General features: G+C 38.7%; 3 protein-coding genes across 3 annotated transcripts; 1 reads left to right on the top strand and 2 right to left on the bottom strand.

The window, feature by feature from the left end:
• Positions 1-2,963: 2,963 nt before the first annotated feature.
• On the bottom strand, positions 2,964-7,136 carry LOC110723397 (homeobox-leucine zipper protein HAT7-like). Its single transcript, XM_021902744.1, has 3 exons — positions 6,180-7,136; positions 5,245-5,729; positions 2,964-3,759 (listed from the first exon to the last, which is right to left on the bottom strand). The coding sequence occupies exons 1-3, from the start codon at positions 6,334-6,336 to the stop codon at positions 3,334-3,336; spliced, it is 1,068 nt and encodes a 355-aa protein (XP_021758436.1). The 5' UTR covers positions 6,337-7,136; the 3' UTR covers positions 2,964-3,333.
• Positions 7,137-45,013: 37,877 nt separating this feature from the next.
• Positions 45,014-45,394, top strand: LOC110723453 (histone H2A.Z-specific chaperone CHZ1-like). The gene has a single exon (XM_021902810.1). It carries the CDS (start codon positions 45,014-45,016, stop codon positions 45,392-45,394), a length of 381 nt encoding a protein of 126 aa, XP_021758502.1.
• A 7,734-nt stretch (positions 45,395-53,128) lies between these two features.
• Positions 53,129-53,620, bottom strand: LOC110723451. Its single transcript, XM_021902809.1, has one exon. The coding sequence runs from the start codon at positions 53,618-53,620 to the stop codon at positions 53,129-53,131; it is 492 nt and encodes a 163-aa protein (XP_021758501.1).
• Between the last annotated feature and the right edge of the window lie 18,469 nt (positions 53,621-72,089).

Below are 72,089 nucleotides of genomic sequence, written 5' to 3'. Positions count from 1 at the left end.
CGGGTCGTAAACGGTTCGGTCACAACGGGTTACGGATTATAACCGGTTCGGTCACAACGGGTTACGGGTTGGAACGATTTAGGTTTATCGGATTTTTATCGGGTTTTAACAGTTTTCGGTTTAAAACGGGTCGGGTTACTATCGGGTTTAAACGTAATCGGTTTGGGTTGCTTTCAGTTTCGGGTTGTAACGGTTTGGCTTGATAACGGGTCGGGTTAGTAACGGTTTGCACAAATTCGGTTTAGTTCAGTTTCGGTTTGGAAAAAATTGGGTCGGGTTAGTTTTCGATTTCCAAAACACGGGTTTTAAACAGTTCAGTTCCTTTTCGGATCGGTTCGAAACAGTCAGATTTAACGATTCGGGTCAGAAACTGACAACTCTAATATTTTATGAAAAAAGAACGTAACTCAGAGAATCTTTTTCAATTTCATGCCCCCATTCCACATGCCAGAGCTGGATCCCACCTGCTGACAGATCTGCCTTTTTTTTTCTCCATTTTTAATTTCTTTTTTCTCTCTTTTTAAAATTTTTGTAAAAAAATTGCTTACAAAAATTGGTTAATTAAAAAGAGACCTTATGATTTAAAGTCGTTGACATTAAGTATTTTTATTTAAACTCTACCAATGAATGAGAAGGTTTATCTATGGATTTTAATTAATACCATTGTCCATAATTATATGTGATTTTAGTACACAAAAAGTGTTGATTTTATTTATATCAAACTTTAACTTTCAGCTTAAACAGTGCAATTTCTCAATGTTATTGTTTGTTTTGTTGGATTATTCACTTTACTTCCTTTGATCCTTATTTATCTTCTCATTTACTGATTTTTAATTTAATTTAAAATATTTTACCACTTTAATAGTTTATATATCTATAATAGAATCTTTTACCAAAACAACTAGTTTGACAAAAGTATTTACCAAAACGGCTAATTATAAATTTTAATTCCCAAACTAGCTAATTTATTAATTTAAAAGGAATTTATTTACTAGTATTTCTTATTTCCTTTGATCCGATTTGGTTCACTTTTTTTTTGTTGTTTTGTTTTATTTTTATTTACTTAAAATTTTTGTAAGTTGGAAAATTTAAGCAATATACAAAACTATGATGAACGTAAACAGTCGCAGACTCGCATAACCCTAATTTCGATAAAAAAAAAAAAAAACCAGTTATAAGCACTAATTTTTCGTCTTGATAATATCAATCTCAAAAATTTGGAATTTCAAGTAGTATTGTTCTATCAAGTCTACCGCAAATTTATACGATGATAAGAGATTTTAAGGTATTGTTCATCTTTTTCATGTCTATTAATTGTATACTCTTTGTTAATGTCGGCTAGTAGGACTATTTTATTTTGTTTAATGTGTATGATAAATCAAACTTACATATATTTATTTCTATTTTTAAGTGTTAAGAAAAATAGTTGTATTTTATTTTTTTTGGTTGATTGGAAGTTTGGATCATTTTTTTGAGTGATTGTTTATGTTGTGTAACTTTTTTAAAAATTGAGAATTGCTGCATATATATTATGTTGGGTTGTTATTGTTCTGTGTTCAAATTAATGAGATATTTTAAATTATGGCATTAGAATTTAAATAAAACCAAAAAAAAATAAAATTCTTTTTAAATAAAAACAAAAAAAAACATAAAATGAACTGAATGGTTCAAAGGAATACAAAATAATAAATAATATCACTTCAAATAAATAAATTTAGCTAGTTTGGAATTAAAATTTATAATTAGCCGTTTTGATAAATACTTTTGTCAAATTAGTCATTTTGATAAAAGATCCTCTATAATAAGACATTATCGATCATGCATGTAAAACCTTAGCTTGTCGGCTCATATTTAATGTGTAATTTTGTAGTAGTTACCTTTTGATTGACAAAACTAGATTTACTAATGTCAATTAAAAGATATACAGTACTGTACACAGTATATTCCGTATTAGATTAGACATTTATATGAAAAAACATAAAATTAAAGAGTGACTCAATTCTTATTTGATAAAGTATATCCAAAACTTAAAATTGATTTTCGTGCATGGAAAGGTAAGCTTGTAAACTATATACTTGTACTCTTTTTTATTTGTATTCATATACTTGCAAGGTTATAAATTAGAAGTAGAGTTGTTTTTTTTCCTTAATCCTTTTGTAAAAAACTGCGTAAGAAGTAGGTTGGTTGTAATTTGTAAGAATATTTTTTAAATAAAAGCCCTCCCCTTTTTTCGATCATTTTATGTTGCTCAACTTGTTTTCATTGGAGTGTTTCTGTTTTTCAGTGATCAACGCACTTCTAGTTTTTCTATTTGAGGTAATCAACTTTTTATCATCTAATTCATCTTATATCATAATATTAATGCATTTTCACTCTCTTTTTCTTACTTCATCAACTTTTTTCTTACACTCGTCATCTCTTAAAATTTATTCTATTTCGTTAACTTTACACTCATTTTCCTACAATCACCAACTCATCTAGAAACAAAAAAATGCTCCGAATGAACTTTAAAAAACAAGCAATATCAGAGATACTAGTAACGTTTACACTTTTAAGTCATTGGACGTCCAATTTGATAATAAGTCCGTTAACAAAATGAGTAACAACCCAAGTAGTAATAATTAATTTAACTTTATTTCATTGACAAAGAGTGATACAATAATATTAAATTCACTGCTAATTGAGAGTCAATTCTGTACACTCGGGTGTACCATACACTTAGGATTATTTGCTCATTAATTTTTTCTCATTTCTCCCAAGTGTACGGTACATTCGGGTGTATATAACAAACTCTACCGATGATTGGAGTTCCATGATTATTCTATCAAATAATAATCGTTATTGATAATAATTATGAAAATATAAGACGAGATGACGAGACAACAAAGATGCAATATTATTTAGGTAACTATACTATGCAAATTTTCAAATATCATAGCAAAATGAAACTTTTTATTAGTAAACCTTGTAAGGTTAAAAGAAAGAGTGGGATTTACTACAAAATACGCGACGTACTAATAATGTACTATACAACAATTATCAAAAAGCAACAAAGAACATACCATAACATAAAAAATAATATCACATATATAAATTTTAAAAAAAAATTCTAATTACACATATATAATAAAAGCTAGAATTGCAGGGCCAAGAATTTAACGTTTAACTTGGAAGGCTAGAATTTTTTTTTTCTTTTTCTTTTACGTAATATATTAGAAAATCTAGCTTAGCATTAGCAATAATAAGACTTTATTATATATAATAAAGAAATTTTGCTTAAATTGCTTGCATTGTTTTGCATGCCCTCCTTGCATTGTCTTGGCTTTGGCTTAATTAATTAAGATTTTGTTGTTGTTCTGGCCAAGCCCAAAAGGCCGGTGGTTGATTCTCGATACCGCCATTGCCACCACCACCACCACCACCACCGTTACCGACACCGTAGATGGTGCAAAAGGTATCATCATGAAGTTGTGGGTCAATTTTGGGACATTGAAGGTCCAATTCTGGCTTAGGAGAAGAGGTTTGTAAGAATTGGGTTATACTTGTTGGCATGAAGGAATTTGGAGGGAATTGAAGTTTTGTAGATGGGTTTGTGGATAACGAACTTCCGGTTCTAGGCGTAACGGTTCTTGAGGCGTTGTTTAGGTTCATGTCTGAGCTTATCTCACTACCATTGTTGCTCCAGTAGCTCTTTGTGTCTGCATTGTTTAGGTTTATTGCTCCATAATCTGCTGGTTCTCTGTTTCTTAGTGTTATTAACTGCATGAAATATTAACAAAATACAAATTGTCAATAATTATTAGTAATCTAGGGTATTTTCTGTTAAAATATAATTGAACCAAATTAAATCAAGTCCTTTTGAACAATATTTACTCCTATAACCCTAATTACGGAATAAATGAATAACATTTCTATTTTAGGCTGTCTAAAATATTAGCCACTTTCTAAATTTATTATGTTATCAGTTTTGAATTTTTATATTTTACGTGTTAAAGATACGAAATATTACATTGGTAAGCTATAGATGCAAACATATACGTAGTATATGATTTTAAATAAATTTTCCTTAAAGACGACTCTTGCTTCTAATTAGTGATGATGAATTAAAGTAGTATTCTTGTTTCAAAATAAAACTTATCTTTTATATTAGCTACGACTCATCTCCTACGGTATGGATAATATATACATAATCATTCTCTGAGCACGGAAGAAGTACTTCGCATTTAAACTAAAAAAAAAAAAAAATTGGAAAAATCATACTAACACAATCATTTAATTTTAGTACTACTAGACAACATATACAAATACTTTTGTTTTCTATCTAAAGACTAGACAGGCAACATTATTCCTCATAACAATGTTACTATAACAGGAAATGATTATCAAAAAAGGAATATAATACATGAAAAATGTTTCCATATATAACTGAATTATAATACTTTAACCATTGATCAGATTAATTGTCTGAATTTTTTGCCATTATAAAACACTATATATAATACAAGAATTTTACAATGTTAATTGTACATTTGTAATATGCAAAACCTATTATACTGTAATTTATTTATTTTTTTGTACGGGTATCATACTGTAATTATTTACTGTACTTGTCTTCACACCAAAAAAAGAAAAAAAAAAAAAAGTTGTTACAGTATATTCTATTCTTTAGTTTCTAAAACTTATGATATTATATTCGATTGGTGGCGGCGCATTTTAACTTTAAATCCTTCCACTCGAGTAAGATACTTTTGATATTTGGATTTTGTGATATTTAATTATAAAAATACACTAATATTATTAGGTTTGGTTTTCTGGCCATGTTGAACGCACATGGAAGTTTAATCATGCAAGCTTATTATATTAATTAATTAAAACCGTCACACACCATCTACAACAAAGAGAAAATCTTAGGTCTTCATACTATAATCTTTTTCATATACATCTTTTCTAAAATAATTGCAAAATTTTATATTTCATTTTTATTTGCACATATACATATGATTCAAATCATAAACCGAGTTGACCTAATTTAAAATTTCGTATTAACAAATTAGAGTAATTATAAAATTAAATCCAAATACTTATTTTCAAATTATAGCAGTGTAATTTAAACTATTGATATAACCGCTAATTAAATTTCAAGTCGAGTTAGTATCATGTTACTAATAAAGCAGAGTATGTAATTTAAACTAATGACATGACAGCGAACTGAATTTTGAACCGAGAGTTAGAATTATGTTTTACCTCAGCATGTAACTTCTTGTTTTGAGAAAGGAGTGAATCATTATCAGCCTTAAGAGAATCAAATTGTCTCTTCAACACGCTATAATCTTTCTCAAGTTGCTTTGTCTTCCATCTTGCCCTTCTATTTTGGAACCAAATTGCTACTTGTCTAGGCTGCAATCCCAAAGCCTTAGCAAGCTGCACTTTTCTCTCAGGCTCAAGTTTATTAGCTTGTTCAAAATTCTTTTCCAATGTTTTCACTTGCTCCATGTTTAGCCTCTTCTTCTTTTCCCCTCCTCCTGGCCCTACCACCACCACTTGCGACCCGTCGTCCGACATCTCGTCTTGATCTCCCCCGCCGCCGTGATGATCGTGTTCGTGCTCTTCGTGACCGCCTCCTCCGACTACATCGTCTTGGTGTTGAGTATGGTCTATTTGATGTAGATGGTAGCCGGAAAACGACATCGATCTGTTCATCATGGCTAAGGATGGAACTCCAGGAGCACCTGCAGTATTTATATATAATCAGAATTATGGCTAACTAGTTATATTACTCTTGGGTAGAAATTATTGTTGTTGATTTTATAGTTCGTAAATGATTTAAATGAGTATTAGTAGCATACTCCGTAGTATCCTACTAATACTCAAATAGAACTGCACCGTACGATATGAATATAAGTACGACAATCAATCTTGGCTAATAGCGGATTCATACCGCTATCATTGTCCAAGATTGGTTGTTGTCACTACTACAGTATTTGATACTGTAGATCATATGTAGGTGCAGTTCTGAACAAAAATTATCCATCTGACAACCCACATAAAAAGTATACCACACTTATTATTATGAATACTGTCATGTACGACAGTACAAAAAAGTAGGGAGTCGACAATGAATTTTGAACAACTAACGAATCCAATGTTTATAAAAAAAAAAAAAAAAAGAGGAGATGGACCTTGGAATTCCTGATGAGGAGGACAAGTAGAAAGGATGTTAAGCGAAATCGAAGGATCATGATGTCGATCATCATCTTCGTTATTGAATTCATGATGATGATTATGATGCGGTTGGTACATCATGTAATCCTGAGAGAGAAATGCCATTTCTCTCATTTTTATTAGAGGAGTCGCAGCTGAGGACAGGTGCGACCCAGACTCGTATTTGACAAAAACGAAAGGGGGTAGAGAAGAAGAGAAAAGTGAAGTCTAATAAGCAAAGGAATTGGAAGGGGGGTGGTGAATAAGAGGGATGATGATGATAGGAGTAGTGTCTGACTTTTGCATGTGATTGAAAATTTTGGCGTGGAAAAGGATGTGTTGTGTGCAGCGAAGCAGAGAGAGAAGAGGAGGTGTATTTTTAGAGGAGAGAGAAAAATGACGTTAAATAAATTTTTCAGAAGATCAGAATTCTAAGTAGTGGATGTGACTTGTTATACGTTGTAAGAGTTGTTTGCTACTAGTATTTTTATTCACAATAATATGTACTCGTAATTATTATTTTTCAGCATAGATCTAGGAAATATCTTGCTATATATGTTCAACTTGAACCTGCCATTACTTTTTTTTTTTTTTTTTTTTTTTTTTTTTTTTTTTTTTTTTACGTTAACTATTTTTCTTTTTATTTATGATAAGTAGACAGGAGGGGAGAAAAGACACTGAATTATATGATTGGTATGAGATAAAATGGAATGGATCTTATATAAAGGTCTACCCATGATTGAAGTTCTTTGGGAATTATGTATAAGATTTCCAATTTTTGGGAACATATATTATTAGATCAAATTGGATCGGAGGTGAAGGAATTCAAATCACCAGTAGAAATTATTGCCGACTTAGGCCCTGTTTAGTTCACCTTATTTTTACTTATTTCAGAAAAAATAAGTTCAGATCAGATCAGATCAGAAAAAATAAGTTCAGATCAGATCAGATCAGAAAAAATAAGTTCAGATCAGATCAGATCAGAAAAAATAAGTTCAGATCAAATTATTATTATTATTATTATTATTATTATTATTGATTTATGATGTATCGGATTTGATTTTATCGTTTGTTTGAACTAGCAACATTGTCTATGTTATTAAATAGCACAAACAATAAACGATAATAATTAAAATTTCATTATAAGCTCCAAATCATAAACGTTTACAAATATAATTTTCATTTCAAGACGTTCCAAATTTCCTTCGCTATATTAAGTTGTACTTCTTTCATTACAACTTTACGATTCTCGTTAAACAAATCATAATCTGCTCTTGGTTCGATTTCTATACCACTATCAATGGGTATATCCAACTCATGTAATCGAATAAAATTGTGAAGTGTGAATGTAGCAACCATAATTGCCAATTGATGTTTAGTGTCCATTTGTGGCATCATTGTCAATATTTTCCATCGACCTTTTAATTGTCCAAAACATCTCTCGATCGTTGTTCGAAGTGAAGAGTGAAGATAATTAAAAAGTTCAAGCATGCCTTGTGGTGGTGGACCATTTCGAAATTCAGGCAAATGGGTTCTAATATCTTTTTCTTTTATTGGACTCAAATATCCAACGGTATTCGGATATCCAGAATCTACTAGATAATATTTTCCTGTTACAAAATAAAATTATACAGCATATTAGTATAGTGTCATGTATGGAGTAAAAACATACACTATTTTAAATTATACCTGGAGGTGGATGGGGAAATCGAAATTCTGGTACAGTTAAGCAATGGTTCCATACAGTAATATCATGAGCACTACCTTCAAATCCAACGTTGATAAACGTGAAAAGCCTATCAAAGGAACAAGGAGCCAAAACATTCCATGTTTTTTTCCTTTATGCCCTCGGTGTGCCACACCATCATCATCGCTTACAACTGCATTTATATGAGTCTCATCCAATGCTCCAACACAATCCTAATAGTTCATTAACATTTAGGATACATTTTATAAGTGATTATATATTGCATATGCATAAAATAATATAATGACAATGCAAGATAATAATAATATTTCTTAATACCTTGAAATATGGCCAATATTTTGTGTTGTCACCTATTTTTTGTTGGCACCACGGTCAAACTTTGGTATGGTCTTATGATCTCGGTAGACAAATGAACCATTGCTTCCAGTACTTGTTTAAAGTACAACCCAATTGTTGCAATAGAGTGCTGAAATCGATCGGCAGCATCACGATAAGAACTGCCTTTAGCCATGATATATAAAAATATTCCTAATTGCTCAACCACGGATATGTAACGACCATCCGATAATAAATTTTTATTTTTCATGCAAGTAACAAGATCCACAAATATGTTTCTATCTAATCTCAATTGTTCTTTGCATAAATCAGGATAGGCATGTAGTAGCCTTAACCTTGGTCTGCAAGCAATAATATAATAGTAATAATAATATAATATAATATAATATAATATAATAATAATATAATACAATATAATATAATATAATAATAATAATAATAATAATATCATATAATAATAATAATAATATCATATAATAATAATAATATAATAATAATAATAATAATAATAATAACAATAATAATAATTAAACATTAATATTAATTAACATTAAAAGTAGAATATTGAAATAATTAAAATAAGGTCAAATCAGATAAAATAAGTTCAGATCAGATCAGATCAGAAAAAAATAAGTTCAGATCAGATCAGATCGGAAAAAATAAGTTCAGATCAGATCAGATCAGAAAAAATAAGTTCAGATCAGATCATATCAGATCAGCTAAAATCAGGTGAACTAAACAACCTCTTAGTGTATGTTAGCACACATATATTACACTTACGGAGTATCAATTATTTCATGCATTCGTATGTGTTGGTAAAATGATTGATTTGCAAATAAAAAATTTAGATTATAATAAATTATTTTCAAACAAAATGATAAATTTGAAGATTATATATGTTTATGAGGTAATTTCCAAAAGACAAAACTAACCTCCTTTAGTGAAAACCATTTGAATATGTAGTATGTTATGTAATGCCATATGTATAATAAAATGTTAACTTGTTAATCTGTTTGAAAGACACATTAATTCAGGAATGATTTATTTTATCTATCTACCAGCATCAAGTAATCCGTAAATTCGGTATGAAAACTTAACGTACTATCTTTACATGCTACAAAGTAATGATACAACTAAGATATGAGAGATAATTGTTCTTAAGTAGTCATAAATTTGTAATTTTAATTAACATCTTATTATATGAAAATAAAGGATCTAACAATAGATAAATCAAACAAATTTTGATTCCCTAATGAAACAAAAGTAAAACCTAGTACATTCCCTCAACCTACAACTAATAATATAACTCTACATGGATAACTTAATGATGATTTAGCTTAGGTTGACAAGCCTAGCTTAACTAAAGAAAGGCTTCATTCATAATTAACATGCATTAATTCATTCATATACAAGTCATTAAGTCAGAGTATGTTTTGCATGCTATCCAATTTTACCCCTACTATAATTTTATCCCACAAAAAATAAAAATATAAAAAGAAAAATAATAATTGGGAGAAAAAAAAAGAAGAAAAGAAAAGAAAAAAGTCAGAGCATGTTTTGCTGTGTTTTAAAGGAACCCCATAAAAATTGGGACATGCAGGCAAAGGCAATATCGTAGCACATGAAATATTAATGTGGGTATCAAATTTATAAATTAAAAATCAAAGTGCATGAGATCAATCGATCCCATGTTTCGTCACAAACCACTTCCATTAATCGTAGAGTTATCAATTTATAGCATTTTTTTGCATCATATCATGTGTTGTTGTGAGTGGAAGTTTTATTTTAATTTTAATTATAGAATTCTATGTAAACCTACCATGTGATGGGGTACACCTTCATTAGCTTCATCTTAGCTTCACCTTTTTTTTGGGTGAGGGGTTTATAAGTAATGGTATAGGGAGGGCATTGATGACTTGATGTATGTATGTAGATGAGATTCGATTAATGTTTGAGTATCATGGTAGTATGCTATCGACCTGAAATAACGTAAAGTGCTGTAATTTTGTTGAGAGTGTGATTTGACTTAGTTTAATTCGTCTCGTTTGATTTAACTATAATGGATGTAAAGTTTTTATAAATGGTTGAAAAGTGATGGATTGCATTGTATATAAGATATAAACATATAATATCATTGAATGTTTTATATCCTTGGTTAAGTTTGGTGACTTATTGATACATGCATGGTTCCTCTTAAACAAGACTTGTGCGTCATGCTGGGCCAAGTCGGTTGTTGGGGTCATGTCACGTCGACCATACCAAGAACACAAGCTATGGAATAAAAACAATTCGTTTTTATTCAAATCAAATTTGTATAGACTAACAAACCACATTAATAAGCATTAGTTTTTATTTAGTTGATATTGTTTGTATTGGTCCATGGGTTGCCTATTGTGTCTCATATTGAGCCATTTTATGTTTTATAATGCACCCTATGCACCGTCCACATAAAATTCGTTTGTGGCCTATCAGAAACGAATCAAGTTCTGACGTGTTGGATAAAGTGAAGTCGTCTTGGTCCATTACATGTTCTAATCATAGCCATTGTGCCCCAAACTTGGTGAAATAAGGGAACCCTCCCTCCCTCAAAAATATGGACCTAGGGTTAGATTAATAGTTATGTAGGATCCTTGGTGCAGCGTAATTAATGGCGTTGTGGATTTATTTAAGAACTTTGTTGGGTGATCTCAATATCTGATTATCAAATTATTTTGAAGAAAAATTAGGAGTGTTATATATAAAAGTGTATATTGCATTATCAATGTTGATATAAATAATTTTTTTTAATAGGAAATTCTTGGAAAATTTTGTGTAGAGACACTAGCCATTTGTTTTTTAAAGTAGTTTCTTATTTCAGTAAAACAAAAGCTAAGATTTATACCAAAGGAGATTTTGAGTTATGACTTGACGAAAATGTAACACTTCTAATGTGTTCTTTTTAACTGAATCTCCCTTAACTTATTATGATTGTAATACAATTGAATATCTTTATGAAAGGATTAAGGGCTCAAACTAATTGCAATCAACCCACAAGAATGAAGAACATGCAAGCACAACAACTAAAAACAACCATGAAGAAATCAAAGCAAATAAAAGAGAGACAAAGTTACCGTGGGAAAACCCGAAACTGGGAGAAAAAACCCACCTTGCACTATGGAGTAGTATTGATGATGAATGAATCAAGATTACAAGCATGAATTGTATGGAATTCCAATGCTCCTCACAAAACCTCTCATAAACCCTCTCTTAGTGTTTAAAGTTTTGTAAAAAAAATCTTATGGAAGAAGCAAAACAAAGAATATATATAGTCTAGGTAATAAACGACAATCCAAGGGCTAACAATTAAAAAAGAAGCACGGGCTGAAATTGAGCCGTCAAAACAGAACAACAGGGGGTTCGGCCGAACCTACCCTCTGTTCGGCCGAACTTGAGGTGGTTCGGTCGAACCCCATTTGGTTCGGTCACTCCTCCAAATTTGCAATTTTTCCTCAACTCTCTGCCCCAAGGTTCGACCGAACCTCAGAGTTGCTTGAACTATGTTCGGTCGAACTTCCTTCAAAAAAAACTTCCTCTTTAATTCTTCCTTATGCCTCCATATATTGATGCATCTCCACACTAATCCTAACAATCTCCCACTTGGAGATAGGATCAATAATGCATACACCATAGACATCCATATATACACTCCTTCCTCAAGAGCACTCAACACATTCATCAAAACAATTTTTCACCATAGCGCAACACTCCATCAAGTTAATGATGGAGTCCAATTGAGGTCCTACACAACCTCAATTTGTCACTAGAAACCACCTTAGTGAGCATATCCGCCGGATTCTTTGAACCGGCAATCTTCCTCAAACATATCGTGCCATCCTTCACCAAACTCCTAGTGTAGTGATAGCGTCTCTTGATGTGTTTAGTGCGATAATGAAACATAGGATTCTTAGCCAATTGAACCGCACTTTGGCTATCATTATACAATGCACAAACATCTTGTTTCATGCCCATTTCTTCAAGAAAACCCTTCAACCATTCCATCTCTTTTCCCGCTTCCGACATAGCCACATACTCGGCTTCCGTCGTAGACATAGAGACACACTTTTGGAGCTTGCTCATCCAACTAATGGCCGTACCACCAATAGTGTACACATACCCCGAAGTTCTTTTTCTTGAATCATAACATCCACCAAAATCAGCATCAACAAAACCTTCCAAGACAACTTCATTTCTTCCAAAGCAAAGAGCCATACTTGAAGTACCCAACAAATACCTCAATAGCCACTTCACGGCTTCCCAATGTCTCTCACCCGGATTTGACATGAACCTACTAACAACTCCCACTGCGTGAGCAATATCGGGCCTTGTGCAAATCATAGCATACATCATGCTACCAACGGCCGAAGCATAAGGAACAATGGCCATTTTTTCCTTCTCTTCCCTTGTCTTTGGGCAATCCTCCTTAGTCAACTTGAGCTCACTTGAAAGAGGTGAGCTTCGAGGCTTAGCATCCATCATGTTAAATATTTTTAGTACCTTCTTGACATACTCCTCTTGAGATAACTTCAACACACCCGTTGAGCTATCTCTAGAAATTCTCATGCCAAGTATTTGCTTGGCCTCACCCAAGTCTTTCATCTCAAATCTTCTAGACAACTTCTTCTTCAAGTCATTGACAATTTGCATACTAGTTCCCGCAATCAACATATCATCAACATACAAAAGTAAATAGATATAGCCATTGTCATACCTTTGAAAGTAGCAACAATGATCACCTTCCGCTCTCACGAAACCATTGCCTAGCATGAAATTGTCAAACTTCTTGTACCATTATCTCGGAGCTTGTTTCAACCCATATAGACTCCGTTTGAGTTTGCACACTAAGTTCTCTTGACCCAGAACTTGAAACCCTTCCGGTTGCTTCATGTAGATTTCCTCCTCCAAATCACCATGTAAAAACGTGGTTTTTACATCCATTTGCTCAAGAAATAAGTTCTTCGAAACCACTATAGCCAACAAGATTCTTATAGTGGTCAACTTCACAACCGGAGCAAAGATCTCATGATAATAAATGCCCTCCTTTTGTGAAAAACCTTTCACCACAAGTCTTGCCTTGTACCGAATTGTACCATCCGGTTCTTCTTTCTTTCGAAATATCCACTTGCACAAAAGTGCTCTCTTGCCCTTAGGAAATTCAACCAACACCCAAGTGTTGTTTTTCTCCAATGAAGACATCTCATCTTCCATTGCTTGCTCCCACTTCAACGAGTCACCCATGCCCATTGCCTCTTGATAACATTCCGGTTCACCGGAATCCGTCAACAACAAATAATGCAAGGATGGAGAATATCGATTTGGTGGCTTGATTGGTCTTGATGATATTCTTACCGTAGGTGGTGTAGAAATCTCTCCTTGGGCTCACCCATAACTACTCGTTCATCCGTCTCGAAATGATCATCATCATCCGAATCACTAGAATCCGAATCCACCGGGACATGAGCACCATGTTGAGGAGATGCTTGTTGAATTGGCACCTCAACTTCTACTTGTTCAACCTCCTTGCCACTTTTAACTTCACCATCTAGCTCAACATATTTCCACTCATCTCCTATTGATTCTCTTTCCACGGATTTTCCACCAAAGTTGTCCTTATACAAAGAACTCTCATCAAAAGTGATGTCACAATGCCTAACAATCTTTCTATTCTTAGGATCCCACAATCTATAACCGTATTTCTCACATCCATACCCGATGAAGTAACATTTGATGGCCTTTGGATCTAGCTTATCTCTCTTCTCGGATTGCAAATAGGCCACACAACCAAAGGTCTTCAAGTGAGTGTAAGACACCTCCTTACCACTCCACTTTTCCTCCGGTATCTTGAAATCCAAGGGCACCGAAGGTCCACGGTTTATCAAGTAAGCCGCGGTACTAACGACATCCGCCCAAAAACATTTTGGGAGGCCCGCAAACAACCTCATACACCTTGTCCTCTCAAGTAAAGTCCTATTCATCCGCTCCGCTACCCCGTTTTGGCGAGGTTTACCGGGAATGGTCCTCTCCAAAACAATGCCATGCTCCTTACAAATGTTTTTGTAAGCTTCCAACTCATACTCTCCTCCATTGTTGGACTTGATTGCCTTAATCTTCTTGCCCGAAACATTTTCAATCTCCGCCTTCCAAGTCTTGAACTTCTCATTCACTTCCGACTTGTACTTCATGAAATATACCCATACTTTCCGGGTTGAATCATCAATGAAAGTGACAAAATAGTGAGAACCACCAAGGGACTTGATGGGGTATGGGCCCCAAACATCCGTGTGCACAAGTTCTAGCTTCTCCTTCTTCAAGGACCGTTTGGTTTTTGTGAAAGACACCTTCTTTTTCTTCCCAAAAACACATGTCTCACAAAATTGCATGTCGATTGATTTCAACCCCGACAACTTACCCTTTGAAGCTAGCAATTTCATCCCTTTCTCACTTATGTGACCAAGCCGAGTATGCCAAAGCTTAGTCTCATCATTTGCGGTTGTAGCAATCATGCTTTTACACCCTAAGGTAGTGTACAATGTGCCGGTCTTCGTGCCCCGAGCCACCACCATAGCTCCCTTTGACACCTTCCAAGTACCTTCACCAAACATGGTTCTAAAACCGCTTGAGTCTAGTTGACCCACCGAAATCAAATTTTTCCTTAGCTTAGGTATGTACCTAACATCTTCAAGCTTCCATGAGCTCCCACTTGAAGTCTTGATCATAACATCTCCCTTCCCCACAATATCCAATGGTTCATCATCCGCAAGGTACACCTTTCCAAACTTACCACGCTTGAAGTTTTGGAAAATCTCCTTACATGGAGAAGAATGAAATGAAGCTCCCGAATCAAGGATCCAAGACTCAATGGGACTATCAACGCTCAAGATCAATGCATCACCAAGTTCATCACTTGATGCCAAGCTAACCGATGAACTAGCATTATCGTGGTTCTTGTGGTTTGAACCACCCTTCTTCTTGGGATTAGGACAATCCCTCTTAGTATGTCCCTTCACACCACAACCCCAACACACAATGTTCACTTTCCCTTTCGACTTACTCCTCCCTATAGACTTCGATCTTCCCTTTTGAGCACCTCTTTGTTGTCTTCCACGTCCCCTACCTTCACTAGAATATGCACTACCCGATGACTCACCCGAGTTCTTCCTTCTCAAGCTCTCACTCAAGATTAAGTCCCTCACATCATCACATTTCAACTTCGTATTCCCGGAGGAGTTGCTAATGGCGGCTACAACGGTATCCCAACTCCTAGGCAACGATGACAACAAAATCAAGGCCTTCACCTCATCATCAAATTTGATCTCAACCGAAGCTAGTTGAGAAATTATTGAATTGAATTCATTTATTTGTTCCGGGGCGGAACCACCATCATTCATCTCAATTTCAAACAAACGACGCATCAAGAACACCTTGTTCATAGCCGATGGTTTCTCATACATATTTGTCAATGCTTTGATCACACCGACCGTCGTTGTCACATCTTTGACATTGTAAGCAGCACTCTTTGCCAATGTCAACCTAATCACTCCAAGAGCTTGTCTATCCAATATTTTCCACTCTTCTTCCTTCATACCCGATGGTTTACTAGAAAGAGGCAAAAATAGGTTCTTTTGATACAAATAGTCCTCCATTTGCATCTTCCAAAACCCAAAGTCTTTCCCATCAAACTTCTCAATTTTTAACTTGCCTTCCTCCATTGCAAATCAAACACACAAAGTTCACAATAGGTTTTCAACAACAAAGAATGCAACTTGACACCCAAGATTCAATATTTGAATACCTAAAGACTCAAACTTTGTAAATCAATCACAAATTCAAGTTCAACACAACCCAAAATCACTAAAACACCAAAAATTCAACCTTGGCTCTGATACCAATTGAAAGGATTAAGGGCTCAAACTAATTGCAATCAACCCACAAGAATGAAGAACATGCAAGCACAACAACTAAAAACAACCATGAAGAAATCAAAGCAAATAAAAGAGAGACAAAGTTACCGTGGGAAAACCCGAGAACCGGGAGAAAAAACCCACCTTGCACTATGGAGTAGTATTGATGACGAATGAATCAAGATTACAAGCATGAATTGTATGGAATTCCAATGCTCCTCACAAAACCTCTCATAAACCCTCTCTTAGTGTTTAAAGTTTTGTAAAAAAAAAATCTTATGGAAGAAGCAAAACAAAGAATATATATAGTCTAGGTAATAAACGACAATCCAAGGGCTAACAATTAAAAAAGAAGCACGGGCTGAAATCGAGCCGTCGAAACAGAACAACAGGGGGTTCGGCCGAACCTACCCTCTGTTCGGCCGAACTTGAGGTGGTTCGGTCGAACCCCCTTTGGTTCGGTCACTCCTCCAAATTTGCAATTTTTCCTCAACTCTCTGCCCCAAGGTTCGACCGATCCTCAGAGTTGCTTGAACTATGTTCGGTCGAACTTCCTTCAAAAAAAACTTCCTCTTTAATTCTTCCTTATGCCTCCATATATTGATGCATCTCCACACTAATCCTAACACTTTAAACCAATCTAATTAAGCTAATTTTTTCTATGCTCATAATTATTTTGAATTCGTTAAATTTCTTACACATTCCCTCAAACTTATTTAATCACCTTCACCTAACCAATAGTCGTTATTGCGTAAGATGGGTTTATTAAGGAAAAAATGTAATGCGGTATAAATGTGATGTTGTTACCTACAAGGAAAACAGCGGTCACCATCATTTTTCAGGTGCAAAGCTTGTCGTTGGTAATTTTATTAAATTATTCATCCGTATACATTGCATGGTACGTACATTGTTATACATCATTATGTTACCTGCAAGGCTGCAACAATTCCCTTCAATCATAAGAAAGTAGTTTTATTTATTAGATTTATTGTCATTATTATTACAATCTTTTATGGATAATTATTTTCTATAAACTAGACTTACATATTAAACCCTTTTAATTAAACTAGGTGCGCATTCAAGTAATATGTACTCCGTACATCATTAGTACTAATGTAATTAGCACAGTATCAATATTACAATTAATTTTAGATATACACATTTGATTTTACATGATTGATGTTGAGAAGATGGTAAATATGATTTGACATATTATTGTCGTCGAGAAGGTGGTAAATGTTGGTAAAGATGAATTATTTAATCAGAATTGACCTCTCAATTCAAGGACCTATAATATAAATGATAAAATTGAAGTGTGGACATAATTAGGGAAAAGTGTAATAGAGTAAGTATGGGACAACTCAAAGTCAGGACACCATGAATAACTCGACAAAGGTTCTATGACATAGGTAGCATGAGAAATCTTATATAACTTCACAATTAGAGGGCTAGTTCTCTAAAATAACTAGTGCTAGGCTATATCACAGTAGCTTAGCCTCGCCATGATGTCTCATGGGACCTAAGTCGATCGAGTTGCATTAGGTGGGTAAATAATTTCAAAGAACCACCCCAATCTAACTAAAGTACATTATCAAATACCTTCCCATCTGCCACAAAGAATAAGTTAGATACTTAAGATAATTTTTTTAACAAAAAATTACATTATCAGAAGGGTCGTAAACTCGTAATTTTTCTACAATTAGAGGGCTAGATCCTACAGTCATCCCCGAGGGCACGATTTCTCTCTTGTAGGTTACTCAACAATTCCATCTAGTAATTAAAAAAAATCAAATGTTCTAATCGGTGAATACCTAGAAGCGCTAAAACAGATTTATCATTGAAAAACTTGGGAATAAAAAATCAATCAAAACCATATCCTTAAAATTGAAATCGTAACCAAGCAAATTTATTGATTCTTAAAAAAAAAATTTGACCTAAAATTGGAACAACAATTAGCGATTTCAGGAATCCATTTATACATAACAATTAATTTAATTTTTATTTGAAGTTCAATTTTATTTTATTTGGGATTCGATTCTAAGTTTTTGGAATTTCACTAACTAAACACATACAATTAGCTACAATTGGAACCACCCATTCCAATTCCGGGTACACGACACAAACATAAACAACAGACTTAGACCCACATCATTTTCCCTCGAATTCAGAGCATTCAGGACGTAGGATGAAAGAATGAGGTTATGGATGGTCCTACGTCTACAATTTCATAGTTTCCCAAAATTTCCCAAAATACCCTTGTAACCATCACATGCCACTGTTCAATTTTATAAATCACTAGGGACGTTCAATCCATTTTGGTATTGGTTGGATCCTTGCATATATTGCTTGCTACTTATTGCAACTAATTATTAATTATTCAAATAAATATTATATACATGTTTTTTTCTTGTAATTTTTTCACTATAAAAGATGCTCTGGATCTCCTCCACTATCCATATGCTGTCGTTATCCCATGTGCTTTCCTCCTCCAATTGTTATTTGTTCCTGTAACCCCGAACTTTCTATTCCTAAACATTTCATTAAAATTGACATTAATTAGTGATTACTTTTTTGTTTAATTTATTAATTATTTATGTAATCTATAATAATAACAACTCAAGTCTAACATATTCTTCCACTATTCCTGATTACGTTTTTTGTCATGTTAGAGCGGTGGCCTACTATTGGTTACACTATTCCTAGATTTCACACTGGAACAACTTGATTACATCGTGTATGTGAGTGTTTTAAGGGTGTTACGGTGTTACCTCATCTATGCATCAATTCTGATTTGAATTAGGTCAGATGACTTTAACTGAATGTAAATCGATCTTTCTCTACAATATAATGTTGAATGCTTCTAAAAGGTTTGAAATCGAGACCTTCTAGTTAAATTGGAACATCTATCATATTGGTTATTCTTGGGCTCAAATCAAGTAAAAGTCGAATCAATATTGGGTTGAGTAGCATTAAAATCAGATCATGCAGCTCACAATCAGGCTATGTCAAATTTGAACAAAAAAATTCTTATTTATTATCTCTGTTAATTTATTATGTTCAACAAAGGGGTATTATTTGTGAGACATAAAATATTCTTTTGTTGCACATAATAATTAACGGAGGTAATATAAAAGATTGTAAAGCATTTAGGGCCGTTTCTGAGATTTCGAGGGCCCAAGGGCAAAAGAATAAATCGGGACCCTATAATATGTAATATTTTTTTGTTGATATTGATGAGAAATTTTTTTTTTGTATACTTTAATATGAACAAATTATCAGTCTTTAAAGAAAAAAGTTTAGAGCAAATAATCTATTATATATATATATATATATATATATATATATATATATATATATATATATATATATATATATATATATATAAAGGCTTATAATAAATTGATCGAACTCAATGTAAAAATAATACTTATATACTATTGCGACAACTACATAGTATGTATAAAAAAAGAATTTATAAAAGAAGCATTATGATCAATATATGATAAATTAATAATACATATAGGGTAATTTAAAAAAAAAACGGAAAAAAATACGAAAATTGGAGCTCATGGTAGTCGAACCCCTGATCTTGAGACACATTAAATCTCAACAACTTTTCTTAACCACTATGCTACATATTGCATCTATAAATTTTATATAGCTTTCTAATGTACTTAAAGCTGAAAATGGGGCCCTCTTTTTTCGTGGGCCCTGGGCGGGTGCCCCGGCTGCCCCGACTCAGCGATGGGCCTGAGTAGCATTAAAATCAGATCATGCAGCTCACAATCAGGCTATGTCAAATTTGAACAAAAAAATTCTTATTTATTATCTCTGTTAATTTATTATATGCAATAAAGGGGTATTATTTGTGAGACATAAAATATTCTTTTGTTCACATAATAATTAACGGAGGTAGTATAAAAGATTGTAAAGCATTTTTATAATTACTGGTTGTTGCACTACGAGCTTACTCTAAGATTTTGGGGTTGTAAGAGTAAATTTTTTGCATATTTAGTTGTCATGACTAAGGGTCTGTTCTCATACGTTGAAATATAGTCCAGTTCAGTTCAGTTCAATTCAGTTCAGCTCCTAATTTCCTTCTGTTATAAAATATTCAGTTCAGTTCAGTTCAGTCAATGAGAACATGTCCTTATCTGTTAATAAATAAAATTGCTTTCATCAATCACTAGTTTATTAAATAAGAATAAAAAGCAATAACAACTTTAAAAATAAGGGTTTGTTCACTTCAGTTTAATTTCAGTTCAGTTCAGTTCAATTTAGCTCCTAATTTCCTTCTCTCATAAAATATTTAGGATTTTTTCACATTTGCTACCATCTAAAACACCTCACTTCAGATTTGCTACCGTTTTAAAAAAAAAATAACTTTGCTACCACCCTAAACAGAGTGTGTTAAAAATTACTACCCCATGCCTTACACCGTTACAATTTTCGTCAGTGGGGCCGAACAACCGTCCAACCACCCCACTACCACCCCCTCCCCTCAACTGCCACCCCTTCCCCTCCACACTGCCTGCGGCCGATGCCCAAAACAACGGCCGACGCCGCACGACCCACCTCCCTTTCCCCCACCTACGAAGCTAACCCCCCTCCCTTTCCCCCACCACGAAGCCAACCCCCACTCCCTTTCCCCCACCCACCGAAGCCAACCACCACCAAATTCAGCCCCCCTCCCCGTTACCTCCAGCAGCTACCAATTCGCAACACCAGCTCCACCACCAATTTCGCAGTCCCTCCTCAATTCGCAGCCACCATTTCGCAGAAGCCTGCAACACCACCACAACCACCAAATTCGCAAACCCCCAATTCACAAACCCTAACCCACCAAATTCGCAAACCCTTAATTCACAAACCCTCAATTCATTTGGGTGGCTTCAGGTTTAGGGTTAGGGGTGGTTTCGGGTTTAGGGTTCGATTCCGGTGGGGTAACGGGGAGGGGGGCTGATTTCGGTGGGGGACGGCTTCGTGGGTGGTGGGGTTGGCTTCGTGGGTGAGGGATAGGGAGGGGGGTTGGCTTAGTGGGTGGGGAAAAGGGAGGGGGTGAGGTCGCCGCCGGCCGAATCTTTTGGCGCCGGCCGCCGGCAGGGGGAGGGTGGCAGACTGACAGTTGAGGGTATGGGGGTCGGTGGCAGTGGGGTGGCTGGGTTGTTTTTCCTTTTTTTTTTTAATTTTAATTTTTTTTTAATAAACTTAAGAAACTTAACGGAAATCCTAACGGATTCCGTTAAGTGGTAGTGATATCTAACAAACTCTAATTTAGCGGTAGCAAAGTAAAAAAAAAAATTTAAAACGGTAGCAAATCTAAAGCTAGGTGTTTTAGGTGGTAGCAATTGTGAAAAAAACCAAATATTTATTTCAATTCAGTTCAGCTCCAATCAGTTCAGTTCAGTTCAGCTAGCTTCAGTAAATGCGAACAGGCTCTAAGTCTTACAGGTTGGAATCATTTAAGTCCCTTATTTAAACCCAAATTAGTCAATAATTTTAACCAATCTCAGAGGAAACTACATAACCATCCTTTGGTATGAATAACGATTTTCATTCATTTCTTGTTTCCATGGTGCAAATCCACATGCACCAAGTCATCTTTCAAATTACCTGTGAGTAAACTACTCTCCAATAACACAATTGTAATAGTTGGATCTTACATGGTCATTTACAAGGGGAAGGGGATAACTAAGAAAACACGCCCACACACAAAGATAAATACTTACAAACTACAAAGATACTTTAAAATAATTTGTGCTTCTAATATATATAAAAGAAAAATTAAGGCGGTGAACATAGGCGTGACTCTGTTACCATTGCTAGTATGAGATCTGCAACTAACAACCCAAACTAAGATAAACTTATCCCTCTTTCATTCCACAAGATTAGCAAGTTTAATTTATTATTGACTCATCAATCAAATCACCACATAACATTTCACAACAATTCACTTTTAATTCAACTTAGACACTAGTGATTATCTAACTAATAACACAAACTAATTCATTATTACATACATATATAGAATAATTCCTATTGAACCAAGTTAACTAACTTAAAGACTTTAATATTTCCCTTTTAATCCCGCCATCATATCACACATGTCGTGAATGAGTATTAAATTAAAATCCAAGCATTGTGAAACTATTCAATCAATATATTTCACATAACCTTGTTGCCTCCAAATCATCCTTGTTTGCATACTAGTACATATACTTGCAACAATTCAATGACAACCTTTTCATCAATCTCAATCATGAATCACAACAAGTTGTGTTTGGGTCCAATTTAGTCCAATTGGGCCTAGGCATTAAATGATCCAATTAAAAGCCCAAGGTCAAGGTTCATCTCTCCAATTGTGCTAAAGTCAAAGATCAGTCCTCAAGGCAAGCCAATTGGGCTAAGGCCCAACTTCTCCATATATGCAAAGGTATAAAAGCCATCAATATTACATTTGTACATTCATTCAAGAAAAGCCTCAAGCAATTAATTCTCTTGCATAGTGTTCTCTTTCTACACACTGTACAGACTTTAGCATCGGAGGGGCCTTCCTCGGCAACACCCCCGAGGCTAGTTTACGTGTGTTTACTGTGCAGGAAACCTTCGGCCCAACATCACTTGGACCGAATCCAGTCTTCTCCACTTCATCGGACCTTCGACAAGGTCCCATTGTTTTCACCCGAAACAATTTGGCGCCGTCTGGGGGAGGACTTTCAAAAATCTTTAAGCCAAATTTCTAACCAAGATCATCTTGCAATTATCTTAGTAGCAATGGCTAAGAACCGCAAGAGCAAAGGCCTCCGTCAAGGAGCAGGCGAAAAGCCTAAAACCCCTACACCATCACCCTCGCCGGACCGGAACTCTCCCAAGGGTGCCAGCTCGGGGGGAGGATCATACAGGGAGGATTCCCTTTCTCCCGTAATTCATAACTCTTATCATAGGCCGAGTCACTCTCGGTCTAGCAGGGGTGAGTCCGATCATAGGACACATTCAGTGCCCCAAAGCCAACCATCGACTGTGCGCTCTCATTCCCATACTCGGCCGAGGACCCCTTTGACGGGGCCCAGCTCGAAGGAGGTGGCAAGAGCGCTGGCAGTGCTCATGGAGGCAATGAGGGCACAAAATATGCCACCACCTCGTGATCGAACTCCTCCGCATACCCGACATCAACGGAGGAAGCTAGACCATGATGGTGGGAAGCTTCCTTCCTTCCGGGAACTGGAAGAGTGGGAAGAGGATACCTGGAAAACTGAAAAAGAGAGGAAAAAGAACCCTCAATTTTTCAAAGGATCCTCATCCTTCCGACCAGAAACGCATAAGAGCAGCAGCTCAGCTTCTCGGCCAGAATTTACTCACCGAGAACAACCTGAGACTGTTCGCCGAAGCGTCCTCGACTGACTCGGCGGCAAGGAACCGAGCGTGCACAGTCGCCTCTCGTTCCCTGCGGCCGAGGCCCAGACTTCCCAGCCTGGGACGAAAACCACTCCTACCTCTCTAAGAGGGCGGAGCGCGGTCCCTCCGACCAGGAACAAGGGCAAGGTCGTTATGCTACCCGCCAGTTCGCCATTCGAGCAATGGATACTGGAAGAGCACGTGCCCACGGTTAAAATACCGTCGCACATCACATATGACGGGACCTCGGATCCGAAGGACCACGTGGCCTCGTATGAGACTCATATGCATCTTTGCCCCAGATCCGAAGCGACTTGGTGCAAATATTTCCCAACCACTCTCAAGGGGGTCGCGCAAGCGTGGATCTCCAAGGGAGTAAAGCAAGGCTCCATAATAGGGTGGGATGATCTGTCCTCCAAATTTAGGAGCAAGTTTTCCACGGCAAACCGCCGAGAGAAGACTACTGCAGAACTCATGAGTCTGCAACAAGGGGAAACCGAAAGCCTCCGAGACTATCTGACCCGTTTCAGTAACGAGTCATCCAGCGTCTCTCAGCTAGACCAGGGGCTAGCCGTTTTTGCAATGCATAATGGCCTTCAGCCCGGGAAGTTCCTAGACTTCATGGTCATGCATACCCCGCAGACCTTGGAGGAAGCTCTGAATGCCTCGGATAAGTTCATCCGAGCCGAAGAATGGAACAAAGCGAAAACCCAACCTCGATTCGGGGGAGGGAAACAAAAACAAATACCCTTGTTTGAAGGCCAAGGCCATAAGGCAAAGGGAAAGTCAAAGGCCTCGGAGCAATCTTCGGCCAGCAACCCAAAGAAGGAAAAATCTGCCTCATACACAGGCAGATACGAGTCCTACATTCCGCTCTCTCTTCCACGCGCCAAAATTTACAGCGTGACGAAGGAGGAGTAGAGTTACCGAAAGCCGAGACCACTCCTAGAGTGGTATCAGCGAAAAAATAAAAATCAGTGGTGCGAGTTCCACGAATCTCCGGGACACAACACTGAGGAGTGTATCCAACTGAAGGACCAGATAGAGGACATGGTCCGGAAGGGATACTTGAAAAAATACATTGCGGATCACCGCGAGAAAAAAGAGTTCGAGAAGTCAGCAAAGGACTCTCGGCAAGACCTCGACTTCCCCCGGAAGAACAGTAAAAAGCCAGAGGGGAAATTCTCTCCGATCAATGTTATCTCGGGAGGAATATGCTCTCGGAGGGAGCACAAGCGATACCTTAGGGCTTTGACTCACCAGGTGAACAACGCTGACATTCAGTCTCCCCAATCGCCGGTGCCGAACATGACGTTCACAGCCGCCGACTGCCGGGGGGTAACGTTCCCTCACGAGGATCCGTTGGTGATCATCGCCACGGTGGCCAACCACGACATCAGTAAGGTCCTTGTTGACGGTGGCAGCGGAGCAAACATTCTGTTCCGAAAGGCCTACAATCAAATCAAGCTGAAGCCCAAGCACCTTACGCCGGTACCCTACCTGGTATCCGGGTTCAACGGAGCTTCAACTTATCCAGATGGGAAGGTGACACTTCCTATCACCATCGACTGCGATGAGGCATCCAGGAACGTCATGATTGAATTTTTGGTCATTGACGCTCCTTCAGTGTACAACGTGATTTTGGGGAGACCCATAATTCATGAGATCCAAGGGGTCGTCTCAACTTATCATCAGCTGATGATTTACGTCTCAGACGCTGGCTTCCCCGAAAGGATACAGGGCAACCAAAAGGACGCCCGAAGGTGCAACTACCTCAAGCCATCCAGTAGTCGCCCAGATGACGACAAGGATGAGGAGGAGAAAGAAAAAGAAAGAGAGCCAAGCACAAAAAAGCCGAAAGGCCTAAGGGCTTCGGCCCAAGGATCTGTACCCAGAGGTAAAGGGCCCGAAAGGGAAAAGGCTAGCTCTTCAGCTGAACAGCAAGACTCAGAGAGCCAGCCGAAGAACAAAAAGACTGGGACACCTGCTGACATAGGCAGCAGGCCAGATTCTGAAGAGTCCAGTCCATCAGCAATGGACATGGACCAACAGACTGAAACAGTTGAGTTGGGCGAAGGAGACGTTGAGAAATGTGTAACAATCGGGATGGACCTTGATCCGAACACCCGTTGTGAACTTATTCAGCTCCTTCAGGACAACAGAGATGTGTTTGCTTTCTCGGCAGCTGATATGCCCGGGATAAGTCCAGACCTCATCTCCCATATGCTTAATGTTGACCCAACGTGTCGACCAATTAAGCAAAAGAAGCGGAATTACTCAGCTAACAAGAACCGAGACATCGCAGCCGAGGTCAAAAAATTGCTGGAGGCAGGCTTCATCGAGCCTTGCCAATATCCAGAATGGCTGGCAAATGTGGTGATGGTTCAGAAGGCCAATGGTACCTAGAGGATGTGCGTTGACTTCACGGACCTAAATAAGGCTTGTCCGAAATATTTCTATCCCTTGTCGAGGATCGATCAGCTAGTCGATTCGACAAGTGGCCATGCCTTGCTTAGTTTCATGGACGCATTCTCGGGGTATCATCAGATCTTCATGCACCCCGACGATCGAGCAAAGACGGCATTCGTCACGAACGCTGGGGTGTACAATTACAAAATGATGCCCTTCGGATTGAAAAATGCGGGGGCAACCTATCAAAGGCTGGTGGATCAAGTTTTTGCCGATCAAAAGGGCCGAAACATGGAAGTCTATGTCGACGATTCGATCGTCAAAAGCAAAAAATCTAAGGACCATGTTAAGGACCTGGCTGAAACTTTCGCCACCTTAAGAAAGCATCAAATGAAGCTGAATCCGAAGAAGTGTGTCTTCAGCGTGAAGTCAGGGAAATTCCTTGGGTTCATAGTCAGCAAGAGGGGAATTGATGCCAATCCCTCCAAAGTCAAAGCAGCGCTCGACCTTCCTGAGCCGAAAACAAAGCGGGATGTTCAGCGGCTCACCGGAAGAATGGCAGCCCTCTCGAGGTTCATTTCCAGAGATTCGGATAAGGGGTTACCTTTCTTCAAAGCCCTGAAACTCCCGAAAACAAAAGAGCTCGTTTGGGAGGAAGAGCAAAAAGACGCCTTTAAACAGCTTCGGGAGCATCTGGCTCAACTCCCAACGCTGGCTAGCCCAGCAGAAGAAGAAACTTTGTACCTGTATGTGGCCGTTAGCCCAGCCACCATCAGTGCAGTACTGCTGAAGGAAGAAAGCAAAAGTCAGCAACCGATCTACTTTGTCAGTCATACACTGACGGATGCCGAGACTCGCTACCCTCTACTCGAGAAAGTCGCTTTCGCGGTAGTAGTAGCTGCTCGGAAGCTGAGGCCCTATTTTGATTGCCATCAGATAGTGGTCTTAACTGATCAGCCGTTGGAAAAAGTTCTCGGCAAGGTTGAAAAATCTGGTAGGCTAGCCAAGTGAGCTTTTGAGCTCACCGAATTCAGCATCAGCTACCGTCCGAGGGCTGCCATTAAGGCTCAAGCTCTAGCGGATTTCTTGGCCGAAAGCTCATACCAAGAAGCGCTAGACAATGAAAAGAAAGTCTGGACCGTGTTTACGGATGGATCTTCCACCGAAAACGGTTCGGGGGCAGGAGTAGTGATAACTTCTCCCGAAGGCAAATCCTTCGAGTATGCACTAAAATTTTCTTTTAAGCCCTCGAACAACGAAGCCAAATATGAGGCAGCAATCGCCAGCCTAGAATTGTGCATCTCCCTGGAAGCCGATCATGTCTGCCTGAAAACAGACTCTCAGCTAGTTGCATATCAGATTAGCGGCAGCTACGAGGCCAAAGAGCCCTCCATGATAGCTTATCTTGCCAAGACCAAATCAGTCATTGCAAAGCTGAAAACTTTTGAGGTTCAGCTGATCCCAAGGGGTCAGAATACTCAAGCCGATGCACTCTCTAAACTTGCCAGTTCAACTCTTACCGAGCTGAACAGATTTGTATATGTAGAAGTGCGTCGAGAGAGAAGTGTCGACGAAGCACCTGAAGTGTGCTGCTCTGACCCAGAGCCTAGTTGGATGGACCCCATCCTAGCTTTCAAACTTCGGGGAGAAACTCCCGAAGATAAAGCTTTGGCCTCCAAGATGAAGAGAACCAGCTCAAGGTTCATTGTCTTCAGGGGGGAACTTCTGAAAAATTCCTTCTCAGCCCCATTGCTGAAATGCGTGGGACTAACAGATGCAGATTATATCCTACGGGAGATTCACCTCGGCATCTGTGGGAACCACATTGGGGGAAGGACCTTAGCCCACAAGGAATTGAGGGCTGGATATTACTGGCCCACCATGATTGCAGATGCTAAGGAGCTGGTCCGGAAATGCGAAAAATGTCAAAAATACGCTCCTGTTATCCACCAGCCAGCAAGGGATCTTCAGCCGATCCTTAATCCACTCCCGTTTGCCCAATGGGGACTGGATATACTAGGACCATTTCCAGAGGCTGTGTACTAGAAAAAATGGCTGATAGTTGGTGTTGACTACTTCAGTAAATGGATCGAGGCCGAAGCAGCCTCGAACATTACAGAGAAAACTGTCAGAAAATTTATCTGGCAGAATATCATCACTCGTTTTGGCATCCCGAGAGTATTTATCTTCGATCATGGGAGGCAATTTGATAACTTACCACTGAAGCGGTATACAGATCAGTTCGGCATCAAACTGGCATATTCAGCGGTATGCCACTCGCAAAGTAACGGACAAGCCGAAGCTGCAAATAAACAGATCCTAAATGCCCTCAAAAAGAGGGTGGAAGATCAAAAGTCCAAGTGGCTGGAGGAGCTCCCTGGAACCCTTTGGTCCCTTCGGACAACTGAAAAAGAGGCAACGGGCTATTCACCTTTTGAACTGGTGTATGGTGCCGAAGCCGTTCTTCCAGTGGAAATTGGCTCTGAGAGCCTACGAGTGCACCACTTCTCGGCTGAGAATGAGCGACTGATGAGGGAATCTCTCGATTTCCTCGACGAAGTAAGAGACTCAGCCCGAGACAGAATGACTGCTTATAAGCAGAGAATCAGCAAATTTTATAACCGAAGGGTCCATGAAAGGCCTCTTAAAATTGGAGACCTTGTCCTTCGGAATGCTGCTGCAGTTCAGAAAGGCCGAATCCATGGGAAACTCTCAGCTGCATGGGAAGGGCCTTATGAAATCTGTGATGAGCTTCAGCCAGGGACATACCGACTTCGGCAGTTGGATGGAACTGAGTTGAAAAATCACTGGAACGCTGATGTACTAAAAAAAATATCATGTGTAAACCCTTCGGGGCAGAACAATCTTTGTAAGTACATTTTGAACTAATGAAAGGCCTTGGAGCCGCCATTTATATAAATATTTGCAACTTTTTATTCTTTCAAAGTTTTCTTGGTTCTATCTACTCTTTAAGGGTTTTTTATTCAGCCTCGTCTGAAACCTTCGCCTTCGGGTAACTGGGTTTCAGATTGCTGACAAAACTCGTCTTTTTAAAGAACACTGGTCTTTCAGCTGAAGTCAAACTTTAGTAAGACTTGTTCTCCAAAGACATGAGTCCATGGACAATTCTGGGATATTGCCTTAACTGAGCCTTGTATCCCAGAAAGCCATTATCCGAAACATTGCCTTCAGTTGGCCCTGTGTTTCGGATATCCATTTTTAAATGATAGACAGAAAATCAAGGATAACAGCAACTGTTGGAAATTGTTTATTCAGCCTCGTCTGAAACCTTCGCCTTCGGGTAACTGGGTTTCAGATTGCTGACAAACTCGTCTTTTTAAAGAACTCTAGTCTTTCAGCTGAAGTCAAGCTTCAGTAATATTTGTTCTCCAAAGGCATGAGTCCATGGAAAATTCTGGGATATTGCCTTAACTGAGCCTTGTATCCCAGAAAGCCATTATCCGAAGCATTGCCTTCAGTTGGCCCTGTGTTTCGAATACCCATTTTTAAGAAATAAAGAAATTTTTTATTCAGCTGAAGCCATACTTCAATTTCTGGGGGGGGGGGGGCAAGAAGCACTACCAGTGCAAGTTTATGTTCAGCTGAATTGAAGAAACAGTAAAGCATTCAAAAACAAAGCAACTGAAGAAAAGAACATCAAATTAATAATTCATGCTTAGAAATTGAGCTACAAGTTCAAATAAGTTAAAAAACTATATCGGCAGCCGCCCACAAGCGGAAAATAACAGCTGCCGAAATACGTACAGAAGCAAAAAAATAAACTGTTTTGTACGACAAGGCAAGCTGAAGCAAAAAAAAAAAAACAAGGCAAAAATTCAAAAAACGGCAAGTCTAAAGTTGAGCGCATGATGAACCGCAAGATTCTGAAGACGACTGCCCGAGTTCCTATGCTTCAGCCCGAGGATCAGACTGGTCAGCATTGTTGGGCCCCATGGTGGTCTCAGCCCCAGCAGCAGAAGAAGCAGGCTTTGCACTCTGCCAAGCCTCCCTTTCCCTCTGTTCAGCCTCCAACTCCATTCTCTCAGCTTCTTCTTCGGCTTCCTCAGCCTTAAGGATTTCAGCTTCGACTGGAGTTGCATACTTCATATGAGGGTCTTCGGGATCCTGGACCCATTCAGCACATTTGGACCAGTCCAACTTCGGCTCAGCATGAAGGCAGACTTTTCGGCACACTCTGAACCCGTTTCTGAAACCCATTTCATATTCTTCCTGGGTATAGACACAGACTTTGAGTAGAGCCTCAGCATCAACCAACTTCTTCTTTGTCTCCTCCAAGTCTTCCTTGGATTTCTTCAGCTCATCGGCGAGCTTGGAGGAGGAACCTTTCAGCTCATTCAGCTCCTGCTGAACTTGGGAAGCCTCTGTCTAAGCCTGGGCCACTTCTTCCTTTTTGGCCATCAGCTGATCCTTAGCTTCTTGGAGCTTAGCTCTCTGAGCTTCAGCAGCAGCAGCAGCCTCTGAGAGTTGGACATCCCTGGCTTGGAGCATCTCTTCAGCAGCCATTCTGCTGGCTTCAAGAGCTTCTAGCTGTTGCTGCACTTCAGCTTGTGCAGCAGCTCCTTCCTGGATTCGGCTCTCAATGGTAGCCTTGAATTTGGAGATGTCCACTCCCATGTGCTCTTGGAGGAATTTTTCCCCTTCCATCAGTGGGGGAAAAACTTCCTTCTCCATAGCATCGCAGAAGGTTTTGAGGGCTTCAGCAGCTTTTTTCTCATATTCTTCACCCTTCTGCTGCTTCTCTTCAGCTGCTGCTTGCTTCAGCTTAGCAAGCTTTAACTCCTCTTCGGCTACCTTTTTGTCGTGCTCGGCAGCGTCCACCCTATCTTGTAGGGTATCTATCAGCTCTACAGTGAGAGTCTGATTGTGCACGAACTGAAAACAGGAGCACAAGTTAAAATAAAAAATAATAATAATAATGATAATTAAAGAGCTGAATTTTAAAGGAGATAAAGGCAAGGAAAATCACCTGCATCATCAGCAGTTGGTTAGACCCGGCTGGGTCAGGAACTGATCTGCTGGATTCGCCCATCCTAGCAGTGGCCTTCAGCGACCAGATTCTTGCCCTATCTACTTCGGACATGCCAGCAAAATCGCCGAAGTAGGCTGCAGCACCTTCTCGGTTCTGACCCCATATGAGGTCCCAGATGTGATCTGGGATTGGAATTCGGGGGGCCGAGAAACCCATTTCTCTAGATTGCAGAGTCTGGAAGGAAGGAAAGGATGACGATGGAGCTTCTTTAACTTTAGATGGCTCAACATCCTCCTTCTCAGAAGAGTCAATTATTATGACTTCTTCTTCAGGGGTGAGGACGAAGGCCTCAATCTCTCTTGCAATGTCTGCCGTGAAACCCTCAGCACTAGGCATCACGGCATCCTCATTCTTGTGCTCAACAACACTCTCTTGAACTTCTTCTTGGACCCCTCCCTTAGGTTCGGGAGTTTTCTGATCCACCTCCATCTCGGGAGGTGGCGGAGGGGTCTTTGGAGGTGATTGAGGTGGTGGCCGGGGAACCCTCGGCGATCCATTGCCTTCCTCGGGTTCCCTTATTTCGACGCCGATGGTCATCGGCCTCCGCTGAAAGTCATGGGGGCCGATGATGGCCATTCTTCGGCGCCTTTTCTGAAGCGTCTGCTCGTCCATGTCTGAGTCTGAAGACTCTTCTTGTATCTGGTCTTCAGGACGAACAGGGGCTTTCCCTTCTCTGTGTCTATTACTCTCTTCAGACTGTAAAAGACAGGGGGGAGGAAGAATGTGAGTAAAAAAAAAAAAAAAAAACAAACAACAAACAGAAACAGACAAAATTAAGTCTGAAAGCTCACCGAGGTCTTCAGCAAAGCCTCGTCTTCTTCAGCTGCCCTAGCTGCAGCTTCTTCTTCAGCAGCCCTAGAGGACCCTTCTCCTCCTTCACAAGCTTCAATAACCTGTGCAACCTCTTCGGCCGTACGGGCAGCTTCAGCTTCTTCGTCCAGCAGCTGAAACCAGGGATCTCTCTTTTTCCACCAAGGCTTCTGCCTCTGATACAGAGCAACAGCCTCAATTTGGAAGTGGGAAGAGTCTAGATGAACTTATCTATGCCTTGGTTCAGTGATAGAGGGGGCCCGATCAGTTACAACTCGTTCTCGGTTGACGCCAAGACGAGCGTAGTTAATGCCGACGTTGGTCTCGTCCCGCTCTGAAAAAGAAAAGGGGAAAGTTCAGTTAGGTTGGCACAGCATAAAAAAGCGAAGTGAAAGAGGAGAAAAAGAGATAATTAAAAGGCCTCGGCCCCAGCCGAAGAAGCTTACCATCCTTAAACTTTCGGCTGAGGCCGGCAGCTGCTAGCATGTTCTCTTGGAAAACATAATGCGTATCAGGGAGCCAAGTCTCTGGGATATGCTGCATTCGGCCGCTGCCCCCCCGGTTCGGCAGCTTGCCGAAGATATTCTGTTGATTAAGGTTCGGATCTGGGCCGTTATCTGCGGGGGGACCTAAACTTCCCATGTCGGGATCAGGCTCAGCAAGGTACCGGGGAGCGGTGAAGACGCAAGGGTGGCCCGGGTCCGTGGGTGCCCTAACCCAAATCCATTGACCTCTCCAGTCCTTGTCTGAAGAGTCGTTCGACCACATGGTTAGGTACTGGGGCCGAGACTCAATCCGGTACCACCCAGAACCATGACTTCCGTGCCCACTTTGAATATTTGGCACTAGCCGATGAAGCTTTTTGAAGCAGTGCTGGTTCGGCACATACCTGAAGAACTTGCAGACCCATAAGTATGTCATCACCCTTCGGATGCTAATAGGAGTTAGCTGACATAGGGAAATATTGTAATGGATCAGCAAGTCTCGAACGAATACGTCCAAAGGGAACCTCAACCCATACTGAAGTTGTCTTGTGTACACCCCCACATACCCCGGGGGTGGACGATGGATTCTATCGGATGCCACGGGCATTCGGCACCAATACCCATCAGCTTCAAGGATGCCGTAATGCAACTCAATTTGTTCGGCAAACCGATACTGTTCGGCATTCTCCACCCACCATGAGTAGGGGCGGTTCTTTATCATGGCCGAAGCTACTTCGGCATCCTCCCACTCTGAAAACCCGGGAAGGATATCCCAAAGGACAGCGGGAACTTCATCGTCCCGCCCAGAAGCGCTCGGCCCCTCCGTTCTCTAAGGAGGAGCCGAGGAAATTGGAGTCGCCCTAATCCCTTCAGCAGGGTCAGACTCTGCTCTTTGTCCATTCCAGGTCCCAATCCTGTTCCTGGGATCGGGAATTGGCCTTGCTCTTCTTGGAGCACGGGCTCTACCCCTAACTCCTCTCGCCATTGATAATTTCGAAGAAAAAAGTCGAAAAAAGGGGAAGGAGTTCACGAAGAAAAATAAACTAAAATCAAAGGAATTTACCTTAATCTGAAGCGAAAGTTGCCGATTTACGAATTGGTAGTGGCGAGTCTCAGTTTCTAAGCTTAATGCTCGGGGAATTTGCGAAGTTTTGATGCGGGTTCTTGGGTTCTCTCGAGAATTCTGGGTTTGTGTTGGTGAATAAGTGAGGAGAGATGACGCGCCTCTAATTATATCTCCAGAAATGGGAATACGGGGAGTCCGCGTTTCAATTTCTCTTAAATACCCCACTAAGTAACCGTTAAACACACGACCTTGCGATTAAACTGCCCATTATCCGTCCAACTTCCACAATTATCCGCCTTAACTGTTGTTATCTCATTAATTACGGTTTAAATTCAAATTTTTGGATTAATTAAATCATTCACTTCCCTCCTTTTCTGATTAAATCAAACCCGACCCGTCATCCTTCCAAATCGGGTCTGGGGGGCAAGTTGTTTGGGTCCAATTTAGTCCAATTGGGCCTAGGCATTAAATGATCCAATTAAAAGCCCAAGGTCAAGGTTCATCTCTCCAATTGTGCTAAAGTCAAAGATCAGTCCTCAAGGCAAGCCAATTGGGCTAAGGCCCAACTTCTCCATATATGTAAAGGTATAAAAGCCATCAATATTACATTTGTACATTCATTCAAGAAAAGCCTCAAGCAATTAATTCTCTTGCATAGTGTTCTCTTTCTACACACTGTACTGACTTTAGCATCGGAGGGGCCTTCCTCGGCAACACCCCCGAGGCTAGTTTACGTGTGTTTACTGTGCAGGAAACCTTCGGCCCAACATCACTTGGACCGAATCCAGTCTTCTCCACTTCATCGGACCTTCGACAAGGTCCCATTGTTTTCACCCGAAACAAGTTGTAACAATGGCATCTTATTACCATACAATCAAGTCCAAACCACAAATTCCCTAAGTATGCTACTACTCTCTCCAACCCAGATTTTATCCCCAATTCTAGTATTTGGGTCAAACTTTAAATAGTCTGACCTTAGATATTCATTTGTTTACAAAGATAGTATATACACATGAAATCTTATTAAATTCTCTAATTGTATATTTTAATAATATTAAATCTATATAATTTTTACATGTATGAAAATGGAGATATACGTTTTAAGATAACGCGTGTTGAAAATCGTGAAAAGATAAATCAAATGAGGCATAAAAATAAGGACGGATTGAGTAATTAGCTTTCTCAAGTCCTTGGATCACGGATATGCTTCTAAAAGTCAATGTTCTCTCGTAGACTTGTTCATATCTTAATTAAATAGTTCGGTTTAAGCTTTGGATTTTTGGAACTAAACTTTGAAACTTTAACACCAAATAATCATAATATAGTTATTGGTAACTCTTGTGCGGTGTGATAATATTGATTTATAAGATTAATCTTTATTCATTTGTATGAATAACGTATATTCAAAAATGTAATCATGGCCTCCTTTTCTCTCTTCTCTCTCCTAAACCTAGTCTTCATTGTTAATTTTAAAGGGGCTTCTATCGGATTTCATCGGTGGAAAGCCTCAATCTTTATTTTCATTTTATCCTTTTGTTTTAGGTTTCAATAATGTCTCCCTCGAAAGAAAGGGTTTATCTCCTTCGAAAGACAAGGTTTTTTCAATCTTCTTTGAAAGACAAGGTTTTTCGTACTCCTTCGAAAGACAAGGTTTTATTTGTGCTTAATTTGGTATCCGGTTGTGCGAGGCTACTATTGATTATGGCTCGAATTCGGGTTACGGAATCAGCACAAGAATTTACTTTCTTACAAAATTTGTGAAGCGACGACGGATCCACTCAAAAAGTTGTATGAGACAACGAATCGAGAATATGCCGAATTGTTATATTTATGTATTTGGATTCTTAGCCCTTCCCCGATTAATTCTTGTTTGATTTTGTTAAATTCGTTTTCATCATCGTTCATTGTCAATTGTAGATGTCGTATGGCTTACATTAATGAAACTTAGTGTCCTTTAGGACTTCTTTCAAAAAAAAAAAAAAAAGTAATCATGGCCTATTTTGTCCATAAATTAACCCATATTGATTACGCAAGTACTATACTATTTGTTTAATTAATTAAGTAACCCAATTAATTGTTAAGTAAATAAGTAATCCCTATTTGCTTCACTTATCTATGTGAGTAACCCTAATTTTCATTGGGATTACCCCATATCCGTCAAGGTAACCTTAATTATTGTATTCATCGCTGTGACCCCATTATTAAAATAAGTACCTTATATGGGTATATATGAATTGGACACACTATGTACGTGGTTAGTCGTCATATATAAGATCATATCAGTATTTGTGTATAGCCCAAAATCAATACTTTAAATAATCATATAACTAATATATAAAGCTAAAATTATTGTGACATTTGGCGTTCTAATTTTTCGTCACATCAAGTGTCGCGCCATGTTAGATAGATTTCAATAGACTTTATAAGATAAAAAAGTTAGTTTAAAATTTTATTTGGATAGAATTTTATAATAAAATTGTTAGTTTAGTGTTTTATTTTTGATAAAATACCAATATTTCAGATGTACTAATTGAATTATAATTTTATTGAAAAAAATTATTAGATTATAATTATAAAAACTAGATGTAAGCCCGTGCGATGCACGTTTTTTTAAATATTTCATTTTGTATATTTTTTTTGTAATTTCTTTATATTTTTTTTTTAATTTTCTATTCTATTATTTTAACATTAATTTAAGGTAAAATATTTTGTTAAGTTTTAAATTATTCTTATTCAAATTTTACGTATATAAAACTTGAATATATAAATTAAAATAAATATTATCTCATTCATCGGATAGTTAGATAAAATCATAAATCAAAATATATTTTTTAATTTCTAATTATTTGTTAAAATAATATAAATCCTAATGTAAAAGATAATATAAAAGATAATTTTTGTTTTTTTTTCAAAATTTAAATATTAAATTACTATTTTTTGTTTTCAATTCTCAAATTTCATTTGTTAAATTTTTCTTAAATGGCGACCGAATATTAAAATTCTAAATGAATTATAAATCTAATTTTTCATTGGTCGAAATATTACTTTTTCTTATGTGGCGTGCAATGCACGAATTTTTATATACATTTTGTATATAAATATTTTTGTGGTGATCTCTTAATTTTTTTCTTGCATTATAAGTTTTAAAATTTTGTATGAAAGTATCATATCATCAGATATTTACATAAAACCATTAACATCAAATGATAGTTTATATTTTTTAAATATCAAAATAATTTTTATTTTTTTAAATAATATAAATCCTTATATCTAAAGATAATTTTTAGTTTTGTAACAAATAAAAATGATAAAATTTAGTTTTCTTAAATAATTAAAATCCTAATAAATTACTATTCGTCGTTTTTACCTTAGTGGCAAAAATTTAAAATTTCATTCGTCACTTTTGTTTAGGTGGCGAGTGATTTTTTTAATTCTAAAATAAAATAAAAATCTAATTTTTGATTGATCGAAAATATACCTTTTCTTATGTGGCGCTCCCAATGCTCTTCAAAAATGCCTACTTTATTTATATATATTAGATTAATAATTTTTTTTAGCGAAGGAAGTAGTTCGTTTAAAGCGTAAAACATCCATTTATATACTAACTAGGCTAGGTCCCGTGCCATGCACGGTTATTGACAAAAAAAATTATGTACGTATATACTTATCAGTGATCATATATTGTAATATCTCGTTTTTAGTCATTAACTTTTGTCTATCTCAATTGTATCCTTGAAACAAATATTATGTTTCTCACACCAAAACTTATTGTAAAAGATTGTATTTTTTAAAAATATTTACAAAGATTATATTTTGCTATTCTATTTTCCATATTAATTAGTTAATTGAATGTGAATATAGAAAAAAGTTAAATATCATTTTTATTTATATAGTAATTAAATTTTACAAATAATTTCCTTAAATAAATTTTCTATTAAATATTTTTTTTAAAAAAAATACTAAGGACACACTAGAAATTGACATGTGTCATTGCTGGTGTATCTTTTAGTATATAGTTATTGATCGGTTAAAAAAATATACTTTACAGTCCAATAGAATTTTATTATTACATAAACCTATCAATTAATGTACGGTCGGGCCATGAGTCATATCGGAAAAGGTCACTTTAGGTTAAAAGTCAAGAAATGATCAACCCTTAACCAAAGTTTAGGATTCGGGTCCACCCAACGAACTTTGAACTATTTTATTTAATTAATTATTTGCTAATTATTTTTTTTAAAATACATTAAATTAAATCAAACATTTTCCCCAACATTATTATTTGTCATTACATGCCTGCTATATAAGTCACATAAAAAATTTGATATATTAAAAATTTATCTTAAACTTGATATATTAAAAATTTGATACATTGAATCGTCACAAAAGCACATCAATTCCTAACTAATTTTGTATCAATAATGTATTTTAAATTTGATATATTAAAATTTTATTTAAAATTCAATAAACAACACGGGAATCGCATGGGGCACAAAATTAGTTTGAAATAACCACAAATAATAAAGGTTAAACATCCCAAATCATAAAATATGTAATATTATTAGTTAATACGTTTAAAACCCTAAAGACTTAATTAAACCTACTTTAAAACCCTTATGTTATAATTTGAGTAATCTGAATAATTAAAATAGTTATCAATTCTAAATTAATACTAAATCATATGTATATTGATACATAAATATTCGCATTCCTTTGTTTTTTTTTAGCAATGAAAATAGATTAATTGCATAAAGATTATAAATTGCAAAAAAAAAAAAAAAAAAACGCAAGACGGACTGCCTGGCCCTGGACTGGACTGTGCGTTCGAGAGACAGAGAGAGATTGCACTTTTTTTTTTTTTTTTTTTTTTTTGGAGTAATACATAGAATTGTAAGGGTTTTTGGGAGCAAATAGTATTTGGGCTTACGAATTTCCTAAGTTACTATTTGGCCTCAAAGTGGGCCGGGTGAGATTTAGAAGAAAGGAGAAAATTGATTTAACTACAAATTTTTACCTACACTGCGTGCACCCCCCTCCACCATCCGCGCGTGTTTATCCCCTGCCTTTTCATTTACGAATTTTCTGCAAATTTTTATAAAATATTCATTTATGTATTGATAAATGTTCATTTGTATATCATAAGATATTCATTTTTATGACAAGGAGTTTTTTGTTCAAATTAATATATGTCTTGAATTGCATTTTAAGAATTTTCTAACAATAAAGATGAGAGAAAATTTATTTATAAGGATTATTGCACTCAAATTATTTTTATTATAAGAAGTATTGCATCATTTGCATGTTCATTTTTGTTTATCTGTGTTCCAATCGATGTTCATTTTTGTATCATCATATGTTCATTTTCAAGAGTTATGTATAAGTTTCATAGTAAGATGTATGCAAATACATACGTCTTAAATTATGAAGAATTTATAAAAGGATAGAGAAAATGTAGGAAACTAAGGGGGAGGGGTTGTAGATATTATGGTAATTTAGTGGTGAGGGGGGGGGGTAAGACAATTATGCCTAAAGGGAGGTGTAGCTAACAACAACTATTGATTTAACAAGATTTTTTAAGGGCATTATTTGATTGAGAGAAAATATATTAGTAGAGTAATAAAAGTCAAACTAAGCGAAATGAAAGTAGATAGGAAAGGAGGAGATAATAATGGTTGCTTGTAAGAAAAATATGCAGTAAGGGTGAGCTATGAGCTGAAGAAAGAGGCTCATTTTGTGGGTAATAGTTATACTAGGGGGGTGTGTAACTATTATGAGGGTAATGATTCTTCCATCTCTCTCTTTTTCCTCATGAAGCAACTACCTTATATCATTTGTAGACATCATACCTCATACAACAACACCTCTAATTATTTATATTTTTCATGTTTGACTTTTATTCCCCCTTAATATCTATTAACTAATTACTAATACTAAAATAGAACATGCTTACTTCATTTTTGACACATGTCAAGCTTTCATTAAAAAATTTCCCTCAAAACAATATATGATGTCATCTTTAATTTAATTTAATTTATGCCTTTTTATTTTATTCTCCTTAACTTATTTTTTTGGAAGTATGTTGTAAAGTTTTATTGGGAAAAACATGCATCATTAATGTAATATATTGTATACTACTTTTAAAAATTTTAAACACCACTAATAAACAATAATTTTTTTTTCTCAATTTTAACACGTAGTATTAATAATTTTAGCCTTAGTACTTCATTTTTCTTATGCACACTGTATTGTTTTTTTTTTTTGGCGAAATGCACATTGTATTGTTTATTCCACATGAGTTTGTGTCAAAAATATTCCACATGAGTTGCCTCTTTTTTGTTTATTTATTTATTTACTAGATTAGACTCGTGCGTTGCATGATTTAAATAATTTTGGTATTATGCATATGAAATAATTTTGTAATCATGCATACAAAATTAATTTTATCATTTGTGTAAAAATAAGTGGCAATTTTTTATTATTAAAAAATGTATAATGTATATTAAAATAATAATTGTTTTAAAAAAATTAAAATAATAATAATAATTGATGACATCGTCAATAGAATTGGAGGGAAACTTTTTAATGTGAGAATGACACGTAGGATAATTTAAGGGATGATGATGTCAACAATGTTTTGTTTTAGTAATAGTTAATAGATTTATTTATTTATTATAATGAATTGCCTCATATTTATATTATATCACAATATTATTAAAAAATATTATTACTACCATGCATTGCACGGTCACTAATCTAGTATTACCCCCAATCCAAACATGTCCAGGTAAGATGATGTTATAAACCCTGCTTAATCAGTACCTCTCATAGGTAATGTCAACTCCGTAGGTCAATGCTTAAGACTAGATGGAAAATGTAGCAAAATCCTCTACTCCAAAGTAATTATATTTGGTGGGGTTTGCACTTGTAATTTCAAAGTTACATAGTGAGTTCCTCCACCAACTCCACGAGCATTTTGGTTAATTGGATTAGCAACATTAGAATGAGCTTGCAAACACTTTAACCTAGCTACTCTAACTCAATATTTATGTACTATGTAGTAAATAAAGTAATTTATTGGTAAAAATTGCATTAAAGTAGTTAAATTCATATTTCATCCGAATTAGATGACATATTTCTTTTATCACGTTTGTCAATGCAAAAATTCAATCGAAAAAAATCTTTAAATATACTATTGTAAAAAAAATTCGTAAATGACTAAGGTTTTTTTATTTCTCTAAATCATAAAAGTTAGTCAAAACAAAGTTTATGAATAGTGTCAAAAGTCATAACGTGTCATCCAATATAATTTGGAACGGAGGAAGTATAACCTTTACCTTTTAAAAAGTTTAAAAAATTCAATTCGTATGAATAGTGCATGGAAATTTATATCCTTAAAATGATCTTTTAAATATTAACCCCCGTTTATTTTCAAAAGCCTTAAAAGTGTCTCTTAAATCCCCTAAATTGATTACTTTTAATATTAATTTTAAAGCCATCTTTTACTCTCTCCATTTCTTTTTGTTTTTTCCTAAGAATTTAAACACTGTAATAAAAGAGACTCTAATTAAATTTAATACATATAGAGTACAAGAATTACGGAGTATGTAATTGTTTGATATTTAATTTTTAATTAGTCTCAATAAGTGCTTACAATTTATTAGACAATTATATTTCTCTAGAATTCGATATTGTATTTACCGCTCCCTCACTAAATTAAAGTAGCTCTACTAAAGTTTCGAACATTGCACAGCTACACAACATCCAACACATTTATCGCCTATATGCAAATAGTTATAATAACATACGAGTATCATACAAACAAGCATAGGGCATAAAGGCAAAAATTAATATTGTTCTCAAAGGGGTAGTCATACCACGAGCGAGTTGAAAGCCAAAATATAATAATAATCCCTTCGTTTTTTGTTACTTGTTCCATTTCTCAAAACATGGACTTTTAAAAGAAATTTTAAAAAGTACGGAGTATCACCACTAGAATCAGGTCGAATTCCGATGGAAAGGTTCCGACGGACACCTAATTCCGTCGGAAAATCAGAAATTTCCAACGGACTTAAAATTTCGTCGGATGTTTCCGACGAATTCAAAAATTTTGTCAAAAATTTCTGACGGAAAATTATTCCGTTGAAATATATGTACTTTACGACGGAAAATTCTGTCGGAAATTGAAATTTCCGACGGAATTTCCGTCGAACACAATTAAAAATAACTTTTTAACAAAACCTTAAAAGACAATATAAACCCACGTTCTTCCATTCCTCCCCTTCTTTTTTTTCCCCTTTCTCTCTCAGTCGTTCTCCTTCTCTCTCCTCTTTGTTCTTCTCGTTTTGTTCTCATCTTTTCTTCCTTTCTCTCTTCTTCTTCTCTATCTCTTCCTTTCTTTCTTCTTTTAACCACTATCGACAAAAGTGACCTCCGAAACTGAACCAAAACCGACATCAACAACAACCACCAAAAACAAAACCATATAACCACCAGTTCGGATTTTCAAATTAAGGCAAAACAGACTTTTTTCTTACTTTCTCTCATTTCCCATGCTTAAAACGAAGGTTTTTAGGTCAAATTCGGCTATGAAACTCTAGATCTAGAGTTTTCATGGTCGAATTTGGCGTCGTAAACCAATTTCAAGGTTTTGTGTGGTTTAATTAAGGTATGTATCTCTTTTTAATTTAATTTTGATTTTGTTTTGTTGTTTTTTTTGGATCTAGAGGTTTATTATTTAATTGTTGGTTGAAAATTTATGGTGGTGGCGGCTGGTGTTGGTGGGTGGCGACTTTTAGAGTTCGAATTTTAGGTTGGGGGTGGCGAGGTGGTTGGTAGATCTAGGTTATGTTCGAATTTTTTGGATTTTTTTTCTGGTTTGGATGTGTCTGGTGAGGGTTTGGGCTGGTAGTGTGAGGTGGGTGCTGGTGGTGTATTGTGATGGCTGGTGGTGGTGGTTTATGGGTTTTTATGGGTGTTGAGATGGGTTAGTTTGTTTTGTTGTTTACAGGTTAGGTGGGCTTGTTGGGGTTAGTGTGTTTACGGGTTTGGTTTTGGTGGTTGAGTAGTGGGTGGTATTGGGCGTCTGATGGGGTGGTGGTAGGTGGGCTGGTAGGGGTGTGTGGGGTGGTTTTTTTTTTTTTTAAAAAAAAGCATTTTCCGTCGGAAATTTCCGATGAATTTGTATGCCGTCGGTATTTTTCGAGGGACTTTTTCGCGCCGGAATATCTCTTCCGATGCATGATTTCCGACGGAAATTCTGTTAGAAAAGACCGCTTTTCCTACAAACGATTTTCCGATGATAGTTTCCGACGAGATTCCGTCAAAAAATGCCTTTTTTCTAGTAGTGTATTATTTTATGATGGAAATGGGGTTTGTTAAAGAATAAAAAAAATATGAAAAAGCAAAAGTGAGTATAAGTGGGGGAAAAAAAGAATAAGAAAAATATCATATGAGGGGACAACTAGTGGAAGAGGAAAAGAGTACCCATCCATATTTTATTACTTGCTCTATTTTGTTTTTGAAAACCTTTCACACATATTGCTTTTATCTATGAAGAATCGTTTTCCAAAAGTAATGGTTACAAAAATCGATATTGCTTTGGAAAAATACACTTTAATAATCCCAACTATTGACAATTTACCTACAATAGTCCCAACTAACGTTTATTTTCTATTAATCCTAACTATTAACCCAATTTTCCTCTACCAGTCCCAACCGGTCATTAACCTAATATAACAGGTTGCTTTGAACCGTGGCGTAACGTGAGTGGTTAAAAAAAAAAACTAAAAGAGTGAGAAAGAGGCACGAGCTGTGGTAGTTTTGTGGGTAGCACTGGTGGTCGTGATCAACAAAGTGGGCTGCGGTTGGTTGGAGATGGCAAGTGATCAAGGCGATGGTGACGACGGTAGAGCAACGATGTTGGGCAAAGAAAAAGGGTAGAGCTGCCATGGCCTAGAGTTTCATGGTGGGTGTAAGGTGACTGAAGGCAGGAGGGGGTGGCTAAGATGATTTTAATTATTTTTTCTTTTCTTTTATTTTTTAAAAAATACACCTATCATGTGTTGACATGTGACCTTTTAAAAAAAGTTTACCCTTTTAACAGGTAATCGGTTTTTAGGTCTATTGGAGGCAAAGTCAGGTGATAATTAGGATTCTTAGAAAATAAATGTTAGTTGGGACTATTGTAGGTAAATCGCCAATAGTTGGAACTATTAAAGTGTATTGTTTCTCCTATCGCTTTTTGTTCCTGCTGAATTCTGCTTCCGTTAATGTCCGAGGGCTGGCAATGGTTTACCGTCCAATTGCTCACATACACAGCCAATACAGATTAACTAGCCCGGGGGTTATCCGGGAATAACCACTCCGATGCTAAAGTCAGTACCTTTGTGAGAAGAAAGTGAAAGAAGAGAGAGAAAGTGTTTTAGAGAGAGAGAGAGATTCTACCTTTGAAATGGGGATTTGCTTGGGTATTTATAGAAACACAATCAAGCAGGTGCAGGTGGCACATCGAACTTGTAAATAGCAGGTGCCTACGCGGCACCAAGCAACTCTCCATGTGCCAGAGGGACATGCCACGTTCCGAGAAGCAGCTCTCCACGTGGCAGAGACTGATGTCGGTAAGGACATGGTTAATTCAATAATTAACGAGGGCTTAAACTGCACAACACTCTTTTACCGGCTTATGATTGAAGCTACCGGTATATCCCGTACAACTAGTCCCCCAAGTGAGGACGTTAGTAAAACTAACGTGCTCACTTGTGATGGAATACGGTGCTGGTATGCATAATATATACCATACAAGAATGATGAGAAAATGAAAAAATCTACGATTTGCCCCCCAAGTGAGCAAATTGCCGATAGGAGTTTGCTCAATTTAAGACGAATACCGAAAATAGGAGTGAATACGATTTCACACTTATTTGAAATTTTTCCCCAGGATTTGGCGGGAAAATGTAATAAAGTAATGGGGCACGTGTCAGTCATCAAAGTAAGGTGTTTTTGAAAAGGTGTTTTATTACAGCCGTTGGATTGCATGCAGTAAGTGTCACATCAATCGCTTTATTTGGACAATATAAATAGCAAATTTCGTACTTTTAACCCTTCATCTTCTTTGGGAAAAAATTTCGAAAAATTTCCACTTCACTGCGCTCGTATTTCGCACATATTTCTGCGATTCAGGAGTCGAATTGTCGAAGGTTTGTTCAGCTGCGTTGTGACCAGTGTTTGTAAACGGAGGACATTTAATTCCGGAGTTACGCTTTCAAGAGTTGAGTTCAAAAGAGGTAACAAACCCTAACTTTCTTTTCGATTTCTCACTGGTTTGTGGTTAAGTAGATATTGCGTTTATTTCATTATTTGTGAATGTCTGGGTCTGGAATGCATGCAAATACGGGTAAAGCCAATGAGGCTGAACTCTGTACACCCTTAACTTCTGTAGAAGAAAGAGAAGCTTAGTACCGTCATAAGTTTCTGGCTGACGCCGAGAAGGCTTTGCGTCCTACCAACCCCGATATCCCAGAGGACACAGAGATTGCCGACGTTGAGCCTATTAGCGTTCAATATCATTTGAGATCAAACTTGGATTTGTTTAATCAATACGGCACTAATATTGACAGGATGCCGAGAACGAAACAGACCAGTTACCAACGTGAGGTTGGTGAGAGCAGTAGACGCTCTGTTGAGGAAGAAGATGTTGACCCTGGGCATGAAGCTTCGGATATCAGAGAAGAAGATATCCGGTCAGTTGAGGATAGCCTAGAACGGCAAGAAAGTAGGGGTGAAAGCATCGGTAATGAAGATGATGTAGAGGGATCGGAAAAGCTTGGGGAAGGGGAAGATGATGAAGAAGAAGACGACGAGACCGACGAGGAAATTCGGGCAGACTTCAATCTTGCTGCTCAAATCGCAGAAGAAGAGCGTCTCGACGAGGAATATGATTCAGATCAGGATGATCCGAAATACCTAGAACCCCAAGAATCCCTAACAGTTATGAAATAAATGAGTGTGTTGTGGATCCGGTATGGTTGCAGACAGCCACCGAGAAATACTACTGCCAGCATGGTAAACGCTTCTACCGTCTACATGACGGCTAAGAACTCAGATTACCAAGTGAAGGTCAAACGACCTTGAACTGCCCTCCCGGCCACATTGTTGTCTATGCCAAACATTTTGAATTTGGTTTACGTTTTCCACTTCATCACTACATTGAAAAAATATTCGGGGCTTGGAACGTATCAATTGCACAGTTAACGCCTCCAACCATCCAAAATATAATCTCTCTTGTCTGGGTTATGATATTTATGGACTTTCCCCTTACCTTGAACCTATTTCGGAGGTTGCACTGGATAAAGAGAGATAGCCAGTCAACCGGATGGTGGTCTCTGTTTAATGCTCCCGGGAAATGCACTGTGTGGCCAAAGTTGACCAGTTGCAAGAACTGGAAGACAAAATTTTATTTTATAAGTGTTCCCGAAGATTTTACCGTCCATAGGACATTTCACCACCCTCACAGTATGTTCGAGACCATACGGTCGAGAGCATTAGGAAAGCTGGAGAAAAAAGCTTTTAGGTGGTTTAACTGTACATATGTTAGTGCTGGTAAGAAGAATAAAGTTGTTCCGGGGGTGTGGCTGCCCCATTGTAATTATATACTAGGCAACGCCCCTCTATCTCATGTCGGTCTCTGCCATACCGATGCATTTGGTATGGAAATGTTTATAAATTATATACATTTATTTATATTTATCTTTATTGTACTTGCACTTTGCATTTGGAAATAATTTTGATAAGTGTTTTGCCTGCTTATTCTCTTACGTGCCTGCGTATATTTTACTTATACCTGTTTTCTTTTTTCTTTTTTATTTAACGCTTAAGTTTTTGATGTTTATTATCGGGTGTTTTTACCGCCAGGTATTGACAAACTCGACTACAGCTGACTAGGGTTGCATTCTGACGGGAGAGTGAAGCAACAGTGCCCAGATCGGCCAAAGAAGTCATACGACACTCTTCCCGTTTTCGCCACCAGAGCCTCGAAAAGAAAGAGAACGAGACAACAAGATATGGCTCCTACCGAACGTGTTACCAAACCTCGTACCCTAGCTGTGAAAAGGGGCGGAGGGAATGCGTCTAATAGGACGTCTGAGTCCTCCGACCGAGAGCAACAGAAAAAGCAGAAAAAGCAAGATGACGATGCGGCACCCTTCCATAAGGAGGCACAAGAGACCTGTTCGGAAGGGGTCGTTAATTTGGAGGACGAGACCGATCCCCATCCGCCGAAAAAGCTGACAGTCACCCTAAGGGACCCAACTGCTCCTGGGGCCGGCAGTAGCGGGGCCAGAATCGACCAACTGGTAAACATCGAAAAGCCTCCGAGCAAGGAGACTCAAACGGTCCTCTCGACGCACTCTGGCGGTCCGAGCAAAAATGCTTTCGTCCCGGCTCTTGTCGGTGACTTCATCGAGATTCCGCATGTCAGAATCCTGGAAGAAGTTGCTGACGAGTTGGCTGTACCTTTTGGTGCTGCCGGTGACCCATGGCATCCCTGGATCAACGTTAATCGCGGGGAGTCTGTTCTCTGTGAAGACCCTAGAACCGGCGGGAGCATGGGGTGGAGGGTGCTCAAAGACTTGGCGACGCCAGCCGACAGGCCTGCCAATCGCGTTGCTGCTCCTTGCGGTCAGCTGATGAACAACATGCTCCGGGTAAGACAACATTCTTACCTGTAACATTATTTTTGTAGATATGTATTTATTTTTATTTTTTATTACTATTATATATATACATTATTATTTTTATTTTTATTTTTTTTTAATTTTTTTTTACTAACGACAAAATTGATATTATCACTAGACCGTCAACTCTGCTGCTGAGGTGGTACACATGTACCAGCATTATCAGCGCGTTGCTGATAAAGCCGAGACAAAGCTGAAGAAGGTTGATGACGCCTGTAAGCTTGTCATCAAGGAGCGCGATAAGGTTAAGTCTGACATGAAGACCTTGCAAAAGCAAGTGTCTGATCTGAACAAGAAGCTGACAGACCAGGAGCAGCTGCAAAAGAAGGTAGCCAGCCTCGAGCAGAGTCTGAAGGACGAGAGGGAGGCTAAGGTGAAGCTGGCTAGTAAAGTTGAGGAAATGGAGCGTGATAAGCCGGGAATCAGGCGCCGAGCCGTTAATTGGTTCCTGCAGACCGACCTTTATGCCAACTTGCTGGTTGACCGGTACACTGCCGGTTGGGTCTCCGCGCATCGTTGTGTGTGCAAAGCTGAAGGGTGGGACTCGGCAAAATGGCAGGCCGTCGAGAAGGCTTTTAATGAAGAAATGAACCACTCTCCTACCAGCTACGAGAGCGAATATTTTGACGAGCTCCCACCACATTCTGTGATAACAAACTTAGACCCACGTGAACTGCTAGAAGTGGAGTTTGATGACGCCCTTATTAGTAGCCCTGTTACCACTCATGTTGGTTAAGATGGGTCTGTCGGTCCTTCCAACAATGAAGCTGTCAAAGAGCCCATTAAGGAGGCTGAAACAACAAGGGAGGCCAACAAGAATTGACAAGGAGGGCAGTCATCATTGGGTTTATTTTGGCCATCTATCCTGTAATCGGTTTTTGTATTTAAAACAATTATATTTGTCTGTATCGTACAATATTTTTCTTTTAATGTTGGATACATTATCTTTGTCTGTCTGTACTCAAAACAATTATCTCTGAGCAATTCAGTTTATTTGTTTCTTTACCATAATTCTTGCTATCGTGCGTTTCCTGTTTATACTTTGGTCGTTATTTACTTTTTATCTAACAGTTGATGCTTGTATATCTTGAATCGTTTTTTAATCATTTTCTCGGTTTTTAATATGACTTCTCGGCTTTTAACACAAATTTTTACTCTATTTTCGGTATTTTCAAGTTACCCATTACCTATACTCCCCGAGTGTTTCGGCAAAATTTATTCGTAAATAAAAGTTGGGAAAACTCTGTAATGCCTGTAATTAATTACTGGATGTGAAGCATACCGAGATTACATATCCAACCTTTGTCAGGCCGAGCAAAGGCAGTGGATCAGACCGCACTTTCAACTCCCCTTGAGGTCCATTATTATTTCATTTCATTCTTTTTCCTCACTTGAACGACCGAGTCAGCTAGCTAGGCTGTGATCAGATCGTATCGAAAGTAGGTAGAGTGATTGCATTTCATGGGTACTAAAACAGTTTACAATGCTGGTAAATACCATAAACATACGTATGACAACATGACATCTAAATTTATACTACACAAAATAGAACACATTAAACTTTACATGAAATACTTCTTTAACACACTAGCGTTCCAAACATTCTTCAGGGGAATTCCTTCTAGGGTCATTAGCCGATAAGACCCTTGCCGAAGTGTTTCATATATTTGGTAAGGCCCCTCCCAGGTTGCTGTAAATTTACCCTCTGCGTTCCCTTTGCCGGTTGCGGCCGTTCTACGCAAAACTAAATCACCATCTTCCATGGGCCGATAATTGACGCGCCGATTATAAGCATGGCTCATCCGGTTTTTGTATGCAGCAGATTTTATGGCTGCCGTCAGCCTCACTTCCTGTAGAAAATTCAATTGTTGTTGAAGCAACAAATCATTTTGACTTTCGCAGAAGTGTTGTATCCGGAAAGTAGGTAGTCTCACTTCCGCCAGAACCGCTTCTTCTTAGCCGAAAGCAAGGTTAAAAGGTGATTCCCCCGTAGTTTCTCTTGTTGTCGTACGGTTCACCCACAAAATCTCAGGTATCAGATCCGCCCACAAGCCTTTGGCGTCTTCTACTTTTTTCTTAACTGCCCCCAGTATCTGCTTGTTAGCGGCCTCAACTTGGCCGTTTGACTGCTGGTGACATATCGCCGCATACGCAAACTTCACTTTGTATATGCTTAGAAATTTCTTTACCGGGCTACAATCAAATTGTGAGCCGTGATCAAACACCATTGCAGTCGGCAATCCAAACCGTGTAAAGATGCTCTTCCAGATGAATTTTTTTATTTCTTTCGCTGTAATCTTTGCTACCGGTTCCGCTTCTATCCACTTGGTGAAGTAGTCTATCCCTTCAATAAAAAATTTACGGCCACCCGTTGCCGATGTAAATGGCCCGATAATGTCCATTCCCCACTGAGCAAACGAAATTGGGTTAAGAATAGGTGTTAAATCATTTGGAGGTTGATTAATCACCGGCCTATATTTCTGGCATTTATCACATTTTTTAACGTACTCCATGGTGTCTGCATTCATTGTCGGCCAATAGTAGCCCCGTTTCATTGCCTCCAAGGACATTGACCGACCCCCCGCATGATTACCGCAATCACCCTCGTGTATTTCTTCAATCAGCCTTGCCGATTCATACGCTGTTATACATCTTCGCAACGGTAGCGAAAACCCCCGTTTATACAACGTGCCCTGAAACATAATAAACCAGACGCTGTCTTTTTTTATCTTTCTTGCCTCCATCTTATCGGCAGGAAGGACGTTATGTACTTTGTAAGCTAAGATTTCGTCATACCATTCTCGACCTTCACTTGTACAATATACATCCTTAGGAGGCTGCTCATCAATACTCCTTTCTTTCAAAATTTCTACCATCACTGTCCTCTCTAAATCGTTAAAGCTTGAACTTGCAAGTTTAGCCAATGCGTCTGCCTGCGTGTTCATCGCTCGAAGAACCAATTATATGTCGAAATACTCTAGATTAGATGTAACACTCTTGAGTTTTGCCAGATATGCCGTCATGCTCGGCTCTCGAGTTTCGTAAGTGCCATTGAACTGATTTGTTACCAGTTGTGAGTCAGTTGTCATCTCAATACGTTTTGCTTCCAAGGATATGCATAATTGTATCCCTGCTAAGGCTGCTTCATATTCTGCCTCATTATTCGAGGCTTTAAATTTGAACTTGATAGCATACTCGAACACATCTCCCTGGGGAGAGACCATAATTACTCCAGCCCCTGAGCCGGTTGAAGCAGACGAGCTATCAACTGATACTTTCCATGTGCCGGTACTCCCCTCTTCTTCATAATAAGATGTTTCTACAATGAAGTCAGACAAGGCTTGGGCTTTGATTGATACCCTTGGTTTATACGTAATAACGTATTCGGACAATTCAATCTCCCAATTAAGCAGGCGGCCAGACGTTTCCATCTTCTACAAAGACTTCTCTAACGGCTGATTCGTCAAAATATCAATTGCATGTGCATCAAAGTAAGGACGCAACTTGTGTGCGGCCACAACTACTGCGTACGCGATCTTCTCTACTAACGGGTACCGTCTCTCGGCAGCATTTAAAACGTGGCTCACAAAGTAAATTGGCAGTTGGGTTTTTTGTCGTTCTACTAGGTGAACCGCTGCTACCTTCTTTGCTGACGCGGAGATATAAAGCTGTAATATTTCTCCATGTTCCGGTCTTGCGACAGTGGGTAAGGACCTCAAGTGATTTTTCATAGCCTGGAACGCCTTGGATTGCTCCTTCCCCCATACGAACAGCTTGTTCTGGCGCAAGACCACGAAGAACGGTAAGGCTTTGTCAACTAACTTGCTGATGAATCTTGTCAACGCAGCCATTCGACCAGTGAGCTTTTGCACATCTTTTTCGCACTTTGGTTCTGGTAAACTAAGAATTGCCTCGATCTTATCGGGGTTAGCGTCTATCCATCTTTCGCTCACCATGAACCCGAGAAAATTTCCTGACCGAACGCCGAACACACACTTCTCCGGATTCAACTTCATCCGGTAACGCCGAAGAGTTTCAAAAGTTTCACTCAAATCGGCGACGTGATCTGTAGCCAAACGACTTTTCACAATTGAATCATCCACATACACTTCTACATTCCTTCCTTTCTAGTTCGCGAATACCTTGTTGACTAGCTTCTGATACGTAGCCCTTGCATTTCTTAACCCAAACGGCATAGCCCTATAACAGAAAACCCCGGAATCGTTAATGAATGCCGCCTTGGTTCGATCTGGCTCATATAAGCTGACCTGATGATACCCGGAGAAAGCGTCCATGAAACTCAACAGTGCGTGACCGGAAGTGGAATCTACCAATATGTCTATCCTCGGCAAGGGATAGCAATCTTTCGGGCAGGCTTTGTTCAAGTCCGTAAAATTCACGCACATTCTCCACTTCTCTGACGGCTTCTTAACCGTAACCACATTTGCTAACCATTCGAGATATGTACAGGGTTCGATAAACCCTGCCGCTAGCAATTTATTTACCTCCGACTGAATAGCCTCTATTTTCTCTGTCGAGATGTTTCTTTTCCTCTGTCGAACAGGTCTTGCTCTTCTGTCAACATTTAGCTTATGTACTATAACGTCGGGATGTATCCCCGGCATCTTTTCTGCCGAGAAAGCAAACACATCAACACTTTCTCGTAACAATTCCACCAAATGGCAGCGCGTGTCGACATCCATATCGGATCCAACATGTACTACCCTCCCGAGAACCCCGGGCTGCAATTCGATCTCTACGGTCTCGCCTCCTGGGGAAGGACGTGGCGCAGTTACCGGCCGAGTATCGAAATTTTCCATGGCCAAGTCATGTGTAGAGGGTACTCGCTCTCGCTTGGATGGTGTCTGTTCACAAGTAGGCTGTCGGCTTGACTGCTTTAGTGCTGAAACATAACATTCTCTTGCCATAGTTTGACTCCCCCGTACGCGTTCTGTCGTTCCAGCGTTATATATATATGCCATCGTTAAGTGGTATGTTGAGACTACAGCTTGCATGTCATGAATTAAAGGCCTGCCGACAATAGCATTGTAGGCGGATGGCACATCAATCACCAAAAACTCCGCCATAACGTCTCTTACTGCCGGACCTTCTCCCATTCGAACCTGAAGAACTATACTACCTTCAGGTCTTACCGTTGATCCGTTGAAACCTATCACGGGATAGGACACTCGCGTTAAGTATTTTCGGCCAATTTTCATGGCATCAAAAGCTCTGACAAATAAGATATTGGCGGAGCTTCCGCCATCAATGAGCGCTCGCTTGATATCTGCTCCGTTAACCGTCAATATCAGTACCAACGGATCGTCATGAGGGAAGACTATCCCTTAGCATCTTCCTCCGAAAAGGATATCGAAAGCATGGGAGAAGGTCGGGGTCGTTCCTCTACGCTCAATGTGTTCACTAGGTGCCGGTATTCCGACAAAATTTTCTTCGCCCCACTTACGGAACCCCCGTATACTGGTCCTCCGGTAATAACATCGATTGTTATTTTACGCCCTGTCGGATTACCTCCCTGTCTGGATGTTTCCGCATGATTCTGTCTGTAGGCGTCATCTTGCATTGATGAATCTCCCTGCTTTCGGTACTCGGTTTGCCTGGGCTGTGCATTTTGCTGCCGGTTGGGACCTGCTTGAGTACGATACTGAGATAATCGCCCTTTCCTTATGAGATATTCAATGTTCTCTTTTAATTGAACACATTCTTCGGTGTAATGACCGACATCTCTATGAAAGATGCAGTATTTCTTCACGTCCCGGCCCTTCGTTATCATCGGTGTCGGCCGACTCCAATCTTCTTTATTCTGGTTTATTGAATAAATTGCCGCTCTCGGGGTATTTAACTGCGTATAACTTCTATAACGGCCCAATCCCCTTGCCGGCCTTCTAGATCTCTGTTGGCCTTGTGGCTGTAACCTGTTTACCCCACCCATCTGGGCGTTTGGGCTATCATTTTGCCTTCTGGAAGGTTTTGCTGACGATATCTAACGGCTCGTTTTTAGCAGTTCCTCACTTTTTATGTATTCGTGAGCCTTGGAAAATGCTACCCCTAAATTTGGGAAAGACTTCTGCGACATATATTTTTTGAAATCGTTGTCACCCATCCCATTCATCAATGCCATCACGACAATTTCTTGCTGTAACTTTGGTATGGTATTAGCCTCGTTATTGAAGCGCCTAATGAAATCTCTGAGCGATTCCTCTTTTCGTTGCTGAATAGCCATGAGCTCGCCAGATGTCCTTTGTCTTGCACTATTACTTATGTACTGACCCGTGAACAACTCCACCAGGGTCTCAAAGCAGTCAATTGACCCCGGCTCTAAATTGGAGAACCAATCCGAAGCTACCCCGGTAAGAGTCGTAGGGAAAACTTTACACCACACATCATCGGTGTCGGTATATAGCAACATGTGACTCTCAAAAGCAGCTACATACCGCTTAGGGTCCCCCTTACTGTCATAAGTACAAGATGGCATCTTTATTTTTTCCATTTGTTGGTCAAGTACCTCTTGTGTGAACGGAGATATCCTGGGCCTGATGATCGCCCTGGATGTCCGCCTTTCCAATCCACTAGAGACCCCATGCCGATAAGAACCTGAATCCCCCACTTGGGCGCCTCATGTAATTTGGCGCTCAGCCGATATGGTCTCTCGGCCCTGGCTCCTTGACGGTTGTTGCTGTCTCGCCTGATTGAACTGACTCTCTAGGTTCACTATTAGCGGCTTTGTTGGTACATCACCCAATACCTCCCCTGCCGTTAACTCGGCTTCCTTTCTTTTCTTAGACATAGCCCGCATGACCTTAGCCGTTATCTCTAGCTCCTCCGGGGTAAACCCTTCCAAGGGATCTGGGGTTACTGCTCTATTGCGGTCAGGCGTTATGGGCATGTTCGTTGCGTTGCCGTGAAGGAGATGAGTTTCATCCTCAACCACAATTTCTGGTAGGCTATTTACAGTTTTATTCGCGTTAGCATTAAAGATATTGTTATCATATTGCCGGTTTTCAACTTCCGGTACTGGTACTGTAGTTTCCTTACTTCCTTCCATGACTGTGAGAGGACCTGTTGGACGATAGAAGTTATTACTATCCCCTCCTTCTAGCGCCAATTGTTCCTGCTGAATTCTGCTTCCGTTAATGTCCGAGGGCTGGTAATGGTTTACCGTCCAATTGCTCACTTACACATCCAATACAGATTAACTAGCCCGGGGGTTATCCGGGAATAACCACTCTGATGCTAAAGTCAGTACCTTTGTGAGAAGAAAGTGAAAGAAGAGAGAGAAAGTGTTTTAGAGAGAGAGGGAGAGAGATTCTACCTTTGAAATGGGGATTTGCTTGGGAATTTATAGAAACACAACCAAGCAGGTGCCACCTATACAGATAGGTGGCACACCGACCTTGTAAATAGCAGGTGCCTACGCGGCACCAAGCAACTCTCCACGTGCCAGAGGGACATGCCACGTTCCGAGAAGTAGCTCTCCACGTGGCAGAGACTGATGCCGGTAAGGACATGGTTAATTCAATGATTAACGAGGGCTTAAACTGCACAACACTCTTTTACCGGCTTATGATTGAAGCTACCGGTATATCCCGTACACTTTTACCTATGTAGAATTGATTAATTGATGAGTACAAAAAATACGCATTCAATTACTAAGGTGATAAATTTAGATTTCGAGGGAGCCCCAATCACTCAATTAAAGTAACGATTTTTTGTTTCTCAAATGCATATATATATATATAGCTTACTCATCATTGTAGAATCACATGTTTGCATTTAAAGTCGTATACTAATTGGTAGAGGTGTTAACTTCAGTTTTAATAATGTTAGAGCTCCACTTACATCTTCATCCCCACCCACCATTTCTAGCACCATTCATCCCTACCCACCACCATTTCAAAGAAAACCTTATTAACAACGGGAGAAATTAAGGGCATAGACAACCCTTAATGGTTGGGGTGTTATGTTCCTCCATTGAAGCAGATATTGAGCTTTTGAAATATCCATTGTCATGAAATCGTGAACAATCGAGTTTCAGGTTCTACCACACTAATTCCAACAACTCCAACCTTTTTTTCGATTTAATCGACTCCAACCTTCTCCGAGTGCCTTGCATAAAGTCCATAGTCGACAATTCCAACCTCAACATTTCTCTAATTACTCGCTTATTGTGTGTTTCAAAATTATTTTTAACCGCCTTTTTGAATTTCTCACAATCAACACTAGTTAACTAACGCCAGTTAACTTCTTCTTTCCCGTCCTCATTGTAAGTTACAATCAGGTCCCTAGAAAATTTGTGAAATGACTAAAGTGTCGAGTTGAGTATTTAATTTTCCACCCCAGTTAATCTTTGTGATAAACAAGATTTCCTTATCACATCAACTAGCGAGTTTGAGTAATTGGAATGGTTTAAAAGTAGTCGTTTTTCTCATTTTCATCCAAAAAGTTATACATTTAGGTCCTGTACTTTTGAGTTATTCTGATCTCCTGTGGTGTGCTGAGTTCTACGTTACTCTACTCTGCTCTGTACTGCTCTACTTAGAAATAATAATTAATATTTAATAATAATAATAATAATAATAATAATAATAATAATAATAATCAATATTTAATAATTAATAAAAATAATAATAATAATTAATAATAATAATTAATAATTAATATTTAATAATAATGATAACAATAATATAATAATAATTAATATTTATTAATAATAATACTAATAATAACTTTGACAAAGTCTGGGTTATCTAACTTTGTTCCTGTACGGGTTGTGGCTGATGCGGCTCATCGGAAGCAGAACAAGTACGAATCAAGTTTGAGCAATTGGATATGAATTTCTTTATTTCTCTTTTTTTGCACTTGGGGAATTAGAAAAGGAGGCAGTTGCATTGTTGAAGCGGATCCAGAAGTTCTCGAAGACTCAAGACATTGGGACAAGTGTTGCTGCTCTTATCTTTAGTAGAATAGGATTTTCTATAACTCGAGGAGTTGAGGTCTAGATTGTATCTCGGTTTCCCACTAGTTTTTTGTAAGTTGTATGACATTGTCAATTTTTGAAGTATAAAATAATAATAATAATAATAATAATAATAATAATAACAATAATAATAATAATAATAATAATAATAATAATAATATTAATAATAATAATAATAATAAGTTCCCGTAGGTGATGTTCGTCACTAAGCTTTTCTTGCTTGTCGGTTGCAGTCTGCTGGGTTGCAGACACAAATTCTATGACATGTTGGCATTGTTGGTCTTGGATGAGCCTTTGAGGATGCGTTGGGTCTGTTTAATGGAACAGTGGAGTCCAACATTTTGAGTAATCCTAGTGAGGTCGCTGCCCCTAAACTTATGAAGAAATTGGCAAAAATATATTTCACAAAGGTTACCGCTTCTGCAAAATCAGCTTATTCTTTAACTTCTCGACAATTAACATTATGGAAATCACACCTCTGCTTGGCTTCGGGCAGTCCCTGTTTCAGGGTTGGGTCAGACGATGAACTCCAAGACTTATCACTGTGTGTTGTGCTACCGGTTGGGTGTTCCATTGTTCTCTATCACGACGTCGTGCTCTGCTTGTTCAAGGGTTTTTGCTGGAGATATTTTCGGTGATCACGCGGTGTCTTATGCTGGTATTGTGGGCATTAAACATCGGCATAATATTGTTTGGGATACCCTTGTTGATGTTTGCTATCGGTCAGGGATTTTAGCTAGAAAGGAGGTGGACATTAGGTTGTCTGGAGGGAATGACGGAGCTCTCAGATTTGCAGATGTGTTACTTTATTCATGGGATCGTGGTCGCGATGTCTGTGTTGACTTGATAGGGTCTTGTCCATTGACACAGTATGGGCTTTCTGACTTTATTCCTGGACGGGTACTGACTGATGCGGCCAATCGAAAGCGGGTCAAGTACGAATCTAGTTGTCGAGCGATTGGATATGGCTTCCTTCTTTTCTCTTTTTCTTCTCTTGGGGAGTTAGAAAAGGAGGTTGTTGCATTGCTGAAGCTGGTCCAGAGGTTCTCGAAGAATCAGGATATTGGGGCGCGTGCTACATCTCATATCTTTACTAAGATCGGCGATAAGTTCTGACTTTGTTCCTGGACGAGCTGTGGTCGATGCAGCTTATCGAAAGCGGGTCAAGTATGAGTCTAGTTGTTGAGCTATTGGATATGGATTCCTTCCCTTCTCATTTTCTTCGCTTGAAGAATTAGACAAGGAGGTTGTTGCGTTGCTGAAGCAGGTTCAGAAATTCTCAACGACTCAGGACATCGAGGGTCGTGCTGCTACTCATATTTTTACTAGGATATGATTTTCTATAGCTAGAGGAGTGGGGGCCTAGATTGTGTCTCGGCTTCCCACTAATTTTTTGTAGGTTGTATGACTTTATCTGTTTTTGATATATGATACTAATACTAATAATAATAATAATAATAATAATAATAATAATAATAATAATAATAATAATAATAATAATAATAATAATAATAATAATAATAATAATAATAGTAATAATAATAATAATAATAATAATAATAATAATAATAATCTTCTCTGCTGACTCTGCTATGCTTTACCCAAAAGCTTAAAATAAAAAGACCTCAAGGCCTGTTCATATTTACTGAACTGAGCTGAGCTGAACTAAATTAGACTAATAGGACCGGAATTGAGCTGAAATCAATATTTATGAGAGAAGAAAATTAGGTGCTGAACTGATTGGAGCTGAACTTAATTGAAATTAAGTTGAAATGAATAGATCTTTACCCTCATATGTGAGAAAATTGAATTTTATACCCTGGATAAACAATGGGGTAGTGTCATAATTTACTAAGTTTAATGTGAGGGCACGCTTGTAATATTGAGTGTGAACGCAAGTAGGGTAAAAACGGATTTATTAACGCTTCTTAGCTTTCTGTTAATTTTGGTGCGGAGTACTAACTCAATTCAATCGACAACAATAAGAAAACCAAATACACAAATTGGAAAATTCAATTGCCGCTTGTCACCGCCGACGTCCTCTTGGTGGGAATGAGTCACCATTGAGGTTTGAAGTTGTGTGAGGACAACGGAGGTCTGCGGCCTGCTGGTAGCGGAATCAACGTTTCATAGTTCTTCGGAAAAACTCACTTACCCATTAAGGTTAGCCCATCCCTAAATTTCTCCATTTTTTAGGGTTTTCGTTTAGTATAGCGGCGAAGCCGCCATTGATTTCGGTGTTTATATCTAATTTGGGTGTTTTTGTCCCTCGGGAGAGTTACAACTCAGAGACTGATCTGACTGCGCCTGTACTTGCAAAACAACGGAGACTCCGGGTTGTTGGAGCTCCACCTCCGACGATGAAGTTTGAACACGAGGAGAATGAAGAAGGTGCGAAAAGTAAAAGGATCTTCTCGGATTCCGAGATCAGGTGTTTCTTTGATGTAAGAGAATGTAGGGTATGCTGTAATAAATTGTAGGAGTCCCCAAAATGAGGGTAATCTCCCTATTTATAGGGTCATTGGGAAATGTGCCCTTAATTAGGTAATTCTGACCTGATTCTGTTGGGTCGCGTCGAATTACTGCTTTCTCGGGATTTGGGCCTTTGAAGGCCACCTTTTCTCCCAGATTTTGGGAATGAAATGTGTCAAATAAAGATTGGTCCAATTTGGACAAATCGGGGTTTGACACGTGTCATGAGCTGGTTGGCCCACGTGGCATAGGTAAAATTACCCAAAACATTTGCTCCTCACAGATGTGACGTGGCGCGCCACGTGGCATCTATGACACATGTCACTCAGCCATCTTCTTTTTTTTTTACTGTAAAAATTTAACTTTTCACATTCCGGGAAAAATTACAAGAATACCCCTACTTTTACCCCTCTATAAATATATATTTTATCCCCCTTGTTTTGGACGTTTCCAAAACATTTTAGAGAGAGAAAGTCAAGAGAATTCTAGAGAGAGAAACTCTGACCACCGTTTGTGCCAAACACAAACTTTGCTTCTTTTCTGCCTGCCCTAGCCGGTTAGACAATCGCCTGTGCCTCCTCACACAAGCAAGATCGTCCTCAAACAGCGTATCGCAGCCGGACATCACCACTTGCCTTCTTCCAAAGACAAAGTAAGGTACCGCCTCTACCCCATTCAGCTCGTTCTTTACATTTGTATACTTTCTTTCAATAAATTGACTCATTACCAACACACACGGCACGACCTAGGTTAGTAGTCAGCCGGTTTGATGGTACAGCTGAGTCTAGGACAGGGAGTGCCAGCTCTGGGTGCATGGAGCAATTTTGTACATCCCCCAACCGACTAACTATGTGTCTGTGCAGGACACGATGGTTAGAACTAAACAGACAACCACCAAACGGCGTCGAAGAGACAATACATTGGAAGTGTCATCCAATGAAATAACCCCGGTTGAGGGGCAGAGAGGAATGAAGATTCGGTGGAATACTCCCCGTCTGGGAATCCTAGGACCCCAAGCGATACGATTTTAGATGAAGTTGAGGGTAGAGACGATGAGGAAGCCGTCTCCTAGATGGAACTTGATGAGGCTGGCCTCGAAGAAAGAGACGCGGAAGAGTTTGCACCGGGCTCGGGGTTATCCGACGAGGAGGTCTCTCAAGAAGGAGACGGGGAGAGCTCCGCCTTAGGGTCTATCTCTGAGGATGACAGTGATACTCCTCTTTCCCCGCTTGAGGATAGCGAGGTTGAGGAGAGGAAAAAATGGGAGGTCAAGGATGACCCCTCTAATATTCATGTCTCTGCTAGGGATAGAGAGATCATGTTGAAGGGGATTAAGGGCTTTATACGCAAGTGGCCCCAAGGAGAAGGATATATCATCCAGGTGCCGCATGCGCTAGGCACAATCTCTTGGAAGGACGATCAAGAGAACGCCAATGCCTATTCTGGCTGCTATGAGGCTGCGTTTCTAGTTGGTCTCCGATTCCCTCTTCACAACGCTGTGAAGGCCATACTTAGAGGTTATGGCCTAGGCGTCTATTAGTTAACCCCAAACTCATAGGCTAACATTTTGGGGTATGTCGCCGCCTGCGAAATGCAGAATTTGAATTCCGGCTAGGAGGCATTTGCACATATGCACTATCTCAGCCGCAACCCAGGCGGTTGGAGAGCATGGTACACTTTGACCACCCTCCCCAATATCAAATGACCTAGACAAAGTGTCCAAATATGACGCCTGGAAGCACCAGTTCTATATGCTGTCTTCCCCTACCCATCGAGAAAACCGGGAGCTATGCCGGTATAATAAAAAACCTGACCTTCTCGTTCGGAAATGCCCTTCTCGGTAGGAAATGCCCTTCCCCAGATCCTAGGGGATGATTACGACCAAATTATGGAGACAAAGTTCTTCAAGCTCAGGCCCGATACTCTCTCAACCGGGGACGTAATAAAGGTTCTGTAGACACCCAAATGTGTCTCCCCAAAACCAAACCCAGTGATGAGTTCCTTTCACGACGAATCATAATCGAATGAAGTGAAAGTGTGGAAAGTCTAGTGTTGCGTAGAGTTTTTATTTCTTTTCTCTTCTCTCTCTTTTTGAAAAATTATTTTAAGAAAATAGCAAATCCAATTTGGTTGGTCCATGATATGGGTCCAATAGTAGTGTAGTTTGATGGGGCTTGACAAGATATTTCCAACGATATATTATAAGCCCAATTCCGATGAATATTGAGGAAGTTATGGCCAATTACTAAACTGGGCCCGGTTTGAGCCTTATATGCGCCCCAATGATCTAGGGGAGGGCCTAATATGATTTATCATTCCTAATGAAATTAGGAATGATTTTAGTCTTCTAGATTCTTCTAGAAGGTTCTTTTCATTCCTAATTCAATTAGCATTGATAAATTGACTTTTGTTGACTTTTCTGAGTTTTAATTAAAATCAAAGAACATTTTTGAGGAAAAGATACGATTTTATCCTCCTGTACGGCAAAATTTATCAGATTTTAGAAAACGCGTCAAAAACAGGATTAACGCCTAACGCCAGACATTGGCGCCTGGCGCCAATAAGCCATTGTTGGCGCCAGCTCTGTTTTAGGTGCGCCAAACTCTGTTTTGATATTTTATCTTTTTGGCTGATTTTTCCTATAAGTAGCGTATTAAAAACTCCATTTTCGATAGCCAGATTTCATCTAAAAAGCCAGTTTTAACGAATACATTCACCTACAACCAGTTTTCATTCGCCAATTTTCTTATTCTCTTTAATCATTCACCATCTCTCTCTCTTTCTCCCTTGCTTTTCAAATACAAAATTCCGCATTCATTAAATCTAGAAACACCTAGCCATATTCGAAGTTGCCTTCACCCTAGACGTGAAAGGTTTAATTTCTGAGGGTTTGGTCCCAAATCTCTCTTTCAATTATTTAATTTAATTGTTTGTTTATTATTTTCCTTGAAGTTACTAACGTGTGTATTTTGTTATTAGAAAGAGGTACGAGGCATCAAAGTAATTACTTTAATGGTTTTTATTGATGTTATGATGTAGAAATCATGTTTAAATTGTTATGATATTCCTAGTATCATGTCTAGGGTAATTATAATATTAAATATGCTTATTATGATTCCTGCGATGCCTTTTATTCTCTTCCTAATATTTATGATTTTTAGTATCATGTTAGGGTTAAAATTTTGATTTTTATTGCTTAGTGACATGCTAGGGATTGTTATTAATCTTGTTAGTATCATTCCTAGGATCTTGCTATTTTTTATTATGCTTTAACATGATTTATGATTATTTTTATAATTGTTTTGATTATGATTATAATTTTATTATTGCTATAATTATTGTTATTATGATTAACATGGTTATTAGTATGATTAATATGATTGTTATTATGATGATTATTGTTTTGATGATTATAATTATTATTTTGATTATTTATTATGTTGCTTGATATTTATTTATTATTGCTTGATCACGCCTTTTATGCATGTTTAAAGGGAATTTGGTACTTGTAATCACGTTTAATAAGATATTTAATAATCTTGTTCAGGATTAATTTGATTATAATTCAAGAAATCGCCAATAATAGGTTTATTTGTGCATTAATATTTAACCAACATAGATAAACAGGTTTAAGGTTAATCCTATTGATTGCATGTTAGTCAGAAAGCGCACATGAATACGATCTGAATAAAGTAGAGGCCTATTATTAAGGCTGGTTCAATCTCTTTTAGGTTGGATTTGTACCTTCATCCCCGAACCCTTATTTGGTTCAAGACCTTATGGAGTTTACGATCTCTTGGATCGTTAAGGGGTGTAACCTTCACCCTGTGAACGGTTTACAAGTTCCTAAAACTTGTTGGCGACTCTTTTTCTCTATCTTCTTCCCTTTTGGACGCCACCGTACTTTAGTGTATGATCACAGTGGGGTTCAAGCTAGGGGGTTAACGCTTGAAATTTATTCCCCACAGGTTCCAAATAATTAGATTCTCATGTGCGCATGGTTTAGAGACGAGATGTTCTTGTCCGCCCGTGGGCTAAGTACAATGTTTCCAAAGCGTATGTTTGCTACACATCCGGCGGCATGCCGTTTGTACTATTGCTCTGTTAACCGGTTACGATTTTGTACTAAGTGTTTGTTTATAATATTTGCAGAAAAAGCTTTGAAAATGGTCGCGGACGAGAAAACCCGCAAACGGTCCTCTGCGCAAATCCGCAAGGACCTAGCAGAGGTTAGAGCCGCCAAGCAGAAGGCTGAGGTAAGAAAACCGTCTAACCCCTTAACCTAATTTTCACAAAGGTAATGCTAGTTGCATTCTTAACATGATTTTTCTTGCAGGGTGGAGAGGTTCCTAGGTCCTTCGCCAAGAACCTTTTCAAATGGGGACGGGATGACACCGCCTCTACTCCAATTAAGCCTGCAAAGTTTGCCAAGGAAGCTTCAGGTAAGACGGGCCCAGAAAGGTCCTCTAGGAAACACTGCATACGCATCGGGGAGGAGAAATATGGCCGTTGGAGGCTTCGGAGTAGACTTTGACATGGTTCCATCCGGCCTCTCCGCGCTTGTGGGTGGTGCAAACCCATTGACTTCTAAAGGTATCTATAATTATTTCGGATCCCCGCCTGAGCTTGGATGGCCCTTGCGAGTGAAATCTTACTCTCAACAGACCTCTTTGTCAGACAACCGACATCAAGCTGGTGTCGCCTATATAGCTTACTCACCCCCTTTCACATATGGTGCAGATCAATCCCCCTGAAGGCCAGATGTGCAGGCGCATGCCAAGGCCATGCTGGCGGTCGTCCCTAATAAGGAGAAGGATATCATCTCGGGCATTGAGACGTTCAATGTTGAATGGATCAATGCACTCCTATCTGAGGTATGATTAATTCCTTTTCGAAAAATAACAAGTATAATTTTATCCCGCATGGTTCATACCGTTTGCGTCTGTAGGCTATGCTCAGGGTTGATGGGCTCAAGCGGGCGTACACCCGGAAGAGAGAGGAGGTAAAAAGAGCCACTAGATCAGCTAGGGATTCTCAAGATATTGCTAAATATCAATGTACAATTAATGAACTTGAAACTAAAGCCGTCTTAATGCAACAGGCGGATCAAATTAGAGGTCTAAATATCTCTTTGAATGAGGCTAAGGAGAAGGCCAATATTGCTGAGACCAACCTCAAGAAGGCACGGGACTACCTCAAGGCCTTGCAGGGTGTTGCCCAGGAGAATACTGAACTCAAGGCGGAGGTTGAGCGCCTGAAAAAGGATGCTGAACAGGTCCAAAAGAATATCAAAGCAACAATTGAGGCGGATCAAAATCGCCTAGTTGCTGAGAATGAAGAGGACTTCGACACCCAGATGAAGATTGCTTGGAATGCGCTCTAGCCAAACAAGGATTATGTTTTTTGGTATCTGGGTTTCTAATATGCTGAGGATATTGTGTATAGGAGAGAGAAGGGAGAACCGGAGCCTGAGTTCTTCAAAGTCTGGGCAAACACTGAGCTTGAGGAGCCTGCCAAGGAACTTCCTGGAGAAGGAGAAGCAATTGATCTCCAATCTGATGGGAAGGATCCCAAGAAGGAGGACCAGGAGGGCCAGCCTTAGTTTTCAGCTTTTTTTCCGGCCTGTGTGCCGAGTATTTGAATGTTTGATCAACAATTTGTATTTTTCCCCGGATGAGTATCCGGTTAAATATTTCTCCCCACCTCTTAGTGGTCGGGTTTATATGTGAAAATACCGACTGGGTCGGTGTGCTTTGCATTTTTGATTTTGAATTTTTCTCTTTAAATTTGCTTATATATGTTTGAATTTGCCTAACTTATTAAAATCATGCGACAGTCAGTACACCGACTACTCTTGCCGTTGCGGTTGTGTGGTTGGTTTCAGTACTTCTTTGATTGATTGACTTGGGAATTTTTGATACTTTAAGGAGTATGAAATGTTCCTAAGTCAATCAATCATAGTAGTGATTGCTCCAAACCAAGTACACAGCCGTCCACAAAACCAATAAGTAGCCGCTTTACCTAACCGGGGAATTAGCTAGACCATAGCCTTATTCGTTCGCCAGGGGTATTCGCAATTCACACGGTGAATTGCCGCCTGGCAGTTAATGAAGCAGGGGACAAATGGTCCTCCTAACAGATGGTCCCTAGACAACTTTAAGGGCGTCTGGGATACCTGCAATCCATTTCATTTTTTCCGTCTTCCTTATTGGGGAGACTTGTACAATTTCGTCGAATAATCTAACTCAGAACTTCGGTTATCAACCGGATGATGTCATTTAACATTCGGTTTTAAGCTTAATCATTCTTTAGACTATTTTGGTCATACAACTATGATTTGACCAATTAGGTCATTCAATCTTTGTCTTCTGCATATGCTTGTAGAGCAAACGATAAAATGCCCTCTGTGACGATAACATCCGGAGGGGCGACGCCGGACGCCATACTCATGTTGGAGCAGACGAATTTATAAAATAAATTTACATCCGGCCATTGGACTCTTTAATTTAAACATTGATTTAGGCACTAAGTTCTTAACTTAGCTTAATTTATTCAGTTGGATCGTCTGTGTTTTGCATAGACGATAATTTATAGTTGCGCATGCATATATACGAGGTAATAAAAAGGATTGAAAACAAAAAGCAACTTTTTTCATTGATAGGCTTTTCATTTAAAAAAATTTACAAGTCTCATAAGTAATACTTTTTCAAGTTGTCTACATTCCAAGTTCTGGGCAGCCGCCTGCCGCTTGGAGTTTCCAGGTGGTAGGTGCCACTTCTTACTTCCTCATAGATCCAATAGGGGCCTTCCCAATTAGGTTTTAGCTTCCCCTGCTCATTGGACCTACTGGTTGCCACCATCTTTCGTAACACAAAGTCCTTAACTTTTAAGGGTCGTTTGTGCACTCCCTTGTTATAGGCACGAGTCATACTCAGACGGTAAATCTTATAGCGTAGGGCAGCATTGCCCCTTCGCTCCTGGAGTGAGTCCAATGCCAGCGGCATGGCCTCCTAGTTTGCCTCTTCATCGTATAGCATGACTCGTAGAGTCGGCTCATAATGTTTGATGGGCAAGACAGCTTCAACACCGTAAACAGTCAGAAATGGGGTTTCACCGGTTGCCCCTTTTTCAGTTGTCTAGATGGCCCATAGGACATGAATTAACTCTTCAGCCCATAAACCACCGGCTCTTTCAATTTTCTTTTTGATGCCATCTGAGATGAGCTTGTTGAAGGCTTCAACTTGGCCGTTTGCTTGGGGTCGGCCGACTGATGCAAAATAATGTGAGATCCCTTGATTTCCTTACCAAGTCTTAAGTCGAGGCGTCTCAAACGGAGGATCACTATCAAACACCATAGACATGGGTACCCCAAACCGGGTGATACCAGTGGAAAAATTGTCATTCGTAACACCCGACCTATTTGTAACGGGCAATATAAAATCCGTTACAAAAAAAGTAATTATAACGGGCAAAATATATGATAGTTGCGAAAAAACTTATTTAAAACAGGCGAACAAATGTCCGTTACAAATAATTAATAATTGTAACGAGCAAATAAATGCCCGTTACGAACAGCTAATATTTGTAATGGACAAATATAAGCCTGTTACAACTAAATAAAGCTCTTGGGTTTAAACCTTATTTTTTTCTATGGTTTTTTCACCACATACCCCTGAGTTTTTTTCTATGGTTTAAACCTTATTTTTTTCTATGGTTTTTTCATTTATTCACCATATACCCATGAAAATTTTCAAATTCACCATATACCCCTAAGTTGTTACAGAAATTCACTACATACCCATAATAAGAATTAGATGAGTGGAATTTGATTAATTGTACATTGAAACCACCTTAGATCTTTCTCTTATCACAAAACCACTCATCTCCTTTTTCCAGATCTCGAAACCACTCCAAATCTCCAAAGCTATATCCGTATGATTGATTTTGAGGATGAGAAAAGGAAAATTAAGATGATTTTACGGGTGTGTTTTTCTTCTCATGTTGCCCACTTGCCCCTACTCTGTCATGAGATTCATGACTCCAACAAATTAAAAGAGGATAGAGGGATCTTCATCAATTCAAAATAGATTGGTTGCTCCTTCACGACTTATGTTTGATGTGACTAACCAGCTGAGTTGGCCAAATAACGAACCTTCCTGTTTCATCTGCATCATTGGTTCATTATACTCCACTAAATCTCCTGCAACAGAATCAAGATATCTTTTTAGATTCAGATCTCATCTTGGTAAACAGAACATAATTTATGGTTTTTTCTGTATTCTGTAACTTCTCTTTTAGATTAATTCTTAGATTCAGCATTGCTAAATTCACATTACTGTGAGATTTCCTTGTTAAAATGGAAGTTGTCTCTAAATTTATGTTTGGTTTACTTAACTATGTTGAAAATTCTAGTGAGCTTAATCTTTTTGAAATTTTGAAAGGAAAGAAAGATTACTGACTGTCACTAATTTTGAAATTGTGTCAGTTGCATTATCAATTGATGCAGTCGCTTCATCAAGCACTAGGATCCTACTTCTTCTCAGCAAAGCACGCCCTAGACAAAACAGTTGATGTTGCCCCATGCTCCAAGTCTCCCTTGTTATTTGATTACCAGAAAGCATATTACTCTGAATTTGTAGTGGTGGGATTTTATGGCGTCCTCTTTGCCATACAGTCACTCAAGGCATTTTGATCTACTGACTTTGTCTCAGGGCTTATGTAATAGAACTTGGTGATTTTTTAGTACGACTGTTTATCTATTTTGCACTTGTATGGTTTTATTTTGGAGCTGCAATCTTTGCTCCTTCAGTAATTGGATTTCCCTTTTTCCCTAAAAAAAATAGTTATTAGTTGATTGTATGTTAATTGTGTACATTTGTATAAAATATAAATATCTCATTTTTAATTGATAAAATAGTGTGCAAAGAATCCAACATTTGCTGGATTTTTTTTAATTAGATCACACACTATTTGTAACGGGCAGATTTTAGGCCCGTTACAAATAAGTAAGTATTCGTAGAGGGCAAAACATGTTCCGCTACGAATAACGAGGTTATTTGTAACGGACATTTACGAATAACGGGGTTATTTGTAACAGACATCTGGATGTCTGTTACAAATAACCCCATTATTCGTAACGGGCACTTGTTTTCCCATTACGAATAACAACTTATTTGTAACGGGCAAGTGCCCGTTACAAATAACATTTGCTATCCGTAATGGTCGTTGCCCGTTACGGATAGGAATGGCAACGGATCGGATTCGGGTCGGATGTGGCTAAATCCGAATCCGATCCATTTAGTAAACGGATCCTGGACTCAGATCCGAATCCGAGTCCGAATCCGAAAAGTCCGAGTCCAAATCCAATCCGACTCGTAATTTTCGGATCCGAATCCGGTCCGTTTATACGGACCTCCAAAATGATCCGATTACTTTTTTATTTTTATTTTTTGTAATGTCATATACCTATAATTGATTGTATTGTCATACTAATTAAAGTATAACATGACACATTCAAATTATAAACAAAGTTACATAACAAAATTTTGCTATAAAACAAGCAAATTATTGTCCCAAGTTATAGAGCATATGCTTATACTCTCGGATTCAGACTCGGATCAGACTCCGTCGGACTTTTTGTAGAGTCCAAGTCCGATCCACCTCCTATTCGGATTCAGATCTATTTTATCGGATTCAGACTAATTTTAAACGGATTCGAATCGGATTTTTTCGTTCGGATCGGATCGGATTCGAATCGAACTCGGATTGAATTGCCATCCCTAGTTACGGATGGGCTATTTTTGCCCGTTACGGGTAGACTTTTTTCCACTAATGTGATAATGTTCTTCTAGATGAAGGAGATGACATCCTTTGTCGTGATGCCCTTGACTGCCTCTACTTTCACCCGCTTGGTGAAATAATCCACAGCCACCAAAATATAGCGCTTTCCACCTGGAGTAGTCGTATGAGGACCTAGAATATCCATGCCTCATTTAGCAAATGGGACTGGGCTGTGGATTGTCGTCGGGTCAGTAGCCGACCGATGGATTAGCTTGCCAAATCTTGGACACTTGTCACATTTTTTAACAAACTCCATGGCGTCTGACTCAAGAGTGGGCCAGAAATAGTGCCGCCTGGCTCTGATGGCCAAAGATCTTCCGCTTGTATGCGAGGCGCAGTATCCCACATGCAATTGTTCAAGAAATTCTTTCCCCTTTTCTAGGGTAACACACTTCAGCAGAGACTTCAAAAAACCCGCTTTGAAGAGCTCTCCTTGCCTCATCTCGAAGTTTGCAGCCCGCTTCTTCATTACGGCCGCCTCCTAAGGTGAAGCAGGGAGCGTGCTGTCTGTCAAATATACCCGGATGCTATCCATCCAGGTAGAGCTTCGGTCAAGTACTCCAATAGGCTCTTCATCAGATATACTCATTTTTTCCATAACTTCCCCAAAGCCTGATTGAGGCGTATCACATGAGGCGGAGGATGCCAATTTTTACAACGCGCATGCCTGGTTGTTTTCAGACCTAGACACTTGACTTAGACTAAATTCTTCAAGTGTCCCAACTTTAGCTTTGAGTGCTTGCAAATATTTTATTATAGTCGGATGGGTGGCTTCATACTCACCGTGGTATTGGCTAACGACCAACTGAGAGTCTAAGTAGGCATCAATCTTGGTTGCCCTTGCCGCCTTGCACATATGGATGCCGGCTAGAAGGGCTTCATATTCCGCCTCATTGTTTGAGGCCTGGAACTTGAACCGTAGTGCATATTCATATTTATATTCTTCCGAAGACTGACAATTTATACCTGCACCACAGCGTTCATAGTAGAGCTCCCGTCTACATGCACCTTCCAAACCTGATCAAGGTTGTCCGGAGCAATCGGCCTTGTCATTTTGACAATGAAGTCGGCAAACGCCTGACCTTTCACTGCCTTTCTTGGTTTGTAGGTGATTTCAAGGTTGTCATTGGCCGCTTGAGGGGTTAATCTGTATAGATCACCACCGAATGTGCCAAGAAGTATGGTTTCAACTTCTGTTAACAGCCATGTAAAGGGCACGACCAAAAGTTTGAACCATGGGGTACCGGAGTTCAGCATTTCTAAGAACATGACTAATAAAATAGACCGAGAGATGAATGCCGTCTCTCTTAGCAAGGAGAATGGCACTGAGGGCATGATCTGAGACGACTAGATACATATATAGTGTCTCTCAGAGGGCTAACAAGCCTTGGCAAAGAGAGTAAATGTTCTTTCAATTTCTGAATGGCCGCCTCAGCATCATCCCCCCATTCAAATCTAGTCTTCTTCCTGATTGCTTGGAAGAAGTAAAGACATTTGTCACCTCACCGGCTGAGGAATCTCCCAAGCGCAGCTAGACAACCGGTAAGCCTCTGAGCTTCCTTGACAGAATGGGGTGACTTCATGTCAATAACCGCCTGTATCTTCTCGGGGTTAGCCTCTATCCCCTTTTGACCAATCAGGGATCCGAGAAACTTCCCAGACTCAACACCAAAAACACATTTTTTGGGATTTAACATGACCTTATGCCGCCTGAGTGTGGTAAAGGTTTCTCGGAGATCAACAAGGTGATCCATCTGTAGCTTGGATTTGACTATCATGTCATCAATATATGCCTCTACTTTCCTCTCAATCTGATTAATGAAGACTGTATTAATCATCCGTTGGAAAGTAGTTGGCGCATTCTTCAAGCCAAACGACATCACCGTATAACATAGAACCCCTGATCAATGACGAAGGTCGTCTTCTCTTGATCTTTTTTCCACGGGGGTATCTAATGGAAGCCGAATTAAGCATCCATAAAACTCAAAAAGGCATGCCCGACTGTAAAGTAGACTAGACTGTCGATCTTTGGAAGTGGTTAACTGTCCTTTGGGCATGCCTTGTTCAAGTCAGTGTAATCTACACACATGCGCCAGGTACCATTTGACTTCTTTACAAGCACCAAGTTCACAACCTGTAGACACCCAAATGTGTCTCCCCAAAACCAAACCCAGTGATGAATACCTTTCACGTCATTTGATCATCGAACGAGGTGAAAGTGTGAAAAGTCTAGTGATGAGGTTGTTTTTATTAAATTATCTCTCTTTCTGTTTTCAAAAGTATTTCTTTCTTTCACTCTATTTATGAAAATACCCAGTCCAATTTGGTTTGGTCCATGATAAGGGTCTAATAATAGTGTAGTTGGATTGAGCTCAAAAAGAGCTTTCCAACGGTATATTATAAGCCCAATTCCGATGAATAATGAGGAAGTTATGGATTAAAGTAAATTTGGCCACTGATTTTACATGTGGCCTAATGATATAGAGGAGGGCCTATTAATAATATTCCTAAAGTTTTTAGGATTGATTTTAGTCTTCTAGAAATATCTAGAAGGTTCTTTTAAATTCTAAAAAGATTAGGATTGATAATTATATTTTAAAGAGTTTTATTTTGAATAAAATATGTGATTTGTCACAAATATGATTTTAATTTGCTTAACGCGGAATAAGCTGGTTATTCGTATTAAGAAGATGATTTCGCGTACAAAGCGCGTTATACTTTTGACTTAGCGCGAGATCACAAGACTATCGCCTGGCGCTGACAACTATCGCCTGGCGCTAACTCCTGTCGTTGGCGACAGGAGGTATTTTATTCCGAATATAATCTAATTTGATTCCGAGCTATTTTTTCTATAAATAGGGGACGTATATCCCCTTTTTCATCATTCACAACCATCATCTCTCTCTATTCTCTCTCTAAAAGCTAGAAGCTTTCTCTCTCTATTCTCTTTCTAAACCTTCCCTCTCTCAAAATTCCTCATACATTAGTTCTAGACACACCTAGCCAAGTTAGACGTTGCCTTGCTTCACCCTAAACGTGAAAGGTTGAATATTTATGAGGGTTTGGTCCCACCTATTTCATCAATTATTTAATTTAATTATTTTGATTTATTATTGTCCTTGAATTTACTAACGCGTGTATTTTGTTATTAGAAAAAGATACTAGGCATCAAAGTAGGTACTTTAATTAGGGGTGAAAGTTCCGTTTGCGGTTTGGATTATAGCCAAACCCGAATCCAATCTGAATTAATTCTGTTTTGGAAAACTCAATCCGAATCTAAATCGAATTAAGATTCAATCCAATCCAATCCAAACTGAATTAATTCAGTTTTTCAAATTAAAATCCAATCCAAACCGAAATTTGTTCCCTTCTTTTGCAACATTCAAAACCGAAACTCGAACTTCACCCTGAAAATTCCTACAATCATTTCTTGTTAAATATATTCTTTGTGAGAGAGTAAGATATTGAGAAAGGAGAATTGAGAATTAGGTTCTTTTATTAAGTTTATATATGAAAGGGGAAAGCGGTTGGATACTTTGAAAAAGAAAATGGGCTTAAAGTATTGGGTCGAAATTCGGTTTATAATTCGGTTTTCGGTTTTTTTAAAACCTCAAATCGAATCCAATCCGTAATTCATATTTTTTAATATTTCCAA

The sequence above is a fragment of the Chenopodium quinoa genome, unplaced genomic scaffold (assembly GCF_001683475.1).
Source record: "Chenopodium quinoa cultivar QQ74 unplaced genomic scaffold, ASM168347v1, whole genome shotgun sequence".
In the NCBI taxonomy this organism is placed as follows: domain Eukaryota; kingdom Viridiplantae; phylum Streptophyta; class Magnoliopsida; order Caryophyllales; family Amaranthaceae; genus Chenopodium; species Chenopodium quinoa.
This window is presented reverse-complemented; position numbering and strand designations above follow the sequence as displayed.

What these genes read in the sequence shown, in the direction of transcription:
- LOC110723397 (XM_021902744.1), bottom strand. Translation starts at nt 6,336, where the DNA reads ATGAGAGAAATGGCATTTCTCTCTCAGGATTACATGATGTACCAACCG. An exon ending in TCCTCATCAGGAATTCCAAG is followed by an intron (nt 5,730 to 6,179) that starts GTCCATCTCCTC and finishes TAAATACTGCAG; the next exon opens with GTGCTCCTGGAGTTCCATCC. An exon ending in ACAAGAAGTTACATGCTGAG is followed by an intron (nt 3,760 to 5,244) that starts GTAAAACATAAT and finishes TATTTCATGCAG; the next exon opens with TTAATAACACTAAGAAACAG.
- LOC110723451 (XM_021902809.1), bottom strand. Translation starts at nt 53,620, where the DNA reads ATGCCATCTTGTACTTATGACAGTAAGGGGGACCCTAAGCGGTATGTA.
- LOC110723453 (XM_021902810.1), top strand. Translation starts at nt 45,014, where the DNA reads ATGCCGAGAACGAAACAGACCAGTTACCAACGTGAGGTTGGTGAGAGC.